General features: G+C 60.5%; 4 protein-coding genes and 1 long non-coding RNA gene across 7 annotated transcripts; 1 reads left to right on the forward strand and 4 right to left on the reverse strand.

The window, feature by feature from the left end:
* Positions 1 to 6363: 6363 nt before the first annotated feature.
* C1QTNF5 (C1q and TNF related 5) lies at positions 6364 to 8803 on the reverse strand. The gene is made up of 3 exons (XM_027699424.1): positions 8673 to 8803; positions 7674 to 7906; positions 6364 to 7131 (listed from the first exon to the last, which is right to left on the reverse strand). The coding sequence occupies exons 2-3, from the start codon at positions 7885 to 7887 to the stop codon at positions 6614 to 6616; spliced, it is 732 nt and encodes a 243-aa protein (XP_027555225.1). The 5' UTR covers positions 7888 to 7906; positions 8673 to 8803; the 3' UTR covers positions 6364 to 6613.
* Positions 8804 to 10171: 1368 nt separating this feature from the next.
* Positions 10172 to 14338, reverse strand: MFRP (membrane frizzled-related protein). Its single transcript, XM_027699496.1, has 13 exons — positions 14225 to 14338; positions 14034 to 14145; positions 13704 to 13832; positions 13206 to 13367; positions 12891 to 13125; positions 12679 to 12809; positions 12425 to 12550; positions 12210 to 12286; positions 11925 to 12073; positions 11615 to 11745; positions 11085 to 11219; positions 10857 to 10984; positions 10172 to 10767 (listed from the first exon to the last, which is right to left on the reverse strand). Exons 1-13 carry the CDS (start codon positions 14276 to 14278, stop codon positions 10543 to 10545), a joined length of 1794 nt encoding a protein of 597 aa, XP_027555297.1. The 5' UTR covers positions 14279 to 14338; the 3' UTR covers positions 10172 to 10542.
* Positions 14339 to 16392: 2054 nt separating this feature from the next.
* On the reverse strand, positions 16393 to 30453 carry USP2 (ubiquitin specific peptidase 2). Of its 2 annotated transcripts, XM_027699300.1 has the most exons (13): positions 30296 to 30453; positions 25807 to 26534; positions 18979 to 19029; positions 18588 to 18711; positions 18212 to 18323; positions 18019 to 18129; positions 17800 to 17864; positions 17604 to 17707; positions 17447 to 17527; positions 17234 to 17312; positions 17017 to 17124; positions 16697 to 16817; positions 16393 to 16596 (listed from the first exon to the last, which is right to left on the reverse strand). In XM_027699300.1, the coding sequence occupies exons 2-13, from the start codon at positions 26491 to 26493 to the stop codon at positions 16509 to 16511; spliced, it is 1731 nt and encodes a 576-aa protein (XP_027555101.1). In that variant the 5' UTR covers positions 26494 to 26534; positions 30296 to 30453; the 3' UTR covers positions 16393 to 16508. The 2 variants fall into 2 exon arrangements, with proteins under 2 accessions (XP_027555101.1, XP_027555102.1); XM_027699301.1 differs by lacking the exons at positions 25807 to 26534; positions 30296 to 30453 and adding an exon at positions 21560 to 21740 and having other exon boundaries at positions 16399 to 16596.
* A 263-nt stretch (positions 30454 to 30716) lies between these two features.
* Positions 30717 to 32134, forward strand: LOC113975366. Its single transcript, XR_003536814.1, has 2 exons — positions 30717 to 30769; positions 32080 to 32134. It is a non-coding gene; the product is annotated as an uncharacterized LOC113975366 (long non-coding RNA).
* On the reverse strand, positions 32024 to 37375 carry THY1 (Thy-1 cell surface antigen). 2 transcript variants are annotated; one of them, XR_003536813.1, is made up of 5 exons: positions 37267 to 37375; positions 34928 to 35012; positions 34464 to 34799; positions 33432 to 33947; positions 32024 to 33032 (listed from the first exon to the last, which is right to left on the reverse strand). XR_003536813.1 is itself a non-coding variant. In XM_027699302.1 (4 exons), exons 2-4 carry the CDS (start codon positions 34962 to 34964, stop codon positions 33835 to 33837), a joined length of 486 nt encoding a protein of 161 aa, XP_027555103.1. In that variant the 5' UTR covers positions 34965 to 35012; positions 37267 to 37375; the 3' UTR covers positions 32024 to 33834. The 2 variants fall into 2 exon arrangements, 1 of the variants encoding a protein (XP_027555103.1); XM_027699302.1 differs by having other exon boundaries at positions 32024 to 33947.
* Between the last annotated feature and the right edge of the window lie 15337 nt (positions 37376 to 52712).

Consider the following 52712-nt stretch of genomic DNA (forward strand, 5'->3'; position numbering starts at 1 on the left):
GCCTGCAGCAGCCAGAGATCCAAAGCAGAGCGATGCTCTGGTCCCTCGTAGCCAAAGCTGATGGAAAAGTGAAAGGCTCTGCCCTCCTGGGAATCACAGGGGCTGGTGCAAGGCACGGGAGGAGTTTTCCCAAGGTCTCGCTAGAAAACTACCTGGCTGGCTGCATTCAGGCCTCTGTTTTCTCCTCCCACCATGGAAGTGGGGGAGCTCCCTGGGGAGGGGGAAGAGAGTTGCCTGGGAGAGGAAGGAGCACACTCAAGTTTTTTTGGCTCCGCTCCCAGAGGGCTGAGCCTGACTCCCAGCTGGAGAACAGAGTTTCCTGGGGTACTTCAGCATCCCAGCCACTCAGTGGCTTTGGTTTTTAAGGGATATCCCTTGCCAGGACAGTGTGGAGCCCTGCAGAGCTCAGTGTTGCTGCTGCTTCCACGCATCACCTATGCAAGACTAGCAAGCACATGTCAGGTTTTCCTGCAAAGGGAGGCTGGAGGGAGTTACTCTTTCTGCTTGGGGAACCTGAGGAGTGGCCACCCAGCCACTGCTCCCAGCCCTGGCAGCAGCAGCAGCCCAGCTCTGAGCCAAGGGTGGAGAACCCTTTCCAGATAATACATATTTTCAGGCTCAGAGCACCCTGAAACAGGCAGGTTCACACCAGAGCTTTGCTTGCTCCTTCCCAGGCTGGGCTGGCTAGAGGGAGGAACTCTGTGGGAGGAGAGGGGGGACACCCCAAAGCTCCTGGGAGCTCACAGACATTCCAGCTCCAGGCACAAGCTCTGCACATCTGCTGGGATCTGCAGTTGTGTGCACGGAGCAGCACCAGGACCACGGATATCTTGGATTAGGGCAGGGTTGTTCTGTTGTTTTGTCTTACTGTCTGTCACAAATGTAGCTGGTTTTAAAGTGTCCACTGAAGTCTAACGAGAGCATCTGCTCCTGGCTGGGGAGGCCTGAGGTGGCTCATCCCAGCTTGGGCAACCAGCACCATTCCAAGAAACTGCTGGGCTGTCAGGGGGCCTTGCACTCAAAAGCTTTTCCTTTTCCAGCTGCTTGCCTGAGGTCAGCCACACGCCACAGCCAACTTTGGCTGCAGCCAGGCTGGAGAGAGCTGACTGCTGGACTGCAAGCCAAGAGCCTGAGGGCAGCTGGCATGCTTTTCCTTCTCTGTTTCCCTTCTTGATTAGCAATTTAAGCCAAAACAGAGGCAGCAGAGAGGCCTGGAGTGCTGGGAGATGCCTCTGTGCTGTAAAACTGAGCTGTGGCAAGGTACTGTCTTGTTGTTGAGTGGCTTTGCCCTGGAAGGCACTGCCAGGGCTGTTTTCCCTCACATTTTTTGGGAGCTGGAGGGACTCCCTGGCCCTGGGGCCGTCAGCTGCTTCCACTTCACTTCAAAGAGATGCAAAGCTCCCTGTTACTCAGCCTCTTGTCCCTGTGCCTCCCACACACCTCCCTTGGTAATGTTTGCTCTCTCCAGCCGCCAACACTTGCAGTTGAGTAGCCAAGCTCTCACCAAAGCAGTGAGTGTGACCCCCCAGGCTGTGCTCCCTGGGGTCTGGCTTTGTCCCAGGGGAGACAGGGAGCTGCACCTTTCCCTGGATGTGCCTCTGGAGTCACCCAGGAGTGGGAGTGTGGCCGTGCCTCTGGCCACAGGCAGCAGCTTTTGGTCAGGACCAGCTCGTGGATTGTTGGGTGCAATATTTCCTACATGAGTTACAGGGTGGGGGGGAGAGAAGGACACCTCCCCAAAAATGCAGTTTGTTCCCTCAAACCTTTTTTTGTTGTTGTAGCAGTCACGCTTGTTGTTTTAGGGCCTGTTTGTCTGCTGTTTATAAAGAGAAAGCTTTGCCTTAAGTTTAACTCTTTGCACTATGGACTAGTTACTGAGCAGATTAAAGTCTCCTTTACCAAAAGATGCCTTTTTCTTGGGAAGGGTTTTCTTGTGTGTGTGTCTCCATCACTCCCCACTAAGGGTCAGAGCTGGAGGGTCAACACCACCAGCAAACTCAGGGGTGTTTGCTCCCAGAAGGGCTGTGCTGTGGGATACCCCAGGGCCAGGCTGCTGCACAGGGAAAATCTGCCACCCAGGAGATGAATCTACACCCAAACCCACTGTGGGTGGGCTTTCCAGAGCCCCCAGCCCCTGCTCTGCCAGGAGGTGGTTGTGGATATGTCCGTGCAAGGGGACAGGGAGGAGGGGCTGGGATTCCCCAGCATGTTCCAGGCTGGCAGGAACATGCTCAGGGACATGTAATCGCTGTTCCTGCATGTCCTTGGTGCCTCAGTGTCCTGTGCTGGCAATCCCCAGACTATCCCAGGGATGGAGGCAGCACAGGGCTTGGCCTTGCCTCGCTCAGGGCTACTGGTGAGCAGATGTATTTGCTGCACAATGAGCTACTCCCTGGCCATGATCTGAGCTCCTGGCAGGTTGCTTTGTGCTTTTAAGCACTCTCTGCATCCTTGTAAATTGTTTGGAAAAGCATCTCAGGGCCCTGATGGGCAGAGGCTCCAGGAGTTCTGGCCCTGCCCTGCACTCACCTGCCTTGGCAGAGCTGTGCCAGCAAACTGCCTGATTTTAACCAGGATGAAAACCAGCCCCGGGGAGATGAGAGCTGTTGGAAGGCCAGAAGGAGATGGACATCTGGTGCAGGCACAGGGAGGAGCAGCCCACCCGAGCCCTGGGGGGGTCTGGCTGCAGGGGGGTGACAACCAGGTAAACTGAGGCACTTGTCTTGCTCCCAGGGTGTGACCCGAGGCTGGCTGGGCACCTGGGGAGGCTGCAGAGGAGGAAAGAGCCAGCAGGGGAATGCTTGCTGTCCCATGCACAGGCAGGATGCTCCCAGCCCTGTCCCCCCCTCCCCCAGAACTCCCAGCAGGGGACGGAGAGGGTTTTCAGCCACCTCAGGCCACTGCAGCTGAGCTGGGAGAGGACAGGATGTGCGGGACACAGCCCTCCCCGGGGAGCCATCCTGCACACGCTGGCCAAGCAGCAAGAAATCGGAGCAGGGAAATGCAACCACCCCGTGGCTAATGGGCAGGGGGGCTGCTGACAGCCTGCTTTTTGGGGCAGGACAACACACACAGACCAGCCTAGGGCACGAGATCTGGAGTTCTCGGGGGCACTGCCTGCTCCAGGACTTGCTCGGGAGCCTCATGTGCGAGATGAACGGGCTGCTCTCAGCTCATCAAAGCGCCGAGGCCCTTCCCCGGGGAGGGAGAGGAGCACGATGCTGCCGGGTCACCGCGGTTCGGGAGCGCCGGGGTGGTCGGGGCTGACAGCTTGCCGAAACCAGGGGGCCCCCGGGCCCTGGGAAAAATCCCTTTGTCAGCCCAGCTGCAGCTCCCCCGAACTAATGAGCCGCCGGTGCCAGGCTGGGGACAGCGGGGAGCGGGTGGGACAGCGGGGAGCCGGCGGGAGCAGATGCGCGGCAGCGGGAGCAGCCAATGATACCCGGCCGGCAGGGAGGGAGGGAGCAGGTGAGGATCAGCAGCACAGCCACGGGGGGCCTTTGGGCTGCTCCTGGCACCAGCTTGGCTCCCTCATTAGTGGCTGAGCACAGGGAGCTCCCCGAGCACAGCAGCGATCCCGGTGCCTCGGAGCCGCAGTGCCTCGGGGACATGGAAAGGATGAGGCTGGTGGGGACATCGGGGTCACACAGCCCAGGGCAGCTTGCACGGGGCTGTGGCCAGTGGGGTTCCTTATATCTCCATGGAGGGAGACTCTGCTGCCCTTCTGAACAACCCGTGCCAAGGTCTGATCACCCTCACAGTAGATGGAGAGCCCTTTGCTGGGCTCTCTCCAGTATGTCCGTGTCTTTTACTGGACCTGGTGCTGAGCGGAGGGGATGGGTCACCTCCAGATCACCTCCCTGGAGCTGCTGGCAATGCTCCTGCTAATGCAGACCAGAGGGCTGGTGGCCTTCCTTGCCATGAGAGCACTCTGCTGGCTTGTGGTAGACTTGTCGCCCACCAGAAAGGATCCTGGGGATCCTGAGTTCCTTTCCAGCCAGCTAGCCACCAGTAGGTGCTGGTTTGTAGGGTTATTGTGTTTGGAGGGTTATCCCTCCCCAAGTGCAGGACTTGGCATTTCCCTCTGCTGAAGTGGCCCCAGCCCCATCCCTGCTTGCTCAGACAGTTCCACTCTTCCTGAGTCAACACTGAGAACCTGCCACCTGCTTCCTGCTCACTGGGATGGACCACTGGAGTTTGGAGAAACTGATCCTTTGTCCTCTCGGACACCTCCTCTCACCAGGGCATGGGATCCTCCCAAGCAGATCCCTGAAGACGCCGATGCCTGCTCTCCTAAAATCCAGGCTTGTGGTCCTTTCCTTGCCCACTCCATCCCCACCAGAGCCAGGATTGTCCCCTGCCCATTCCCAGTTTAAAGCTGTCCTTACCAGGTCAGCAGTCCTGCTGGCAGAGGTCACCTGGAGATGGCTGGAGAGTGCTCCCTGCACCTTGTCAGCATTGAAGGAACTGAACCTGTGCCATAACCACCATGTTTTGGGGGGAGCAGGAGCCACCATGCTGCTGCCAGGAGTCACCAGGACACCCTTCACCATGGAGGGCATTTGCACATTCAAGCCTGGCAGGTGAACACTCTGACACTGGAGTGGAAGGTCTGGACTCCTGTAGGGTCTCAGAGATGATCCCGTTGATCTCTGAAGCCACACAGCCTGCTGGCCTCCTCCAGTGACCTTGCAGTGCCAAGGACACGTGTGCTGCTCTGAGAAGATGCGCTGGTATTTATTTTTGTTTCTAAAAGCCCACAAACAAACCACAAAACCGCAAAAAGAAACAACAAAACAACCCAACTGTCCACACAAACCACTGCCTCTGCCAGCTGCCCTACAGTACCTGTGGGCTGAACCTGGATCTTTTATAGGCTTCTCCCCTGCCCTGGCTGAGGGATGCTGGTCCCTCCCTAACCTGGGCTCAGCTGGAAGAGGGGCTCCAAGCTCTCCTTCCCCAGGGGCAGCTTGAAGAGCCCATCAAAAGCAGCTGGAGCTTACTAAAAACTTGCCAGTCTCCTGTGGCTCTCCTTCCCTTTCCCTTACCCTTTCCTTATCCTCTTCCTCATCCTCCCAAGGCACCCCTACATTCCCCAGCAAAGCCCCCACGATCCCAGACAAAGACCAAGAGCATCCCAAAGAAGGCAGAGCCCAGAAACTGCTGTGCCAAGCGCTGTGTCTGTGTCTGCCTCTGCTGACCGTGCTCCCCTACGTCCTACAGGGACCAGAGAATGCTCCCAGCTCCCACCCCCCCCCCCCCCCCCCGGCCTCGTCTCCAGAAAATTCACTTTCCTCCTCCCAGAATAGACAGCGCTGGCCATCGATCTGTGGCGTCGTTTGCCCCCAGGCAGCTCTGCTTACACAAAAGGCCATCACGAACCCAAACAGACGCTTCCGCTGCAACCCAACCCCGGGCTGGGGGTGAGGGGTGCCCGTGGATCCCTTGGGGGTTCCTTTTGGAAGTGGCATTGTCCCCGTGCGGGGGCACAGATGTGGCCCCACGGCTGCTGCCAGTCTGTCCCAGCTCGCTGCCCGCACAGCTGAGCAGGGACACAGATTTGCTCATTCTGATGGGCACAGCACTGGTGCTGGGGGGTGATCCAGCATGGATGGGGGGCAGCGGGGATGTGCGGCAGGGGAGGGGTGTGTAAGGGGGTCCCGGGCTTCTGAGCGCTGCAGGGATGTCCAGAAGAAGCGCCGGTCCCAGCTGGCACCCCACGGCCCGGCAGGGCACCGCCCCCAGCCCATCGAGGGGTTCGGCCGCTGGCCAAGAGCCCCCTCCCCCGGCTGGTCCCCGCAGGGACCTATTTCGGGCAGGAATGAGGAAGCTCTTCATTCCCCTGCTAAAAATAGGGACCTTTCCCAGCCGCGGGTCAGCGCGTTCACACTGGGGCGGGGGGCGGGCACGGGGGGGTCCGCAAACCCCGTCCGGGGAGCGAGGGGTACCCACCCCCCGCCGGAGCGGGGTCCCTGCTCGCCCCGGACAAACCCACTGCCCCCGGGGTGGCCCTGGCGGCACCGGGACCCTCCCTCCCGGCGAGGGGTCGGTCCTCGGGGGGGACACCGGGGATGCTCCGGCCCCGCTCCCCCCTCCCGAGCCTCGGGGAGGTGCCGGGGGCTGTCGCAGCGCCGCGGCCGCGGCTCAGGGACGCCGCTGCCACCATCTAGTGGCTCCCGCTGGCTCTGCGGGGACAACCCCGGCACCGTGTCCCCGTCCTTCTGTCTCACGTCCCAGGCAGGCCGGCGCAGCCCCCTCCCGCCGTCGTGGCATCCCCGAGGGCGCCCAGGCAGCCGGCACACGCGTGGCTGAACGGCCTTTTATTGAGGGTATGGCTGGGGCAGGACCCGCGGGACGGGCTCCTGGCCCCACAGACCCGGCCTGGGGAGCAGCAGGGACCGGGCACGGTGCGGTGGGTACCGCACAACCAGGGGATGGGGGCTCCCCCAGGGCCAAGTGCCCGAGATTATAGTGAGCTCGAGGGGTGCTCCTCGCCACACCCGGCATGGCAGAGGGGCTGTGTTCCTTGCCCCGAGCAGGGCAGGGGTCCCGGTGCCCTGGCTCCCACCGCGCTGGGGGCTGGGAAGGGGCACATCCCCAGCCGAGGGCGAGCTCAGGCGAAGACGGGGGAGTTCTGCCAGTAGGAGTAGACGAGGAAGCCGGTGAAGGTGCTGTCTGTCTTCACGCTGGCGTAGAAGCCGATGTAGTCCCCCACTCCCACCTGCACCCACACCTCATCCTCGGGCTCCAGGCGCACCAGGGTGCCCCCCGAGAGCGAGGTGGGCTTGGGCCAGTTCCCGTAGTACTGGAAGAAGGAGGCGACGGTCTGGCCGTTCTTGACGATGTCGAACTGCAGGCTGGTGCGGTACACGGTGGCGTGCACGGCGAAGTAGTAGAGCCCGGGCACCTCGCAGGTGAACTTGCCGGAGGCGGGGTCGTAGTGGCCCTGCTCGTTGATGAGCACCACGTCGAAGAGGATGGGCTGGTCGGGCAGGGGGGGGCTGCGGGACTCGGAGCGCTTGGCGCTGAAGGCGGAGCGAGGGGCCACCGCGCACTCGCCCTGCGCCCCCTTCTCGCCGTGCAGCCCGTCCACGCCGGGGCTGCCCACCTCCCCGCGGGGACCGGGCACTCCTGGGCGGGCAGGAGGGGGACAGGGTTACTTCTAGGACGTTGCCGCCGCCACCCGAGCTCCCCCGGCCACCCTGCCCTGCCCCAACCCGCCACGCCCGGGGCACTGCCCGGGGAAGCAACACAAGTGGGGAGGGCTGGGTGTGTGAGATAAGTTGGCACAGCATCAATGGTTTGCTGGAGATAGCCCACTGGCTGGGAGAAAACCCACCCTAGGAGCCAGGGAACGGATGGTGAAGTCCTGTTCCTGGTGGGCTCTCCTAAAGCGGGGCTGGAAGAAAAGGATGACATTGGGGATGGGGACAAATGCAGCTTTGCCAGTGACAGGGAGCTGCTGCCTTTTACAGGAGCACAGGGTCACCACAGGCAGGACCAGAGAGGGGGGGGGTGGCATGGAAGGGGCACTTTTGCAGGATTCCCCCTCAGTTTGGCAACATGGGGCTGTGCCAGCATCCAGGACTCACTCCCTGGCATGAGAGCATTCCCCACAGGCAGGGCAGGGCAGAGCAGATCCCCCTCCCCAGCAGGGATGTCTCCATTCTTACCAGGAGGGCCCATCTCGCCCTTCTCCCCGGGCATCCCCATGGCCCCGTCCCGGCCATCTCGTCCATCCCTGCCTGGCAGACCCTGGCCCCCGTGCAGGCCTGGAGTCCCTGGGATTCCTGGCTGCCCTGAGCACAGCCCAGGGATCTTGTTGTCTTCGATCTGCAGGGAGCTGGTGATGAGCCCGAGCAGGAGGAGGAGGAAGAGCTGCTTCATCTTGTCCACCGTGGAGGGGCTGGAAGGGGCAGAGAAGGGTCATGGCTCTGGGAACCACAGCAGAGAGGGCTGGGAGATGGGCTGGCAGCGCTCGGCAGGGAGTGGGTGTGGGGGGTCAGCAGGGGACATCCCCCTCTTCTTTTCCCTTTGCCTTTTGGGCAGCTCCTCGCAGCTGCACCTGCTGCAGCATCCTCACGGCCCGTGTGCCATCCCACCACCCTGCAGCCCCTGGGGTGGCTCCCGGGGGGCTGGGGACAGGGAACTGGGGAGGGGGCTGCAGCACGGGCAGCTCCGGGGGTGTGGCTGGGGGCTGTTCGGGGTGGGCGCTGCCCCATCAGCAGCGTGCCCGGCTCCGGGGGTGCGGGCAGAGGGGATTTAGGGGTGTCAGTGGGTGGGGTTGTTGCATCTGGGGGTGAGTGATGGGGCGGCAGCTCGGGGAGCGCGGGGCTGTGCCGTGGCCCGGCCCTTGGCAGCATCCCGGCGGCTCCGGCTCCGCTCCACGCCCGCCCGGCTCCCTGGGGGCTGCAGCAGCATCCCCGGACCACCCCGGCGCCGGGACCACCCCGCTGCCCCCAGCCCTTCCCACAACGAGAACAGAGCCCCGCGGCCAGCGCTGGCCCCCCCCCGCCCCGTGGCCTCGACCCAGAAAAGCTGCTCTCTCTTCCCCCCCTCCACGACTGCAACAAAGAGGAAAAGGAGGAGAAAAAGTGTCTCTTCTCCGCCCAGGCGCCGGAGCCAGGAATTCAGAGAGTCCCAGCTGCCCCCGGCTGGGTGTCCCCACTCACTGCGGTCCCAAAGCTCCTGCCCCGGTGCCTCGTTGCTCTCCTGGGTGGAAGGGCTGCGGCTCTTCCCGGCCACTTCGCTCTGACGAAGGCCCTGGGAGAGGCAGCCTCTCCACCCCCCCCTCCTCCTCACGTCTCTCCTCCCAAACTCCAAAGGAAATCAAGGGCCTTGGGAGCCAAAAGCTACAAGACAAGGGGAAAAAGAAAAATAATCCCATGGTGTCGGGAGTGTTGTAAGCAGGGGGAAGGGAGAGCGAGGCAAACAGCCTGGACAAGGGAGGGGAGGCACGGGCTGCAGATTGCCTCCACTGAACACATCTGGGATGGAGGGGAGGGAAAACAGGGAAAACAGGCAGCAGGGGGGAAAGGGAACAACAGAGAGGCTGAGGGAGGGAAATCCGGCAAAGACTGGGAGGAAGAGGGAGCCCTCGTGGTGTGAAGGTCTCCTGACTGGCAGCCTCGGGGCTGCCGCTGGCAGCAGAGCTGAGGCGAGGGGGGATGGCAGGGCACACACAGCCTGGCAGTGCCAGCCCCGGGAGCATCCATGGGGAGCTGCAGGAGCCATCCAAGGGGTGGCTGAGCGGGCAGGGCAGGTGGAAGCACAGGCAGAGCAGTGCTATGGCCGTGCCAGGAGGCAGGGCTGGCCCTCGGGGGACTGTGGAGCACGTGGGGAAGCTTTCGAGGGCGCTCCCAGCTTGCCTTTAACTTGTTCCAGAGCCGAGTGCATCCAAGGGACACGGTCAGACGCCGGGCAGCGGGGCAGTCCCATGGCTTGGGGAAGTCCCTGTGCCCCACAGCCAGTGGGACGTGCAGGGAATGAAGGAACCAGGCGGGCTCGAGCCCCCTGAGCCATGTGGGCACGGTGGTGCCGTGCTGGGTACAAGGGCAGAGCGGGGCTGACCCCAGTGGGTCCTGCTCCCAGTGACCCCAGCCGGGCTGGGGACTTCCCCACATGCTCAGGAGGGGTGAGGGGAGCAGGAAGCACTGCTGGCTCTCTCCTCCCTGTTCCAGTGCCCACAGCAGTGTGGTGGCATTGCTGGCTGAGCCTTCCTGACCCCAGTGCCCGGGGCCAGGCTGGGTGCTGGCAGGGAGCCGCCTGGCTCCTCTCTCCCAAGGTGTGAAGGGACTGTTGTTTTTGGCCAGCTGGGAGCTGGTTTGTGGCCGTGGGGTGTTGCCAGGCCTGTGGCCATCAGGGTGGCCTCCAGCCAGCGCAGCCAGCTCAGCCAGCAAGGCCACAGCTCTTGCTCAGGCAGGATCCCTTCCCTGCACCATGGGGCCACAGAAATGACCCCTTCCAATACCCATCCATCTTCCTGGGACCTTGCAAGCTCCCAGGCCAGTGAGGGCACAGCTGTCCTTTCTCCCTTGTGCCCCTCCATTCCTGCTGAAACCCCCCACCCCATCCCTGGCTTCCCTCCCTTGGCCCATGCCTCAGTTTCCCCAAGGATCTGGCAGGAGCCACACACAGACTCTCCCCAAATGAGCCACTTGTTTCATTGGGGTTGTCAGCTGCTGAAGCTGTTTATTCCACCGGCTTTGGGGCTGCTGGACACAGGCAGCCCTGGGCTCTTCTTCCTGCAGCCTGGCTCACCTCTGCCCGGCCTTGCTCCGTTTGGGGAGCTTTAGCCCTTTCCCTGGTGCCCCCAGCACAGCCCCTCCAGCCCAAGCCTTTCCCTGTGGGATGTATCACCTGCTCTCTAGGGATGCGGAGCTGTGGGCAGAGGGCCTGACCCAGGGCAGGTGAGGAGCCAGGCAAGGGGGGCTGCGGGTGGGGGCCACCCCAGCAGCCGGGTTTTCACACCAGGAGGAGGACAGGAGGGACATTTGGGGTGGGGAGGGCGTCTCCATCCCCTGCTCCTCTTCTCTCGCAGGGTCAGGGCTGGAAGCACTCCACGGGGTCGTTGGAGTCGGGCAGGATGTTGCAGTTGATGGGCCAGAGGATGCCCAGGAGGCCGAGGGACTGCTTGCAGCGCAGCTCTGCCGCCAGGCACACGGCCCGGCAGGGCTGCAGGACCCCCCCGTCCGGGGTGCACTTGGGCACGAAGAGGCTGCAGATGAGCAGGCGGAGGTGCTGGAAGCACGGCAGCTCCATCAGCGTCTGCGGGAGAGCAGCGGTGAGCCGGGAATGCCTGGAATGCCGTGGGGAACCCGGAATGCAGCCCCGGGGCAGCCCCGCGGGCGGCTCACCTGGTAGTCCTGCAGCACCTCGGCGGCTCCCTCCTGGTCCGGGATGGCCAGCCAGATGTTGGGGAAGGAGGTGGCGTTGTAGCCCAGCCCCAGGCACATCTCCACGTGCACGGGCTCGCAGACAGACCCTGCCACGGGGCGAGGGGCTTCAGCCCTTCCAGCAGCACGTCCCCTGCCCCAGGGGGGCTCAGGAGGGGGCTGAGTGCTGCACCCAGGGGTGGCACTCACCGAAGGCTGGGTAGGACACCCCGGTGCAGTTGAGCTCGTCGGTGCCGTCGGGACAGTCGTGCCAACCATCACACACCGACTCCAGCGCCCGGCACTCGCCGTTCCTGCAGGAGAACTCTGCGGGGCTGCACGTCTCTGCAAGGTGGCAGAGGTCAGTGTGGCAGGGCGTGGGCACGGCTGGCAGTCAGCCTGCTCGCCACCCCTGTCCCTGCTCTTCTTGGTGGCTGGACAGGTGGCTGTCGCCAGCCCAGCTTAGGGAGATCCCAAATCCCCTGGGTTGTTTAGGGGCAGCCCTCGGGTGATGGATTGTGCTTCTGTGCAGGTCAGCCCTTCCAGGTCACATTCCCACAGCCAGGATCAATGGGGTTATAGGGAAATTCAGGCCCCCTGTGGGCCTGTAGCCCAACCTGTTACTCCAGGCAGGGTCAGCAGTTTTTTCCAGGGTTTTATCCAGCCTGGCCTTGAAGACCCCCAAGGATGGTAACGGCACAGCCCCCCTGGGCATCCTGTGCCCTTGCTTGGCTACCTACTCTCTGTGGCATTGTGGGCTTGGTAGGTGGCAAAGAACCCGTTGTCTGCTACTCCCTCATCCGCCACGAACAGGACGGTCATGACATGTCGTGAGGAGGTCAGGGGGGGTGGCAACTGGTGGCCACAGAACCTGCCAAGGTGAGGGATGAGGTCAGGGTGGGCTGACCAGCACCTCCCCAAACCTCTGCCCTCCGGCAGCTCCTCCCCACCGGCCACCCCTGTGCCTCAGTTTCCCCAGCTGAGCCAGGGAAGCCCCGTGCTCCCAGGCTGGTGCAGCGGGGCTGGAGGTGCCAGGGGGGTGGGCTGTACCTGCCCATGAGGCTGGCAGCCCCCGTGCCCGCGCTGTCGTGCACCTCCACGAAGTCGAAGCTGCAGTCCTCGTGCGACTCCAGGCTGAAGTTGTGGAAGTGCAGGTCGATGACGTGGCCCACGGGCACTGAGATCTGCCAGAGGCACAGCTGCGGGGGCAGGGGGCAGCCGGCGACACCCATGAAGCTGGGCAGGGGCACCCCCGGCCCTCCCCGGGGGGAGGTTGCCTTTCCTCCCTGCCCAGCCTCACCCTCACCCTGCTCCCACCTCCGTCCCTTCTCTCACCTGCTGGTGTGGGTATGGCTGGGGATGGTTTGGGGTGGAGAGGTGCCCCTCCAAGGCGGTCAGTGGCCCCCCACACTCTGCAGGGACACACACATGCAGCTTTACCCCCGACCCTCTCCCTTCCCTCCATCTGCCCACTCCCCTGCCTCCCCACCCATCACTGTGCCACAGCGACTGAGGGCTGGGGGCTGCAGGCAGGGCTGTGTCCTACCCACCTTTGTGCTTCAGGCTGCAGTTGGCCTCATCACTCTTGTCCGTGCAGTCGTGGAACCCGTCGCAGACGAAGCCCAGGTGGAGGCAGAGCCCCTGGTCACACAGGTGCTCGTCCCAGGCGCAGCTCTCTGCACGCAGGCAGAGACAACCCAGGATGGGGGGGGATCCCACTGGGCACCATCCCTTCCTGGAGGGACCCCCGTGGCTCTCCCCACAGAGAGGAGCCCTGGCAGTGCCCAGGGCAGGGGGTACTCACTCTCACTGGGAGCCACGGTGCGGTAGCGGGCGCTGAAGCCCAGGGCGCCCACGCTGCTGTCGGAGACGAAGGTGACGCGCAGCCGGTTGGAGTTGGAGTTGAAGGTCGGGGGGGCCACGTTGCCACAGAACCTGGGGGCACAGCAAGGGGTGACGCCGCTCATTGCCCCCTCCCCACTGCCCTGCCACGCTCCCCAAGCATGAGGGTCCTACCTGGTGGGGCCGCCCCGAGCCGGGGCAGGATCCACGCCCTGCTCCTCGTAGAGCTCCACACGGTCAAAGAGGCAGGAGGCCGTGCCCTCCACGCTGAACGTCTCCATCTTCAGCTGGATGGCGAGGCCGGGGCCCACCTCGATGCGCCAGATGCAGAGGGCGTCGGGGGGGTAGGGCCCGGGGTAGTTGGGGGAGCTGAAGGAGCCCTCGGGGCCCCGCAGGGTCCCGCCACAGGCTGCACGGGGCAACAGTGTGAGCGTGAGCTGGTGCAGGGCACCCCCAGCCCCAAACACTGCCCCATGTAGGGGCACTTACCTGGTGCTGCCGTGCGGGCTGTGGGCACCCAGCTCTGTGTTGGGGTGGCAGCTGTTCTGGGGGCTGGGGGGTCCCTTCGGGTGGCTGCTGTGGTGGTGGTGGCCGTGCCACGGGCGGGCAGGGCTGTGGCTGGGGCGCCGGGTGGGTGTGGGGACGTCAGCTCTGTGCCCGGGGAAGAGCAGGGATTGCTCAGCCCCAGCAGGGAGAGGTGGCTGCAGTGCAGGGAAGGGGCTTAGGAAGCCCCCCCCAGTCCCAGTGTGCGGTTCCCGGGGGATCCCACACAGCTCTCCCAGGGGCTGGTGGTCCTGCCACATCCCAGGGAGGTGGAGATCCCCCTTGCTCCTGTGCCTGGGGGCACTCTCCCCCTGCCGCGGGAAGTGAGGTGTCCTCTCAGTGTCCTGAGGTGTCCTCTCAGTGTCCCTCTTCCCCTCTGAGCCAGTTCTTTGTCCCCCCCCCCAGTCACAGCCATCCCCCATCCCTCACTGCTCGGGCACTCACGGTGGATGACGATGCCCAGCAGGAGGGCGATGAGGAAGAGCAGGATGGTGCTCATCAGAGCCACGCAGAGCCAGGTGAACTTGCAGTCGGCGCGGTACCTCCAGCCTACCTGTCCCCAGAGCTGCTGGCCTGCGGGGAAGGCGAGGACAGCGGGCAGAGCCCGGGGGCTGCTAAGCCGTGCCCCCACCTCCCTGCGCGGCTGGCTGAGCCCTGCCTGGGCACGTCCCTTCCTCTTGTTCCTGGGTCCCCTAAGCAGCCCCAGAGCCCACCAGCCCGCTGCTGCCAGCCCCGTGGGCAGGGGGGTGTGTGTACAAACCCCCAGGCTGGTACCGAGGCCGTCCCGGGGTGATGCAGGGCCGGTCCCATCCTTGTCTGGCGGGTGCTCCGTGCTCGGGGCTGCCCGGGGCTCCTCGCCCTCGAAGACGGGGTTGCAGAACTCGGTCTGTGGGAGAGCAAGCACGGGTGGCACCGGGGGGTGGGTATGTAGGGACCTCCAGCAGCACCCACACCCCCAGCCCTACCTTGCTGTGGTCCAGAGCCTCGGGGCAGAGCGTGATTTCGGTGAAGTCTCTCATGGCAGCGGGCGATTCCTTGGCTGGCTAAGAGCACCCCCAGCACTCCGTGCCCCCCAACACAGCTCCCAGCCCCACACCCCGCTCCTCCCCAGCCACCCCCATGGGCCCCAGGGTGCTGTGGGCACCGGGCACAGGTGGTGGCAGTGCCAGCTGTGCCTACACGTGCCACCACAGCCCTGCAGCCCGCGGAGCCCCCAGGGCCATGCCCGCCGTGCCGGCAGTGCGGGGAGCCCTGGGAGGCAGCGGCCCCAGTCCCCTCTGCAGGCCCCTTCCCCCCTCACCCCGTTAATCCAGCTCAGCTGAGGATGCCGAGGTCAGGCTCTGGCACGGAGAACCAGCGTCTTAAAGGGGACTGTGTGCTCTCACCCGCCCTGCTGGAGCCCGTCCCGACAGGGACCCTGCTCCTGGGGGCACAGGGGCTCCCTGGGTTTGGCTGCTGACCCTGGGCTCCCCACTGTTGAGGGCAGCACTGAGGGGGCTGCTCTGGGGACCCCAGGCTGAGCGTGTCCCCCCTTGCCTCACTGGGTACCCGAGCCCAGCCACCTGCATTCCTGCTGCCCCTTAATGCCTCGGTGCCCGTCTGGGCCCTAAGCAGGGGAGAAAGGGGCCATTGTTCAGGGGCTTTGAGGAAAGAGTCTGGGCACTGCAGGGCTGGAAAGGCTCCTTCTGTCTCCGGACAGCGGAGGGACTGTCACCCGCACACACATCTCCCTTGCTCCAGGGACATGGGGGCTGCTGGGTGTCCAGAGCCATGCACAGCCAGGCTGCTCTGGCACTGGTGGCAGCTTCCCACCACCTGCCCTCCCAGAGAACACACCACATGCACGCAGAACTCTTTTCAAGCTCGAATTTATTCCCGCACGAGTCTCCCTTGTATGAGACACTTCCCACCCATCTTGCTTACACAGTAAACAAGCCACCTGCCGAGCAGCAGCGCTGCCCCAGTCCAGTACCTGCCCCGGGCAGCCCCCCCAGCCCGGCCTGCCCTCCCTGAGCCCCGCTGGGATGCCCCAGGCTGGGCAGGGTGCTCGTGCCAGCGCTCAGCCCGTGCCCGCAGGGCAGCGAGGACGAAGCCAGCCGGGTGCTGGGTTGGATGTAGCTGCCCTGCGGGTTGGGATGGTGCTGGGTCAGGCCCGTCCCTCCTCCCACTGCACCTCAGGCAAAGGCAGGACGGGGAGGAGGCGAATAAATTAGAGAAAAGGCTAAAAAGGCCACTGGCATTTGCTTTAGCTGGAGGACGGAGCAGCAGGGCGGGTCCCCGGGCACCCAGGGGGGGCTCCTGATCACAGGGAGGAAAAAGCCCCAATTGCAGATGGTCCCGGAAAGCCACTGTCCTCCCCTCCCTCTCCTCCACAGGAAGGATGTTCCTGTGCAACCCCAGTGGCCCCCCGCTCCCCTAAATGGTTTAAGGCACCGTCGTATGAGGAGGCAGGTAAAAACCTACCCGAGGCATCCCCCGACACCAGTCCCTGGAGAGGCAGGAAGCGGCGGGGTGGGTGCTCCAGGTGAAGCAAAGTCCACTATAAATACATATAAATTCCACAAAATGTTCTCCTCCCTCCTGTCCGTGAGTCTGGGCCTGAGCTCAGGCTGCTGTGAGGAGTGTTTGTGTGGGGCAGCTGCTGGGGAGCTGCTGCCTGAGATGGGATGGAGGCAACTGGAGTGCTGGAGTCCTTTGCCAGGAGGTTTGGAAGTGCCAGGAGGAGGTCGGGAGCAGTTCACCAATCCTCTGGGATAGCCAAGCAGATACAGGAGTGCCAAGAGGCCAGGAGGGATGAGTGAGGCTCTCCTGGGTCTCCAGCTCTGGGTGCTGCTGCCCCAGGGGAGCAGAGGTCCTGGCTGAGTCAATGGGACAGGCGGCCCCATTCCCGTAGAGTCCCTTGCTCTGGATTTTTATTACACACCAAAAAAAAAAGAAAAAAAAAAAGAAAAGGAAAAAAAAAAGGAAAAAAAAAAAAGGAAAAAAAAAAAGAAACTAAACCCCCAAGGTAAAAACCAAATGCCAGCAACCAGAAGGCGCCTGGGCTGCCTGAGCCTTGTCCTGCCATGAGCTGCCCCTCCTCAGTTCGCAGCTGGGCTGTCCTTGCCCGGGCTCTGCCCCTGGCTGCTCCTTCTGCAGCCACCTCAGGGGTCTCTCCTCTTCACCTCCCTCTTGCAGCTGGGGGGCCACACGGCCGGGGCCTGGCTCTGAGGGGTGGCCCAGGGGTCCCCAGGGAGGCAGCAGGGCTGGCTACATGCGGGAGGACGGGCTGGCCAGCTCGTAGAAGAGCAGGTAGGCGTCGCTGCTGCGGACGTGGCTGGACGACATCGGGGTGACGCTGCAGAGAGGGCAGGAGAGCTGTGAGAAACTGGGACCAGGCAGCAGGATTCCCCAGAGCCAGTCCCTGCTGGCCCTGCCCCATCCCACGGCAGCCTCACCGGGAGTCGTTGAAGCTGTGCCACTCGCTGGACACGGGGCTCTTGCAGTAGGCTGTGTAGTGTCCCCCCATGGTGGTGCCCGAGTGGTTGGAGACGGCGTAGAGGTTGTAAACGGCGTGGTCTGTGGGGGGAAAAAGTGCCACTCAGCCCAGCTGCCTCCCCAGCATGCCAGCACGGGGCCGGGTCCCCTGGATTCTGTGGCTCCCACCCCTCAAACCCCTGCCCCCCACCACGGCTGTGACACACAGGGGAGCACGAGGAACACGGGGGTCACCAGAAGCTCAGGGCTGTGCTGGAGCCCTGCAGGGACTGGGACTCACTGCAGCTCTGCGAGGCGAATTCCCGGAGGTCCAGGTCCTTCAGCTGGAAGTTGACGAAGGTGGTGAGTTTGCTGCTTCGTATCCTGGACTCGGAGAAGCGCTTCAGGTCTGGGGGGAGTCACGTCAAGGAGCCAAGGGACAAAGGGAGACCCGTGAGAAACCACCTGCCATCACCCCCAACACTCCCTACACCCCCATCCCTCTGCCCAAAGGATACGAAGCACCAGGATCTTGGGGAACTTCTGGATGCTGAATTTCTTCGTGCACCTCGTCCTGGCTTTGCAGCGACAACACGTCTGTGGGGGACAAACAGCACAAGCAGGAGGGTGAGGGCAGAGGCCAGTCCCCCCTGCGCCCACAGTGCTGGTAACACAGGCATGGGGGGAAAGGTGCCCACCCTGCTCCCAGGAAAGCCCCCCCTGCCCCGTACCGGCTTCTCGTCTCCATCCAGCACGTCCTCTTTGGTGAAGAGCCGGAGACAGTCCATGAGCGTCACCTCCCCGTAGCCTTTCTGTGAGAGCACAGGGAGGGTCAGGGACAGGGAGTGAGGGGCAGGGGGCCAAGGGTCATCCCTGGGGATGCCTCACCTTGGGGATGGGCAGGGACAGGTCCCAGAAGGGGTCGAAGGCAGTGGAGCAGTAGCCGCACTCGGTGCAGGTCAGCGAACTCTTCAGCTGCCCAACGAAGAGGTCTGGTGGGGTGAGACAGAGCAGGGTGAGACCCCCGGTTCCCAGCCCAATTCCCAGCCCTGCCCTGCCCTCCTGTCCCCCCAGCCCTGCTCACCGCTGATGCGGCTGTCCTCCCTCTCCTGGTACCTCCTCCACATCTGCCGGCTCTTCTCGTCGTCACTGCAAGGGGTGGGGAGACACACGGGGAGTGAGCGTGGCCTGGAGGATGCCAGCCCTGCCACCCAGCCCAGAGAGACCCGTGTGGTCACTGTCCCTAGGCTGGGCTTGCAGGCGGTAAGCTCGTCTTACCCAGTTCCTCCCAGGCAGCACTTACGGGAGGTGGTCCAGGCTGTCCGTGCTGGCCCGGGGCCGCACCAGCACACGGTTCACCTCGCTGTGCAACCCATCCAGGAGGAACCGCAGGAATTCCTGTGCATCCTGCTGGCTGCAAGGCACGGGGCACCGCCGGTGAGCGGCAGCAGGGGGGGCTCATCTCCCCCCACCACCGCTGCACCCCCCCCCCTTACTTGTAGCCGACGAAGCGGGGGGCGTATCTCTGGATCTGCGTCTTGAACTCGGACGGGCTCACGCTTTCGTTGGGGGACGAGGTCCAGAGCAGCTGGATCAGCTTTGCAAACTCTGCGGGCAGAGAAGCGGGTCAGCAAGCTGGGGCAGAGCTCAGCACCCCACCTGGGGGTCCCTGCCCCCGATCCTCCCCCCTGGCTGAGCACCCACAGCACAGCGCCTGCCCCAGCAAGGCTGGGGAGAAGCACCGACCTCGGGGTGGGTATCCCCAGGATTTGGGGCATCCCGGGGGGGCGAGGGTGTGCTGCAGGGCTGTGCTGCAGGGCTGTGCTGCAGGGGAGCCCCCGCAGTCCCCAGGGGCTGGCGATGGACACTCACCTGACATGAGCGCCGTGCGCATGCGGCTGTTGTTGTTGAGGTCCCGCAGGTACTGGTTCTGCAGGCAGTAATCCCGCAGCTCCTTGGTGTTGCTCAGGCACTGCAGGATGGAGTTCATGAAGCACTGGGGGAGGCAGAAGAGAAAACCATGGCAACGGGAAGCAGAGGGAGGCAGGCGATGGCAGGGGGACACCTGGGGCGGGTGGGCAGAGGATGGATGGGGACAGAGCAGTGCAGAGCAGCGGAAGCTCTTCCTCAGGCAGTGGGTTGCAGGGAGCTGCCAGGGTGACAGAGTGGGTGTTGGGTGGCGAGGAGGAGGGCCAGGGCTCCCCCCTGCCCCACAGATGTGCACAGGGTGAGCTGGGGCCATGCTGCCTGGGCACACACTCACCGTATTGCCGAGGTTCCGCAGCCCGGTCAGCCCCTGCACCGCCTTGGAGCTCTGCAGAGAGAGGGAAGAGGGCTGAGATGGTGCTGCACTGGCCATGCCACAGACATGGTGCCACAGACACCCCCATGGAGCAGACCCTCCAGTGCCAGCAGAGGCCCCATCCCGCTGTGACATCATGGGCAGGGCCAGCAGCGCAGCTGCTCTCTGGGCCAAGGACCTGGGGAGAAGCCATGGCTGGCCTGCCCCGTCCTGCCTGCCAGGCGGCTGCTGCTGGCCCAGGACGATGCACAGGGCTCAAAGTTCTCCCTGCCTGGCGACGCTGTTGCCCCATGCCCTGGGCTGTGGGCCAGTTCAGCCCCCCTGGCTGCCTCCACTGCCCCCCCTGGGCCCCAGGACACTTGGGGATGGCAGTGCCCCGTGCCTGCCCCATGCTGCTGGAGGAGCACAGTGCCCTGTCACTGCCCATCTTGTCCCCTCCAGGACACCCTGCATGAGCACAGCCCAGACTTTGGCACAGTTATTTTGCAGGATAAAGTCCACCTGGGAAAGTGCAAGCCCAACCCTGCAGCAGAACAGGGCTGTGTGCCCAGCGGTGCCCTCCCAGCCTCTCGCTGCCCTGGCTGTGCTGTACCTGTGCCATGGAGGCTCTCCCAGGTCCCCAGGTGCTCCCTGAGCTAGGCCAGCATAGGCAGCTGGGCTCTGGGGCTGGGGGGCATTGCCACTCTTTGCTGGACACACTGAGACCAAAGAAGGGTCTGGAGGGGCCACCAGCCCTCTCCCAGCATGTGGGACAGGGTGCTGGTGGGGAGGAGTGGTGGGAGCCCAGGGGTCCTGCTCAGGGTAGTGATGGGACAAACATCCCCAGAGCGGGTGTGGGGTCCCGCAGGGTCAGACCGCTGACGGTGCTCCCCCAGATGACCAGAATTTAAGGATCCTCAGGCAAACGCCCCAGCTGCCCACCCCAGGCTTAGAGGAGGGGGAGGAGGAGAGGAGGGGAGAGGAAGAGGAGGGGAGGGGGCCCAGCAGCTCCGAAATAGCAGCAGCTGGTGTGTGTGTGGGAGGTGCTGAGCACCCAGCCCTGACAGCAGCCCAAAATAACCCAGATCCAGTTACACGTGCTCCTTAGCGACGGCACAGGCATCACCCACCGCAGCGGGCACCGGCACCAGCGGCCACTGGGCCGCCCTGCGTGGGCACACGTGGCCCTGCCGGACTGACCGCGCACCCTGTGTGCCACGCCAGTGCCCCGTGGTGCCCAGGTGTGGCTGAGCACAGACCTCAGTGCCAGGGGGTGGCTGTCCAAAAGTGCCAGGCAATCCCCCCCGGCTTCTCCCCAGGGACCCCCAGGCTGAGGGCAGGCTTGGCAGGGCAGGGGGTCCTGCACTGTGCCAGCAGTGTCTGATGGGTCAGTGCCACACCATGGCTGCAGGAGCTGGCCTGGATTTGGCCCACAAGTGGACAGGGCCGAGCAGGCACAGGAGAGGTGGGGCCGTGTCCCAACAGTCTCCATCACTTGAAGGGTCTGACCCTGGGAGGGATTGCTGCTCGTGTCCCCACAGCTATCACAGGGAAGGTCACAGTGCTAGGGGTGAGCAGCAACCCCTGGGAGCTGCCCCAGTGCTCCCCAGCCATCCCCACCACCAGGACGCTGCTCGTCCAGTCGCCCTGGCCGGGCAGCTCCTGCCTGTGAGCCAGGAGGGACCGGGCTGTCCCACCAATGTGGGTGCAAACCTCCCCACAGACCTGGCATTCCCCCACAGCCAGGACCTGAGCCTGGTCCTGATTCCTCCCAGAGCCTGGAACGACCCCAGGGGAGGGCTGGGGCTGCGGGGTGGGGTGGGGGGTGTCAGGTACTCCCCTACCGTGGTGCAAGCCTGTGTGCACCGAGGTGTTGTTCCCCCCCCTGGATTTCCCTCCCCTGGGTGACTCAACTCCAGCTAATCCCCCTCTCCCGTACAGGGTTTTATCTAGGACACGACATGCTCAGAGGCGGTGAAGGAGAGCTGGCTCACGCGGCGCGGCAGGGGAGTCCCCGAGGCTGCACTGCAGGACGGGGACAAGGGACAGGGGATGGGGACAAGGGACACGACCCGGACCGTCCTGCCCCATCCAGGTCCGCACGCCCCGCGCCCGTCGGGGTAGCAGGAGAGCCGGAGCAGCCAGGCTTACATAAGTGCCCAACCCCTGCCCTCCCTGCCCCTTGCTCTGCCATCCCTGCAGGGAAGATCCGCCCCGCCACCGTAGCCCTGGGGACAGCGTTCAGTCCGGTGACACTGCCAAGGGGCCAGAGCGGCCAGCAGACCCCTTCCTTGTGGTGGGCAGGCTGGGACAGAGGGACCTGGCCAAGGTCACCACAAGGGCAGGGCTCGGGAGAGGAACCCAGGTGTCCTGACACGTGCGTTCACCTGCTCCCTGCCATCCTGCGGGACGCCGGGACACGCCGTCCCCGCCGCCAGCACCCACCCCCGGGCACCCCATCCCGGGGCACGGGGGCCGCCACAGGGTACCCCACACTCCCCAGCGAGGGCGGGGGGGCCCCCCTTCTCTGGCCCCACACCGGGGGGCTGCGGGCATCTCATACCTTGGTCTTATTGAGGACGAGCCCGACGAAGGTGGAGACCAGCAGCGACCCTGGCATGGAGGCGCGGGGCCGCAGGTCCTTGTGAAGGTCGGGGAGCGCGGGGGGCTCCTCGGGCAGTGTCACGGTGTAGGAGTCCCTCATGGTGGCCCCGGCGGGCACGGCAGGGCGGCGGGGACCCGCCGAGGGCAGCGGGGTGCCGGAGGGTGCGGGGTGGGCACCCCTGGCCCGGGGCCGGCTGGAGCCGGGGGCGCGGGTTCAGGCGCGGAGCCCCCCGTGCTTGGGCGTGCGGGGCCGGGGCCGGTGCCGGCTGCGGGGCTGACGGGCACCTGAGCGGCTCTGACATCAAATGGGTGGGGAGGCGGCAGCCGGGGCTCGGTGACGGGCTCGGTGACGGGCTCGGTGACGGGCCAGCCCCCGCGCACCGCGTGGTACAGCGCGCCGGGAGACACAGGGGGGGCCCGCGAGGGGCGGCTGTACCGCGGGGGGACGCGGCTCCGGGGGGCTCCGGGGGGATGCCAGAACCCCTCCGCACCTCTCTCAACTCTCCCGTACCCCGACACCGGCACCGTGCGGGGCAACGGGGCGTTTGGGCAAGGCGGCAGCCGGAGGAGCGCCTGCCCACCCCCCTCAGTGCTCCCCCGTGCTCCCGGCTCCGCGTTCCCGGGGCTGATGGCACCGGCTGTCCGGCCCCGGGCACGCCGTGTTCTGGGCAGGCACCGGGCGGAGAGCGGGGCTACCCAGCCGCGGGAGTCACTCGCCAACACTGTTTTGGTAACGCAGGGGCGGCCCCACAGCATGTGGGTACAAGGGGGGCCCGCACACAGAGAGGGGCTGTCAGAGAGGGCCGTGAGGCTCCCGGGCATGTGCCTTCCCTGCGGGGCCAGTGCCAGGTTACACATTTTGGGGGAACCCTCCTCCTCAGGGGATGCAGTGGCGCTGAGCTCAGAGGTGTTTTAGTGCCCTGCGCGGGGGGAAAAAGCTCCCCCCCAGTCCTACGTGGAGCAAAGACCCCACCTGGCGTCTCCCCTCGGTAAACTGAGGCACGGCACGGGCAGGGCTCCAGCTCTTCTCCTGCAGCAAGGGCAGATGCGGAGGCTGGCAGGGAGCCCGGGTGTCCTGCGTCCTAGTCCTGCGTCTCCCTCTGCTTCACCCCTCTGACCGCAGCAGGACGAGCGGCGGAGCCTTTGCGCCTGCTGAGCGTGCCCAGGTGTCCTACCGACCGCTCAGGGAAATTTCCATGGGCGACCGAGGCGGGGAGTGCGGCTGGGCTGCTCTGACACCGAGAGGGCACCCAGCAGTGCCTGCTCTCCTCCCCTGCCAGCCCCCAGCACATCCCCATCCAGAGGCAGGGGCTGCTGAATCCTGATGGCTGCAGATGCAGCCTCCCCTGTCCGCGGCACAGCCGGCGGAGGGGCTGACTGGGGAAGGAGGAGAGGGGGAGGGAGGAAGGGAGACTATTTTTGGCACCGGCAAAAAATATCTGAGGAGGCATCTTGCAGCGTTATTCATCTGCAGGGCCAGGGCTTTCGGCTCCACAACAGGACTCCTGTCGTAATCCCGGGGCCCGTGCGTGCTCCCACACGTGTGTTTATGTACACACCCCGTGCTGTGTACACCGTACACATGTGGGGACACGGCGTTCACATGTGGGGACACGGTGTGTGCACACGCCCACTGCCCTCTCCGCCCTGTGGGATTGCCCTGCAGGGCTCCCACGGGTCACAGCCTGGGACACCTGGGGGCTGTGGCACAGCTCCCCGAGACCCAGAGCTCCTGCCACCCTGCCCGGGTGGGTATCCCAGGGGCAGGATCAGCCCTGGAGCACAGCCTGCCCCATGGGGTGCTGGTTCAGCACTCCCCACGAGGATGCACCGTGCCGGCAGAGCCGGTTCTGTGGTGAGAGGGTGACGTTCAGCCACATCCCTTGTTGAACCTCGTGCCCCGGTGTCACTGGGCGCCCTGGGCCAAGGACCAAATTCCCCTCCAAGCCAGAGAGCGGCACACAGGCTCCAAGGGCGAGGCTGGGGCAGGAGAGAGAAGGGGAGACCTGGTGGGGTGGCATCACCCAGAGCCAGGTCCGTGCCCTCAGCTGTCCCCTCTGCAGCGGTGACCTTCTGCCGCGGGCAGAGGTTGCCACAAGGCCCTGTTGGCACCGCCACGGCAGGCAGGGCCGGGACTGGCTGCGGGCCAGGGACGTCAGCTGCTCAGGATGGGACTGCGGAGAGCTGCCGGCGGGTTTGCGGGTGGCTCTGGCCTCCTGACCCTGTGTACACCCGGGGTGGTTAATGGGGCGGCACCGCTCCAGCCCTGCCCCTCACCAGCCTGCCCTTCCCAGGAGCCAGCACAGCAGAGCACAACCACTCGCTGCAGCTGCACCTTTACCCCATGGGATGGTAAACTGAGGCACAAAGTGACAGTGTGGGCAGGGACAAACGCCGGCACCTTCACCTGCTGGCTGCAAACCCCTCCGCAGGGTGGCTTTTAGAGGCAGGAGGTGGCTGGGGAATAAGGGATGGGAGGAAGCACTGAGCCAGCCCTGCTGTGCCCTGGCTCTGTCAGGAGTGGGTGCTGCTGGCACTGCCCTCGGGGCTGGGTAATGGGGCAGAACCAATGGCAGCACCGGGGCTGCAACATGCGCCTGTTTCCGGCTCCTGGCACGGCCGCGGGCACCCAAGTCTGTTTTACGATCGGGACATTTGCTTGGGAAAGGGAGAGGGGAAAAAAGGCACGGCAGTGGAAAATAGCAGCTGTGCCCATCAAAGCACCGAGGAAACCTAAGCCAGTGTGGCTGACCCAGCCTGCCCTGTCCCAGCGCCACCTTTGCCACCTGCTAGCCAGCCCTGGCTGTGTTCATGTGCAGACCACAGGGCTGTGGTTTGTGGCTATGCCCCGTGGACATCCCATGGCAGCAGGCTGGCACCCACATCACAGCAATGTGTGGGCACTGGGGTGAGGACCCTTCCTTAGCAGTGGCAGTCAGGGCTTTCCAGAGTGCACATGCCTGGTAGCAACCACTGGATCCTCCCTTGGTCCCCCCCTTCCAGGGCCTGGTGTGGGAGGGGGAAGCAGGAATTCCCTTCCACAGCAGTGATGCTCCACTCTCCAGCTCCCCAACCTGCTCCCTTGCCCCAGGGATCAGGGAGGTGGGCACAGGGGGTCCCACACCAGGGCAGGGTGCTGCTGGCACTGCAGGTGCAGCTGGTTTTGTGGTGGAAGGGGCACAGGGGAAAGGGCACGGTAAGGGATGTGAGAGCACTGGCTGCAGAAGGAAAGAGGTCCCTGTCCTGCTCCCAGGGAAGCAGAAAAGAATCCCCCAGCACTTTTCCTTGTGTTTTGGTGGACGTCAGTGGGACAGAGATGCAGGGAAGCAAAGGGCAGGTCAGAACCTGGACTGAGGCAGACCAGCCTCCACCACAGGGGGAATGGAAACAAAGTGGGAGACACGGCAGGCACAGCCTGACCAGATCTTGGAAGGAAACCTGAGTGGAAAATTACCAGGCTGCTCCCCTGCGCACCCGAGCTGGGCTGTGTGTGACTCCTGCTCCCAGCCCGGGCCGGGGCCCTGGGGCTGCTGCAGCACCAAGGGGTACCTGGGGCACGGAGTGCCTGTCACCCTGGGTGACCCTGCCCAGAGCAGCGCTGCCACAGGGAAACTGCTGCTGCCACAGGGGCTGGGGCACAGGGCCCCGAGATGGCAGCAATGGATCATGCCAGGGGACTGGCATCACTGGGCACCAGTGAGCAACCCGACTGGGCACTGAGTCACTGTGGCAGAGCCAGCACTAGCCAAACCAGCCACCCCAGCAGGGTGAGTGCCCAGCCTGGTCGTGTCACCTTCCCGAGCCGGGATGAGGCAGCAGGAAGCCCCTCCTCGGGCTGGGACCATCACCCACTGGTCACACCCACTGGTCACACACACACGCAGAAAGGTGCAGCGGGCACAGTCCTGCCAGGACGTGGGCACCCTCAGCCACTGGGTGAGGTTTGTTCCCAGCAGCGTGTTCAGGGAGCACAGCCCCTCAGAGGACACCCTCCTGGCGGCACACAGGCTGCCTCAGCAGCTCCAGCCCGGCGCTGCTGCGCCAGCAAGGGCATCTCGGAGGGACAGACGCAGAAACTGAGGCCCGGGACAGCACACGGAGATTCCCAGGGAGAGCACCAGCGCTCAGGCTCCCTGGATAAGCACGACCATGTGTACCCACACCACAACACAGCCGAGCCCCCCACCCCCAGCCAGCACCACGTACCGTGGGGTCCTGGGCGGGCACATCACAGGGGTCGTCGCTCCTCTCGCAGGGCTGGCTGGCACAGCGGGTGCCCGAGGGAGGCAGGCTGGCCTGAGAGGGGCCGAGGTGGCCGGCAGAGAGGCTGCCGTGGTTGCTTTTCCTCCCGTAGCTCTCCAGGTACCCACGGACGTAGTCGGAGTGGGTGGCAGCCTGGTAGAGCCCCTGCAGGGCGCCGGGCTCCTGGCGGGCGCGGGCGGGCGCGTAGGCGCTGTCCGAGGTGTGCAGCCCCGAGAACTCCCGCGCCAGGTCTGAGTGGCTGATGGATTTGTGGCGGCTCAGGGGCGCTGCGGCGGGCAGGTAGCCCGTGGGGCTGGTGGGGGTCCCCGCGAAGGAGTAGCAGCCCCCCCCGCTCAGCCCCCCGCCGGGCGGCCGGGGCTGGGCGCGGATGTAGGAGGGGCTCAGGCGGATGCTGGGGTCGGGGTACAGGGGCAGCCTGTCATAGGCGCCGGTCGGGGACAGCCCCGCGCTGTGGTAGCGGGGGGAGCCCAGGTAGCTGGCTTTGAAGCCGATTTTGTCGCTGTCCGCGTAGGACAGGCTGGATCCATAGGAGCTGTAGGAGCTGTACCCGCTGGGAGCTTTGCTGTAGGTGGTCTCGGCGTAGCGGGAGGAGTCCACGTAGCGCTTCAGGGTGGAGGAGAGCTGGGACATGCTGCAGGCTGGGGCTCAGAGGGCTCTCCTGGAGGCATCGACTGCAAGGGAAGAGCCTAGGGGTCAGCTTTCACAGGTCAGCACAGTGGGGCACCCACCACCACCACCCACCCAGCAGCCCGCTGTCCTGGAACACCCTGGGAGAGGTGTGCAGGCGATAGGGAATCCAGGGGATGAGGGGCCGTGGTTCCTGCCACCTGTCAGCGTTCCTGAAGAGCCTGGGGCAGCAGGACTCAGCTGGCACTGCCACCCATGTGCCTTCAGGCATCTCACACCACAGAAGGGAGCCCCAGGGCACAGCCAGGGCACCCAGCTTTCCAGGACCCACAGACACCCAAGCCAAGGGACTGCAGCAGTCATGCCTGCCCCAGCCCTGGCATCCCTGACACGCTGTCCCATGGCTGGAGAGGTGTCCCCAGTGCCTCCTCCAGATGGGAGGCGGTTGCCTGGTCACAATCACGTTGCTTAGGCCCAGCTCTACCCGAGAGAGGCAGGTGGGATGGACTGATCCAGCCAGCCCAGCACCTTCCCCGGGCTATTCAGAGTGAGGGCTGGGGCTTGGCAGGGGGCTGGCATTTCAACAAACTGAAAGGGAAACTGAGGCAAGGCCAGGACCCGAGCAGCCTGCCCATCTCCCTGCCACCGCTGTGCCCCGTGAGCCTCCCATGAGTAATTCAAGACGAGTCTTCCTGTTGAGGTGATGTCTGTGCCCCCACCCTCCAGGCAAAGCCAGGCTTTAAGGGCGGGCAACACCCCAGCACTCGTTCCACACAGAGAGCAGAGGGCTTCTGCCCCGTGGCACCCGCACAGGACAGGAGAGGAGCACACAGGGGACAGGGACAAAGGCACCCAGAGGCAGCCCGGAGCAGGGACAGGGCAGTGTGGCAGCCAGCAGCCTCCAGCGTCTGCAAACACGGGCTGCGTGGAGCCAGAGGAAAGTTTTCCCTCAGCACCCACGCCGAGGCTGGTTCCCTACCTGTCCTGGGGCTGTGGGTGGCACCGGGGCAGGCAGGACCCCAGCCGAGCTCCTCTGTCCTGGCGGTGCTGGCGCTCAGCTCCCCCTGTGCCTGGTGTCCCTTCCCTGGCAGGACAGTGGCTCATGTGGCTCCGAGAGTCTCCAGTCACCCGGGAGATGACCCTGATTCACAGGCTTTTCCCAGCCCAGCCGGGGCGGGCTCTGGCCTGGCTCCAAGCTGGGAGGTGACAGAGCCTGTGCCTGGCCCGTCCCTCACATGGTCCCGGCAGCACACAGGGGGCATCCAGGGTTGGGGATGGGCACTGGATCCCAGCTTGTCACTCCCTGGCTGATCCTGGGGGAGCCCAGCCTCCTGCTCACAGCCCCAGGGTCCGACCCCAGTGTGGAAACACCCTGGAATTACTTTTAGGAGAGGGTGGTGAGAAGCACTCATGGGCTCCTGGCAGACAGCCCCGGGCTTTCCAGCATCCCAGGTGCTGTTGTTATTGCCCAGGGAACAACCACATCCCACAGTGGAGAGGGAAATATTTACAAGCAGGAGCAAGGTGGAGCACACAGACCTGTTTGGGAACAGAGGCTGGAGGGTGAATAACCTGCTCCCAGGCAGGGACTCCACGAAACACCCGGCTCTCCCCAGCCAGGCTGCCGCTGCTCTCACCAGGAGTGAGGGCCCAGGAGAGGCTCTGCCAGTCAGGATTTGACATGGGCAGTGAGGGAATCTTGCTTGGAGGGATGTGGGACCCCAGCCAAGGGACTGGCACTCCCTGCAAGTGCCAGAATGAGCGTGGCAGAGCCCCTCGGCTCCGTGTGCTCGTGCCTGGCTGCCTGCCCTGCTGGGGCATGGGGCAGCCTGGCACAGGACCCTGTCTGGGCTATCCCTGATCCTTGTCCCCCTCGCCAGCAGAGATGATCTGAGTGCTGGGACAGCCCCATGCCATCGCCCACTGCCAGCAGTGCCCGTGCTCTCTGACAGAACCTTGTGCCATCACCCACTGCCAGTGCTGCTCGTGATCTCCCACTGTGCCGTGCCAACACTGATGCTGGCAGCATCAGGAGAGCCTCCAGTTTGGAAGCAGGAGGGCAGCAGGTGCTCTCTGGCAGCAGGACAGGTTTCCACAGGGCAGCAGGTGCCTGGGAATGCGGGGGAGCTGATGGAGGGATGGGGGGGCCCAGGAGCAGGAGCCAGCTCCAGACACGGCAGCTACCCCATCTCTTGGGAAGAGAGGTCTTACCATGGAGGAATGTCACATCTGCTAGGACTGCCTGTGCTGCCGAGTCCCCACGTCACATCCAAGTGTATCCCAGGGCAGAGGGAGAGCGGAGTGTGCCAGGAGCCACAGGAGCTGACTGGGGTGTGAGAAAACCTCGGGTCCTCCCAGTGTTTCCTGGGCTCCTGGCCCCTCCCTGCCTGTCATAGTGCTGAGCTTTCCTGCTGCCTGGCAAAGCCCTGGGGCTGGCAGGGCTGAGTCAGCTCTCCTGCTCCCTCATCATCCTCCCGAGGTGTCAGGCGAAGCTGAGGCACAGGAATGTCCGGTCTGCGCTCACGAGGCCAGGCAGGAGCCAGCACCAGGACATGGCAGCAGGACACCCTGGGACTGCTTGGAATGCTGGGAAGTCCTGCCCTGGCCTCCAGCTCCACCAGCCTTCCCAATGGGAAGCTCAGCTCAGAGAGGGAAGGCAAACCCTTCACTCTGGAGGCAGAGGATCAGGGACCCTGCTCTGTCCCCAGCTGCTGCCCTGCCCATGCCTGGTGGCAGCTGCCCTCTCTCTCCTCCTGCCCGTGCCCGGTGGCAGCTGTCCCCTCTGTCCTGCCTGTGTCCAGTGGCCGCTGTCCCCCTCGGTGGCCACAGAGCCCCAGAGCGGGCTCAGCTCAGCTTACACAGCGCTGGCTTCATCCAAGGTGTCACAGCTCAGCTGCTTCTCACTTACACAGGCTTGGAGCTGTGTCCCCTGTCCCCTGAGACACAATGTCCCAGCCCTGGAGGTGACGTGGCAGCTCCCAGCAGAGGCAGAGGTGGGACCCTGTGTGAGGTACTTTGTGTGCTCCAGTGCACACGTTTGGGGTGGAGGGGCTCTGTGTCCAGCTGAGAGTGCCAGAGGGGTGGGACAGCCTCCTGCACATTCCCTGAAGGGCACAAGGCAAGGGATCCCTCTGGGATTCCATCTCCCTCTGGGAAAGTGGCCCCGAGAAGCCCTGGGGAGAATGTGCCACAAAATGTTTGCTCCCTACAAGGAGCTGGAGCCATCCTGTCAACAGATGGAGACCCCAGTGCTCTTTACCTGTGCCCCCCCACCACTCCCACCCCCCAGAACAATGGGCACTGCCCAAGGTGGCTCAGGCAGCTGAGGCCAGCCTGGCCAGGGCCCTTCCCCTACCAACCCTGGGCCTGAGAACCCTCCAAACTCACACCACATGTGCTGGCCGGGAGTCACCGCCCCGGACTCGCTGGGTGCTGCTGACACATCCCCACCCAGCTGCACGACCTGCTGCTCACCCCTCCCGGGCCACCCCCCGGGCAGCAAAACCCCAAACCCACGGGGAACCCACGGGGAACCCTGACGTAAGACCCAGGGCATGATGTGTTATTGCTTTGAGGTCTGTGGGTGCAAGGAAAAAAAGAAGGGACCCTCGGGCAAGTGGCTCTGCCCACGCCGGGGGGACGAGGAGGCTGCCGGGGAACTGCCAAGTTTTTGTGTATGAACTCTGAACCTGGAGGGAAACCTCTCCCCTGCGGTTTTATGCAGATGGAGGAAGAGGGGAGGCAGTTTTGTCTGTCTCTGGGTCCCCCTCCCCAGGGTTGTGTCCCCTCCACCTCCTCCACTCACCTGCGTGTGGGGTGGGCGGCCGATGGCTGGTCAGGGGGACGAACATCCAGGCATGAGGTGATGCCCACGGGGCTGATCCTGCCTCCTTTGGGATCTTCCCCTGGTCCCAGAGATGGGAGACGTGGAGATGGGCAGCAGCAGAGCCCTTTGGAGGGGACAGGGCACCCCCAGCTCAGCCCCTCTACCCTGGGAGCGAGCGCGGTGGCTGGAGGGGGCCGAGCCCGAGGGCTGTGGGGCCACACGTAAAAAAAAACGCCACCACAGAAATTCAGGGCTCAGGTTACCGGCCAGATAAATATAGTGTCTTTATCTGACCTCACAGGGCGCTGAAATGCTCCTCTCGCATTCCAGCCTGGGGAGGCTTAAAGGGGACGTGAACCCGAGGTGGGCTGGTGGCTCACGGCAAGGGGGTGCCGGGAGGGGAGAGGCTGCGGGGGCCGCGGGGGCTGTGGGAATGAAGGAGGATGACCCAGGGTAAGTGTGGGGAAGGGAGGGATTTGGAGAGGGAGATGGAGGTCCGAGAAGGAAAGGATAGATGAAGGGTTAAGAGAGGGAGCGGGGTGGGACACAGCTTGGTGTGGAGGCAGAAGAAAGGGGTGTCCATGGCTGCCAGTAAGGTCTGGAGCAGAGCACGAGGGTGAGGGGATGGGTTGGTCTGGGTTTTGCCCCTCTTGGCCCAAGCCAGAGGTGGAAGAGCCCGCTAAGGCTGCCGCAAAGGTGGGCACGGGGCAGGTGGAGTGGCACGGCCATTCCTCACGGATCCGGAGGGACACAGGGACACCCGCCCGGCACCGCTCCCCGACGCCCGACCCGCCCAGGGAACGGTGGCACCTGCCCGGCCGTGACTCAGCGAGCACCTGCCGCGGCTAATGAGGAGGGACCTAATTACGGTGGCATCTCCCGCCCGGCTCCAGCCCTCAAACAGGGAGGGACACGCGAGGGACGCGTCCGGGCGTCACTCTGGGAGGCTGCGCCGGGTCACCAATGGTGTTAGGGGGTGGTGGCTGCTCCCAAACCATGGGCGAGCGTGTCCCACGGTGCCAGGGTGGCATTGTGACCCTGGGCAAGGAGCAGTGGCTGCTCTGGCTGCTCCAGAGGACACGGGATCCCTCGGCAGCCCCACAGGCAGCGTGTGGGCACAGGGGCACAGGCAGGACACCGGCGTGACAGGCACAGGATTTTTGGGACCCGTGCACACCAAGCCCTGCTCCCATGCGTGCTCCCAGCCTGGCAATTCCCACCCCAGAGGATGGATAGGTCAGGAATAGACCTGGAGTCCCCTACTTTGCCTCCCTGCCGGCACAATGGGCAGAGGGGGAGGACCCCTGGGATGGAGCTGGGGAGATAGGGACAGGTATGGGAATGGGGGAAAGGGGTCTGCGCTCAGGGGTCTGTGCAGGAGAGGGTCACCCTCCCCAGGAGGGGCAAGTCTTGCTCCCCTGCCTGCTTCTCTCCCACAGGGATTGGAGTGCTGGAAGCCTGGGGGAGGCACACTGGGGTCTGTACCCCTCATCCAGGGTGCTGAGGGCACAGGCTGTCCCTGCCCTCTGTACAGGCTGGAGCCCAGCCCCACCACAGCCCCTCATCCCACCACCTCACACACAGGTGCCCGTGGCTCCAACACACAACCTAAGGAAGGGTTTTATTGTGCAGACAGAGAGGAACACTCCCGCATGATACTCGTTTTCTTTTCGTTGTTGCTTTTCGTAAGGGTTCTTTTTTTTTTTCCTTTTCTTCTCCTTTTTTTTTTTTTTGTTTTGTTTTTATCATCATCCCTTTAACAGAATTATTTCTCTGACGACAAAGCTGTGGAAACAACTACAAATGTTCACCAAAAAATGAAGAGACTCGAGACGCGTCCGCGCTCTGCCGCTGGGCCCTGTGCCCGCCCCGGCGCTCACCAGCACGCCCAGGGAGCTGGGCACAGCCAGCCCTCAGCTATACACGGCCTCAGCAGCACTAGACAGCAAGCAAGCAGGCAGGGACGGGCTGGGAAGGGGGCACGGGGGCACGAGGCAGCTGGAGAGGAGCAGGGAGTGGGGCAGCGGCTGCTGTGGATTGCTCTACGCCGCGGTGGCACAGCCCGGGCTGCACAAGCAGCTCAGCAGCGCTGGGGTTCACCCCCGGGGGTGTGGGTGCTCCTGCCTGAGCCTTCCCCTCCCTGTGCTCTCCCCCAGGAGGTTCCTTGGGGTCCCCGTGGGCGTCGGGGCAGACCTGGGCTGGTGGATGTGGGCTGTGCTGGGATTCCCTCTCCCCGCTCTCGCCAACCCCTGGGATCATCCCGGCCTCACTGAGGTGGTGGGCAAGAGCTGGGCTGCACCTAGGTCCTTTTTCTGCTCTTAAATGGAGACAGGGAAACGCTGGAAGGGAGGAGGGAGGAGGCACGTGGGACTGGAAGACTGCTGACCCTACCCGTGGGGAAGGATTGGGACCCCAAGTTGTTCCCTTGGGAAGACACTGAGTCCCTGCAGAGACCTTGGGGTCACACTCCCAAAGGGGAGCCCCCTCCCCAGCAGCCTGGGTGCAGCTCTGGGAGCCCTGGGGAGGGCAGTGGGGGCGAGGGCAGGGCTGTGTCTAGCTCAGAGAGGCTCTGCTTGCCTCCACTGCGAGCGGGTGCTGGCAGCAACTCTCTCGTCACAGCTAAGGGCTGGTCCCCGGGGAGAGCAAGTGGTGGCTCTGGCTCGGGCAGCCCAAAGGTACCAGATGGTGTCTGGAGGAGGCCTCGCTTCCAGCTCAGCTGTAAGAGACAGATTAGGAAAAACTTGTTGCCAGAGCACATTTGCAGTGAACCCGCTCCCAGGGCCCCAGAGGAACCCTGAGGAGGCAGGGGGGACTTTCACAGGTGTCTCCTAGACCTGCTCCCTTTTCTCCTCCCAGCCTGGCCAGGCCCTGCATCCCATGGCTGCCCCTCTCTCCTCCTCCCTGCTGGCTCCGAGACAGGATTCTCCTCGTGCCCACTCCCAGCCGTGGCATTTCGGGGTGACTCAGGGCGAGGAGCAGGATGAGGAATCAGTCACCTGGCTGGCGGGCAGGGCAGGTGGGGACACCGACAGCCCCCTCAGCTCCGGGGGCTGCGGGCACAGCACCAACCACGGGGACCCTCCGCATGCTCTCGCACCACCCCTCCCTCTCTTACCTGCCAATCCGGTGGAGAAGGGGCAAACCCCAAAAGTTAAAGGAGGGACGGGACAAGCGAGGCTGAGGCTCCAGCGCTCCCAGCACGAGCAAAACCAGCCAGCCTGGCGGAGCGGGGAGGGCACGATGGGAGAAGCAGCGCTGCCTTAGCAGAGCCCGCCATGCTTCGGAGCGGGGCACTGTGCGCGTGGGATGGCGGGGCAGTGGGGAGCGTTAGATATACGGCTATATAGAGATAACACAGAGAGCTTTCACGGCTTCCAGACGGGTCGGCTTCTCTTTTTTTTTCCCGAGGGCTGCGGCCTGGCGGGGGAGGCGGGTTGGCTGGGGGGGCTCGGTGTGTGTGTGTGTGGGTGTGTGCGCGTGCCTGGGCGGGTGTGTGTGCGCGCGTGGGGCTTCCCCTCTCACAGGGACACGAAGTCCACGGCTTGCAGGAGAGGCAGGGAGAGGAGGAGCAGCAGGAGCCACGAGGTGTTCTGGATCAAGAGGCTGAAGCCGGCGCATTTCTCCAGTTTGTCTGGGGAGGGAGAGAAGAGCCGCAGTGAAATCCTTCGGGAACAGGGTGTTATGATGGTGCTGGGGCACAGCTTCTCGCCTTTTCTCTGCCACAGAAATGCAGGCCCCTTGCCTGTTTCCCTCCCACCACGTAGCAGCAAGGATTTTGGGGACCCTGGGAGGCATAACCCTGCCTGTGCCTGGCTGAGGTGACAAGGGGGTGGGCACCAGGTGAAACGAAGGGCTCTGCAGCTGGAGGGCTGCTCCTGTGGGACATAGGTGTGGAAAATCCCCACTGTGATCTCTATGAAAGGACACCTGGGTGATGTGCCCGAAGTGGGACCCAAGAGAGGCAGGAAAAGCAGTCTGAGATGGGGCAGAGTGAGCCCGTCTGTGGGGGTGCAGTAGGAAGGGCTGGGAAACCTTTATGGGGGTCGGGGAGGGTTTGAGTGTTGTGTTTTTCTGCTGGCCCTGCCAAGCCAAGGAGGGGGTGGGAAGGAGAGGCTGAATGACGAGCAGGTTCCACTGCCCCCCTCACCTTTGATGACGGTGATGTTCCGTATCTGGTTGCCGGTGTAGTCGTTGGTGGCCCTCAGCTCGCACATGTAGACGCCCTCGTCGCTGGTGGTGAAGCTCTGCAGGTGGAGGCACACCAGGTTCTTGTGCATGGTGACGTTGGCCCGGCTCCGGTAGATGTTCTCCGAGACGCTGATGGTGCTGTGGATGACGTGCTTCCTGTTGTCCTTGGTGATGCTGAACTCGTAGGTCAGGGGGTTGCTGGTTTTGTTCTCGTAGCGACAGTCCACGCGCAGGTTCTGGCCCAGCAGGCAGGCACTCAGGTCCTTGATCATCTGACAGTGGGCAGCCTGGAGGACTGGGAGAGAGGCAGGAGGGAGCTGGACGGGGAACAGCGAGCTCTGGGGGTGCCCATGCAGCCTCCAGGCCCTGGCCTGGCTGCTCTGGGCTGGGGGAGCAGGGAGGGGTGTGCTCTGCCAGCTGTACCTGTCAGGATGACGGCGATGCCGACGGTGGGGTTCATCTTGTTGTCTCTGAGGTGCCCCCCGGGGGCTGTCTCTGAGAGGGGAGCCTGGGCAAGGGGAGAGAGAGGCAGTTAGCCAGGCCCTGGCCCTGGCACACAGATGTGGGCACTCTCTGGTGGCAGGAATGTGCAGGAATGTGCCCTTCTTGCACTAGTGATGCTCCACAGCCTGCTCCCTCCTCATCACGGCGTCTGGTTCACTGCACAGAGACTGGCTGGCACTGCAGTGAGCTGGGGAACCAGGCACTGTGTGTCTGCCCAGCATCACCTTTCCACATCCTCAGGCAATGCTGCCCCATCCACTCTCTCTTTTCCCTGCCTGGATCCCCCCAGCAGACATCAAATGCATGTGGCACAGACCTGCAGCGAGGCCTGCCTGTGCTGCCTTCCCCCCCTTCTGCCCCGTGCCCAGCCAAGGTTTGAGCAGGAGAACTGACGATGCCCCTGGAGCCCTCACACCTTGTCCAGAGGTCTGTGGCTCACGGGGAGGGGGTTTCCAGGTGAAGGACCCTCTCCAGGCACCGGCAGGCGCCCGCTCTGCCAGCCCCCCCCCCCGTGGCTCCAGCGGGTGAGCTCAGCAAGGATGAGTCACTGCGATGCAGTGGAGGGAAAGGGGCCAAGAGCAGCGAGAAGGAGGGACACAGCAGCTGGACAGGGAGCCAAGACCACTGAAGGATGGCACTGAGCCCCCAGGAGCTGCGCTGAGCCTGCCCAGCCACGGGCAGGGAGGGTTTTGTGTGGCAGCATCACCCCCCCGGGTCCCTGCCCGGTGCCCGTCTCTCTCCAGGATGTGTGTGCGTGTGGGTAAGGGGCTCGTGGATGTGCCATCAAAACGCCGGGGCTGCTGGTTCCAATCAGCCCGATCCAGCCACGAGGAAGCAATTAGAGGTTTGCAGCCCGGCCAAGCAGCCGCGTGGGGAATCCAGCCGCAGATCTGCGGAATGGAGGGAGGGGAGAGGGCGGGGGAGGCTGAAGGACATACCGAGCACCCTGCAGTCACTCCGCCGGGCTGGGCATGTGGGGCCAGCTCCAAGAGGGGGAGGTGAATCACCACCTCCCTCCCTGGTACCCCAGGCTGGCAGAGGGGGCAGCAGACCCTCAGTTTGCTCCCTCTGAGCATCCAGGGAAGAGCCAGGAATCACCTCCGCCGCGGCCAGCTGGATCTTTTTTATTTAGCAATTTTTGGGTCTTTCATATAACATTCAAGAAGGAAATACCAAACCCGTTTACTCATGCTGAAGCTCTCAAAAATCTCTTTATCCACAACCTCAAAACCTTGGCCAGGAAGCAAAATTCCCTTCTATTTGGTCTTGACAAACAGGACGTCGAAAATCAGGGCAAAGGCGTGATGGAAGGGACAACTTGAGTCTCCTCTGAGTACCTAGAAACTGCCCCCCTGTCCCTTGCTTTGTCATTTCCCATTCCTCTCTGAATGTCCTGGGACACTAGCTAGGTCACAGCCAGTCTTTCCTCCAGAAAATCAGTGCAAATAAGCTCCCAGAGAGGGGATCTTCCTCCCATCTATGCCCCAAAGCACTGACATCTTCCAGGCTCTGGGTTCAGGAGCCCTTGGACCCTTCCTGTCCTCCTGGCAGCAGAGCTATCCAGGTAACCCTCACTCCTGCATGATCCCAAGGGTTTGGTGTAGGGACAGGGCTCGGGAGCACGGCAGCATTGGAGGGTCTCCAGCTCTTGCAGGGGGCAAAGCTTCCCAGCACAACCTCCAACCGCTCAGGGGTCACACCACGGTGGCACCCACTCACCTCCCCCTGTGCCCACCAGAGTGGGAGGCCAAGGGTGAAAAACGAGCCGCGGGGATGGGAATGGGGATGGGATGGGGGTGGGATGGGGATGGGGGGCTGCAGAGCCAGACTGATGGGCTGAGAGAAACCACCACCCTCAGGAACCGCGCCGGGGGGGGGTTGCACGGGGACCCCGCGGGGCAGAGCGAGCCGGGTGACCCTGGAGAGGGGCAGGAGGGCTCGGGGGGACGAAAGGGGTCGAGTTTCACCCCCCCTTCCCCCCGCAGCAGCGCGGAGCGGGAGCGCGGCTGCGCTTGCGGGCGTGCGCGGGGGCGCGCCCACCGGGAATGCCGCATTCCCGAGCCAGGCTGTCGGGGCGGGAGGGGGCACCGGCATCGCTGCGAAAACCACCCCCGAGCATCCCCCGGGCGAGGGGCGAGGTTCCCCCCGCTACCCTCCCCTCGGTGCGTCCCGCTCCCGGGAGCTGATGCCAGAAGCGCATCCCAGCGGAGCATCCCCGCAGCGGATCCCGGCGCGGTGCGGGCCGGTGCGGTGCCTACCTGCGGGCGCTGTCCGGTGCTGCCCGCTGCCTGCGGGGCTGCCGGCGCTGTCCGGGGCTGCCCGGCGGGGCTGTGAGCGCGCCGCTCCCGCAGTCTGGGCAGGGCTGGGCGGACGGACCCAGCGAATGGGGACCGGGAGGCGTCACTGAGGCTCGGCCCCCGGCCCTGCGGCGGGGGGCGGTGCGGGGGGGGCCCTGCCTCTGCGGGACTCAGACACCCCCCCCGCCCCGCCCCAGGGGCGCGCAGTGATGCGGAGGGTCCCGTTCGCTCCCCCCCCCCTTCCTCTTCCCCAGAAAGGGCGACACATCCCCATCGCCATGGGAACATCGTTTTGGAGAAGGGCTGCCAACCCTCCTCCTTCCCGGCAGCGTGGGAGGTGTTTTGCTGGGAAAGGTTGGGAAGGGGGAAGAAGAGCTTGGCGTGGGCTTTGCTGAGGAGGGGGGCAATGCCATCCCCCCTCACCAAGTGAGTCGAGCTCGGGTCCCCAGCAAGACCAGTCTGCACCGAGTCACTGAAGACCTGCGTGACACAGGTCTCCTCCAAAATGGTGGTGGGAACAGCAGGACACACAGCTGAATCACAGAGTCAGTCAGGCTGGGAAAGGCCTTTAAGAGCATCAAATCCAACTGTTAACCCAGCACTGCCAAGGCCACCACTAAGCCATGTCCCCAAGTGTCACATCTACAAGCTCTGGGTGTGGTGCCACTGGCCACAAACAATCACTTTTAGGTCCAGGGCTGGTGGCAGTGAAGGCACAGGAAGGGTTTGCTCCCCACAGGCTCCTGTCAGCACATGGTTGGGAAGGGGATGAGGAGAGTTGCTTCCACACAGGCAAAATGCCTTTGGATCCAGAAAGCAGCCTTGGAAGAGACCTCTTCCCTGCTCGCAGGGAAGGATGGAGATGACAAGAGAGGCAGCTGCTTTGCGTGGGAGTTTGGGTCCCGAGGCATCCCAGGAAGACACAGAGGGACTCAGGATGGGCTGCCCTGTCCTCACCTCCTCCCACACCCCCAGCTGGGCTCTGCATGGAGGGCTGACGCTGTGAAAGTGGATATGAAAAGTCATATTCTGCTCCAGCAGAACCTGATCCCAGGTGACACTCGAGTGCTGAGGTTTTGCAAGCTGGCTGCACAGGGGTGGGTTTGCTAATTCTACAAAAGCTTGGCTCTGGCTGCACCTGGGTTGGCCCAGATGGGGATGGACCCCCAAGCTGGCCAGGGGTGTGCAGCAGGGTTCCAGTGTGCTGCCATGGGGAGGGAAAGGGCCTGACCCTGTCTGTTGTGGCAGCTGGGTGTCAAAGGCACTGTGTGTCACCGTGGCAGCACAGGGACACGCCACACTGGTGTCCCAGGATGGCCCAGACTGGTGGGGCTACCTATGGATGTGATTAAAGGCCTGGCAAACTGACACAGAAAGATAACAAGACTGGAAGCAGACAGATGCAAGGCAAGGAGACAGACACAAGAGGCACGTTGCAATGTTGTCAGAGTGGAAAAACTGCAAGCACAAGGTCTGCCTCCAAACACAGCTGTGATGTGGGGCAGCACATGTAACCACACACACACACACACACTGGCCCTCTTTACATCCAGCCTCACATCTCCCCCACACCCCCACCCTCACCCCCAGCTATTCCACAGGCAACCAGGGAATTCAAGCTGCAAGGACTGGCTTTCTGGGTTTTTTTTTGCCCAAGTCCCACTGCAAGAGATTTCAGCAGCCTCTCAGCCCCTGGCTGTGGTGCTGTGCAGGCAGGCGTGAGTGTGCAGTTTCTGGGCAGTGCTGGCAGCCAGTGTCCTGCTCAGGCATTTGCAGGAGGCTCCTTGCCGAGGTTCTCCCTCTGGACAGTCCTTTTGCTGCAGATTGCAGCCTGGCTGCTCTCTGTAAACCAGGGAGAAGCAGTGCCTCAGTCACACCTAATGCAGAGGCCTCCGGATGGCGGCCAAAGAAAAGGGTGGGGAGTAAAAATCCCAATAATGACAGGCAAATGGAGAGGGGGGCAGGCAGCTTTTGCAGTGTCAGGTGGCAGTCAGGGAGACACACAGCCAAGAATGAAGAGGGGCAAGAAGGCAGCCAAACAGGCACAGTGCAGCACAGCAGTGCAGACACCGGCAGGAGGGGATGCGGCAGGACAGACAGACAGCAGGCACAGACAGCTCCCCTAGGAGCTCAGATCAGCCAAACTCTCCCCTCTGGAGAGAAAGCCGGGGTGTGTGGGGAGTCCTTGGGGGAGATTCACTGCTGCTGGTGGCTCAGGGACTGTCCCCAGTAGCTGCAGGAGGCAGGGTGGGAGCAGAGGCACTGAGGGGGACCGTGACTTGAGTGTCTGGTGATGCTGCAGCAATTAAAACCTGGCCTTGCCCAAGGACATCCTGCTGCAGGGGACACCCTTCTTCTAGGAGAAAGGTGGATGCACATCCTTTCCCAGAGGAACATCTCTCCCCCGCCCCTCAGCCCACCTCAAACATGGGAATTAGAGGGTCTCTCCCTCCTGCACAGCAGCACACTCTGGGTCCTGCTCACAGCCTGGCAGCAGGATGCCCACGCAGCAACCACTGCTCATTCCTGGGGAGGGGAGATGTCAGGACCCACACAACAGGACCTGGGGGCAGCACTGCTGGGGAGAGACCCCTGATACCCCCCCAGGGCCATTAGGGCTGGGAGTTACGGGGTGAGGGAGTAAAGGAGGGGGAATCAGTGCTATTGATCTGGCAGATCTGGCAGAGATGGCAGCCCCAGGCGTGGCTGGTGCTCACCCCACAGCTCAGCACCCCCTGCACCCCCTGCTCTGCCCAGGCCCCAGCTGACAGGAGGGATGCAAAGGATTCACTGCACCGAGCCAAACCCAGGCCCTTCCCACCCCATCTTTGAGGGACAAGCAAGGGAGGCTGCAGAGGAGCTTTGCCCTTGATTGGAGGGACAGGATGGCCCCTGGGAGCCCGGTGAGGCCCCATGGATGCTAAATGTGGCATGGCCCAGATAAGAAGCCCCTGGGCTTTGTGGCACTGCTACACAGAGCAGGGGTGGAGGAGACTGTGCTCCCCTGATTCCTGCACGCAGCACGGAGCCATGGAAAACAGGGGCAGGCTGGGCTCCTGCTGCAGCACTGGCCTGGGGTCTGCTGGGCTTCCAGCAGCCTGGCAAAGGAGGCAGCAGGCTGGCACAGAGCCCCAGCTCTGACACAGCACACAGGGCTCCTCCTTGGTAGCCTCCACCTGCCTCAGGGCTGTGTCCTGTGCACAGAGAAGCCCCAGAGGCTGAGCACCTCAGCCTAACAGTGATCAGGGGCTAAGAAGTGCCTGTGAGGAAGCAGTTCCAGCCCTGCCAGCAGGAACATCCCTCCCTCCCATCGGCTCCTCCCTGTTTGCCTGCACACTCTGTCCTGTGGCTGCTCCACAGCAAAGTCCTGGCTCTGTGCTCACACCCAGGCAGAGCAGGGGATGTTGTGACCTCCTTCCTGTCGTGGGTCTTCACCTTCCAGGGAGGCTTTTCTGGGAGGCTGCCAGCAGTCAGTGTTCACTACAGGTTATCCTGTATCCACACAATAAATCCCTGCTTCACCAGGCACAGCTGCTTTTCCACCCTGCTGGCATCCACCAGACAAGATCCCAGCAGTGCAGCTCTCCTGCCCGAGCAGAGCAGACTGGTGTCCACCTGGAGGAGTGAGTGATCTCTAGCACAAGGCCACTAAAATCTTCCTGCGAGACACCTGGGAGTCCTTGTGAGATCCAGCCGGGACACTGGGAGCCAACTCAGGCTGGAAGTGGGGGCTGACTGAAGTGCAGAGCCCTTAGTCTGCTCCATCTGCTCCCCAGACTGAGTGGGAAGGGTGTTTGGCTGCCTGCTGCAGCCTCCTCCTCGCATCCTGCCTGGCAGGGGCTGGGTTTTTTTGGGAGAGCTGCTTTCTCCACCGTGCCCCACAAACCTGATCTCTGCCGAGCACAGAGCGAGACTCATCCCCGGGGGAAGGAGAAGCACCTCTGCCAGCTGAGCCAGGCGGGTTTGGCAGGTTAACACCTCCCAACTCAGAGTTTGCAGATCCGTCTCCTACCGGTGGCCAGAGGGCCTGTGTTCCAGCTCTTTGCAAGGTGCCACATCCCACGGGCTCTCCAGATGGGAGTTAACACGGGCAGAGAGCTGGAACTGGGAAAAGATGCCATTTCAAACAGTGAAACTCCCTTTCTCCACCTGTGGCACACCAGCACCTCTTTTAAAACAGGGAGTACCTGCGGGGGCTGATACCAGGTTGGGCAGCACTAGAAGCCCCTGACGGGCAGGTGATTCCCAGAGCAACTTTAAACCCCTTTGTTTTAGGGAAATTCACCCATGTGGGGAAGGAGAAGCTGCTGGGGGCCTCCCTGGAAGGTGCTGGGCAGACAAAGGGCTGTGGAGCACTGCCATGCTTCTGCTCCCCATCCCCAGCCAAGCTCTCTCCTCTCTGTCTCAGGAGAGATGACTAATGCGAGTTACAGAAAACCAAAATAGCTTCCCTGAATTTTCTCTTCCTATCTGCTGGGCCTTAAGGAATGGAAAGTGTTTATTAGCATTCCTTATTCATGAAGAAACCAGTAGGCCAGGGTGGTTAACTCTCAGCACACAGGTTCCTACGGGTAATTCCAGAGAAGAGCCACTGGGAGCAGCTGCCTGCAGGGTCCCCCTGTGCTCCAAGGCAGCTGGGAAGCCTCTCACGCTGGAGAGAAGCAGGTTAAACACAGCCCACACCACTTTCATGGGGGGCAGTGGATCCTCTGTGATTCTATGACAGAAAAAGGCAGTTCTTGCCCCTTTCTAGCAGCAGACAGAGCTCGCTGGGGCTGCCAGGAGGCACCCTGGGCACACACAGAGCATCCCTTGAGCAGCCAGGCAGCTGCTCCCCGTTCTGGGGGTTGTGTCATCGGCTCCAGAGCTCCCTCCTCTCCCCCATTGTTGGAGGGACAATGGGAGCACGTGGTGGGGTGAGGGAGGAAGGGCTTCCCCTGCCCCTCCTGCCCCAGGGACACCCTGCCTGCCCACACCCTGTGCCAGCTCTGCCAGAGAACCTCGGAGAACCCACAACTTGTGACAGAGCTGGAAGCCCGAGTCCCCCACCCCTTCTACTGTCTCCTTCAGGGACAGCAAGTGGGTCACTTCATAGCCCTGTGCAGCAATTTTGCCACAGGAAAAAACATCCTGAGAAATTTCTTCCTTTTCCTTTTATTATTTTTCAGTCCAGGTCAACCCTCTGATTTGGAATACCAGTCTAGGAGACATAAAGGCAGCACTGACAGAAAGAAGCACTAAGCTTCAGTAAGGAGAAGCATAAAGCATGCTAGAAAAAAGATAGAAATTAAAGGGGGGTGAAAAAAATTCAGGATTGTAGCAGTGAGAAGTTACCCAGGCACCCAAAGAACTGTGCTGCTGTGAGGGCTCTGCAATACACTTACCAGCACCATTGCTATGGAGGCCCTCCAGCAAACACAGTGCAATAATTTAATTTATGCTGTAGCACAGTGTGTTTCCAACACTGGTACATCAAATGCTGCTTCATCCCATCACCAGCATTTACTTACAAAGATAAACCATAGCTGCAGTTTGGCTTGGGATCACCTCCCTGTCACAACTGTGGCATCTGTTACATATTATTTGTTATCTGGTATCAGTCACTTATTATTTATTACTTATTTTTATCATCTGCAGTATCTAAACCCAACAACTGGAGGCCCTGCCACTTCCAGCATGTTTTAAAAGTTTGGGCAAGAAGCACAACATACCTCAATCCCAGCTGAAGACCTTTCTGGTGCTGGGGAATCCATGGAAGAAGAGCTGGGAGGTACTGACTGTGCCATGTGCCCACACCCGAAATAAATAAGTAAAGGCAACACTTACTTAATAATCTCTTAAAGCCCCTATAGCAAAAAGTAAATGCCTCGTTGGCTGCCTTCAGTGGAATAAATCACTCCCTGTGGACAGGAGAAGGTGAGCATGTTCCACAGCAGAAGCTACACAGCATGATGTGTAATATCCATGCCTAAAGGGGTTTGGAATTCTGCCAGGATGCACTCAATCACAACCAACTTACTGCCCTTTTCACTGCAGATAATTCACATGGGTTTATCAGAGGGAGTGTTGCTGTCCTGGAGCTCTGCCCCACAAGAAGCAGCTGCTCCAAAACACGGCAACAACGCGGGATTTGGGAGCACCGAGGGCAGACAGACAAGCACCTCGGCAGCAGCAGAACCTGCAGGTACAGGGGGAAAGGTTTAAAAAGTCCTGTGGAATCATGAGACCGTGAGAAAAGAAAAATTGTGTATGGAAAATAGTAAAACACAGAGACTGAAAAAGCATTTTATTGGTGAAAAGGATGTGGGGGACCAGCAAGAACAGAAGTCGCAGCTGCTGTTCCTGGAGAGAAAGGACAGGGATTTTGTGGATGCTGGGGTCCAGATGCTTTCTCCCCTGTAAAGATGGTGCAAAACCCAAAAAAACCACGTTGAGAGACAAAAATACCACAAGAATTCTAAACAAGACACTGGCAAAAAAGCCTTAAAGAGCAGGTCAGAAACAGAGAAAAATCATTGATCAGCCCACGATTAACTAAAATTCTAGGGCAGAAAAAAAAATGAGAAGATCTAAAGAGCAAACTTCCCTGCACTAGAAAGTCTGATAACTATCCCAACCTCCACCAAACCCTCCAAACTTTGCCTGGTCTCACCACAACACATTTAATTTAATTTAATTAAGCATTTAATTTAAAAGTGGAGGCTTTGAAGGCCAGGCTGGCAACAGTAGGCAAAGGCCAGGGCGGGATTAGGATAAGGGGGGATGGTTTTAAATTGAAGAAGGATCAATTTGGATTAAATATAAAAAAAGGGTGGTGAAACAGTGCCACAGGTTGTGGATGTCACATTCCTGGAAGCATTCAAGGCCGAGTTGGAGAGGGCTCTGAGCAACCTCAAGTTGAAGTTGTTCCTGCTTGAAGTTGAAGGTGTTCCTGCTTGTTGTGTGGTGTTGGAGTAAGTAAGTAAGCTTTAAAAGGTCCCTTCCAACTCAAGTTATTCCACAATTATATTATATTTCAGGAGGTAAGGTGGTGAGCTGCCTGATGATCTCAGCTCCAGTGGACTTTAGTTTCCTGTGCTCAAGAGCCTGGAGAAGAACCCCTGAGCAAGGCAAAGCAGGACCCCCATATCTGATTCTTTAATTATCTTTTCTAGAGAGCCTTGCCACTCTCAGGAGTTAAAGGTGTGATGTTTAATGGAACTGGAAGCTCCCATCCAGGCTATCAGGTTGGACACACTGTGCCAGCACGAAATGCTGAATCAGTGCAAGTTCACTCTGCTGATTCGGGTGTGTTCCAGTTTGGTTTGGGGGTTTGAAGGAGGAAGCTTTGTCCCAGCAGGTTTGTGCCAGAGAGAGAATCACCTGTGCTCCTGCAGCTGACTCAGCAAGCACAAACAGCTCTCAGTGTGCCAGCAAAAGGGACTAAAATGTACTTAGGCAGAACCTTCATTGCCAGTGAGCCTCCTCTACCTGCTGTGGGAAGGAATTTGTAGGGATCCCAGCTGGATTCCTGGTGTGCCAGGGGCTCCTTGGCAGCACCTGAGGGGCACTTAACAGCACACAGGTGCAGCAAATGCAGCCTGAACAATTTATTCCCTAAGATTCCTTTTATTTCTTGCTGTTTCTTGACTTGAAATAAGTGCTTTATAGTAGTAATTTATTTCTGGGGCTACACATTAGTAAACACACAGAAAAAAAAGGAACAAACAAAACAAAACCCTGAAGAGCAAATTATTTGTAACCAAAGGAAAAATGGAATATTCTGTTGGTGTAAATCAGAGTCGGATAGAAAGACGGGCAAAATGAGAAAGGCAGGGAAAGAATTAGATGAAAAACATGGACTGTCAGAGGAAAACATTGCTATTATAATCATACATCCACACAGGCACAGGGGAAGGCTCTACTTACATGTAAACACCCACTTAACAAAACAAGGATTTATTAAGCACCACGAACAACAAAACCTGCTGTTTAACTCCAAGAATAGTAAACAAGCACTAGGAACCAACCCACAGCCTATTTTCCTGCAATTCCTGTCTGTGCTGGCAGGCCAGGGCTGCATTTCTGGAAATATATTACAAATAAATCACAAAAAGCTCCAGTCAAACGAAGCAAAGCGTCGTAAATACGAATTAATCGAGTGTGAAGGACCAACAAAGGCTGCTGTGTGTCCTTCTCACGCAGAGCAATGAGTTGATAGCACCGGCTTCTGCCTCTGCTCCTCCTGAAAATACAGGAGAGACACGAGGGAATCCCACAGTGGTTTGAGTTGGGGGAGGCATTAACGTTCCAGTGAGGGCCACCTTCCAGTAGAACACGTTTCTCAGAGCCCCGTCCAGGGAATTTCCACTGAAAGCAGCTGAAAAAAAACCAGGAGGAGGGGAAGAGAAGAGCTTGGAGTGCGGTGCAGGTGAGCGCGGGTGTTCGGAGGGTGTTGGTGGGAAGTGTGGCTGATGCTGGGGCCGGGGGGTGCTCAGCCTGCACGGGGGGGCACCTTTGTCCCCTGTGTCGTTTCGGGGGTGCCCGCGGCTCTGCCGGGGGTGCGGGGTCAGGGAGCGCTGTGGGTGCCGGGTGTTATCCCGCCGGGCAGCACGAGAGGGCAGCATTGCCCCGCGCTGGGCAGGTGGGCACAGGTAAGGGGGAGGCTCAGGCTGTTCCTACAGGTGAACAGAAGCCATCCTGCAACCCAGGAGTCCTGGGATATGCCTATGGACGGTAGGCCGTTGGTAAGGCGGCGTTTGCTTAATTTTTAATTTTTATTTATTTTTAATTATATTTATTTATTTTTATTTATTTTTATTTATTATTAATGTAATTTATTTTAATTTATTTTAAAATTTTATTTATTTTTTTTTCTAATATTTTTATTTTTTATATATTTTATTTTATTTTTAAATTTTATTTATTTATTTTTATAATATGTTTATTTTCTTATTTATTTTTATTTATATTTTATATATTTTTATTTATTTTAATTTAATTTTATTATTAATTTAATTTAATATTTATTTAATTTAATGTATTATTAATTTATTTCTTAAATTTAATTTGAATTTTATTTCTTTATTACATTTTTTATTTACTTTTATTTCTAATATTTTTATTTTCTTATTTATTTTTATTTTATGTAAATTTTATTTATTTGAATTTAATTTATTTTCATTTTTAATTTATTTCTAATTTTATTTATCTATTAAAATTTTTAAATTTACTTTTTAATTCTAATATTTTTATTTTCTTATTTATTTTTGACTTATATTTTATGTAATTTCAATTTATTTTAAATTTTATTTCTTTTAATTCTTATTTCAATTAATTTTTTATTTTTTTATTTTCATTTTAAATTTTGATTTATTTTTATTTCTATTTAAGATTTTAAACTCCTTTTAATATTTTGTTTTTCTTTATATTTATTTTAACTATTTTTAAATTTTTATTTATTATTTTGGTTTGTTTTTATTTTATTTATTTTTATATATTTTTAAAATAATTTTTAATATTCCATGGATTTCAGGGTTTAGCACTGGGCTGTGCTGCCTGCCTGGCTGCAGCCCGAGCTACCTTGACCTAAAAAACCATTTCCAACCTCTGCTAAACACAGCTGTGTGTTGATCATTCAATATTTTCCTGTTCTCCACCTCACCAAACTCCATCTCTTTAGCACCATCACCACTTAGAAAACCTCAGCCAGCAAAAAAAAAATAAAAATAGACTGTTTCCTTGTTTGCAAAATAAAAAGAAAATAACATTTCCCTGCTTGAGGGGCTCGGGGACCTTGTTTGCCCCGCTCCAGCCTGGAGCAAGTTTTTATGGGCAGGTTTCTAAAGCCCTCACAGCCAGCTCTGTAACGCTGACAGAGGTGCTGCTTTAACACCTCTGCTCTGACAGCAGCAGCACCGCGGCTCTCAGGGACAACAGAGGGACGATTTTGACCATTGGCAGCTCGTGTGTGCTTGAAAAACCTTTATCTTGCTGAGGAAGTGGAGCCCTTTCAGTGCCTCTTGATGGGGAGGGCACAGGAATTCAAGGGTTTGTTCTGGAGGAGTTCTTGGTTCCAGCCCCTCTGTGTTCCCTGTGCCTTCCCTGGAATATTTTCTCCTGCAGCCTTTGCTTCCTCCTTATCATAAATCCCGATGGATTTAACTTCCAGCTACTGATCCTTTTGACAGTAATGGACCATTAACGAACTAGACATAAAATTGAAAGTGTAAATCCCTCTCCCTTGGGGAATCAGAGAGCAGGTTTAGGATGCAGGCCATGAAATGCAGGAGTTCATTGAAATCACAAAGAGGGCCTGATTAACTCTGCCTGCCTGGCACATCTGACCTGTGCCAGCTGAGGAGCACCAGAGCAGGAGCTGGGGCTGGTGCTGCAGAACCTTGGCATGTGCCAGGGGAAAGCCTTTAGTCTCAGTGTTTGGGCTCGTTTATCCCACTGCCAGGGTCTTCCCTGTAAGACAGAGAGGGAGCTAAGGGTTGCTAAGGAATTATCTCCAGGTGCTGCTGTGATTGCAAGTTTGGTGTGTTTTCCCTTTTTGAGACAAGGTGAGAAAGGAAGATCAGAGGTGAAGGGGAAAGCAGAAGGCGCCTCTGGCCCGGGGGAATGGCCCAGGCTGCTCCCACCAGGGAGAAGGATGAGGTGATGGAACAGCTCTGCAGGTTGGTGTCTGCCAAGTCCAGTTCCCAGCCCTTTCCCTGGGGTCTCCTGGGCTCCACTCTGTGTCTGTGGGAGTGGGTTTGCTGCTGTCTCTCCTCACTAGACCTTGAGATCAGTGCCCACTGATTAAAAAAGTTAATTACCTTCCTTTTGCAGGAATGGCTCTGCTTTCAAGGTCTCCCAGGCCCTTAATTGAGCATCTTCCTCTGAAAGAAGTTTTGATTGAATTGCAGTGAGTTGCTATTAGAGCCAGGATGGCCAGGTCAGAGGGGGATGTCTTCAGGGACACAGCTGAGCTCTGCCTGTGGTGAAAGGAGTGGTCCCAAACTCCTCAGGAATAAGTGGCTCCATCAGAGAGAAGGGGAGGAATCAGGTTCCAACGCAGGGCTCGGTGGGCTCCGTGTCCCTGCACCTCCTGGGAAGGGAAGTGCCCAGTGGGCCCTGCACACCTGAGCCAGCCCCACCACCTGTGGATGCTCCAGCATTTCCCTCCCTTCCCTGCAGCCCGTGGCACATTCCCGTGCCGTTCATCACACCAGCAGCACAAGAGCAACTGGAAAAAGTGTCTGGAATTTATCACCGATGGCAGGAGCTTTTGTCTGTAATAAAAAACATTTTCCCCCTCCTCTCTTCCGACGCTTTCCCCCTTCCCTTCTCTCATTATTATTATTATTAAGAAGCTTAATGCCATATGTCTTGCTGCTTCATAAATAACCCCTGTAATCAAACAGCACTGGGTAAATGGGCAGTCCAGCTTGTGCAATTTGTTTGACAAAATGAATCCAGAAGAATATGAGTCTGTGGAGGAAAGACAAATAGAACAGCTTGGATGAATGTGTTAACCAAGAGAAAAACAGCTTGGCAGAGCCGTTGGTGCTATTTTTATCCACACAAATGGAGTTTGGGGCTAATTTATTAAAAATATAGTGCGGAACGTGCCAGAATGGTCAGTGTCTCCTGGGATGGAGAGCAAGGAATGTTCTCTGTCTCCTGGGGGCTCAGGGGGGCTGTTCACACACAGAGGGAGTGAGGTGCAGCCAGCCTGGAGTGTGCTCAAGCTGCAGGTAGGGCTGGTTCAGCCACAGACTCCCTGGACCTGCTGACCAAAACACCCAGCTGGAACTGGGAGCATCCTGGACAACCTCTTGCTGCTTTCCTTGGCAGGCATTTAGTTTATTCCCTATGGATGAGACCTAGGGCGTGCCATGGGTTACCTGCCTGCTGGGCTGAGCCCGGGAGGGCCCTTCAGAAGGAGATGTCTTTGCTCAGAGGTGTCTCAGCAGCCTGGGCACACGGGAGGATGGGCTGGGAAGGGAAAGTACTCTGGGCTGGTGGTCCTGGCATCCATCCATCCTCAGACCAAGGGACATCCCACAGAGCTACCTGAGGCTCGGGAGAGCCAGCTCCCAGTGGGTGTGACCCTGCCAAGATCACAGGAGATGTGGGACAGGCAGGGTTCAGAGATGTGTGCCTTCTGGACCAGCTGGTGCTGCTGCCTGCACCCTGCTCAGGATGTGCCCGAGTGAGCTTCCCTGGGCGAGGAAAGCTGAGGGATGCCTTCATCACCTCCTGCAAGGCTGTGTCTCCTCACCACTGCTCTCTGCAGCCTGTTCCACGGGAAATCCACCCCAGAAGACAGCGAGAGCCAGCCTGAGCCCGGGAAATGCTGCAACCTAGAGGAGAGATCTCTTCATCCCGCAGCGGGGCCCTTCCTCTTCCTCACCATCGGGCGGCAGTGCAGGCTCTGGTTCCTGGCAGGGCTGGGATGTGCCTCCAGACGAAGGGGAGCGTTTTTCATTGATGAGAAGCAGCTCGGGCAGCCCTCCCTGCCTCCCACCTTTCGCGGACCTGCCCTGTGGCCGCGGCAGCCGAAGAGCTGAATTTTTAATCAAAGCGATGCTCGTGTTTTTAGGTAAGGAGAGGGATTGCGTAGAGGGGGATGTTCCCCTGCCTCCTCACCTCCCTCCTGCCCTCAGAGCACCTCAGAGCTGTCTTTGCTCCGACTTTGCCAGCACAGCACTGTCCTGCAGGCTCGAAGGGGAGCCCGTGGGATGAGCTCCGCACTGGGATGCAGGGTGGAAAGGCTCCCACAGCCCTTTGCTGGGCCTGAGCTGTGTGCTGGAGGGAGAGGCAGCAGAGCTGCAGTGCAGGTGCCTCACGTGTGGAACTGCACATCCCCAGCCAGGGATGCTGGCTCATTAGTCGAGGAAACACCTCTCTCCTGTCTGCTTCCCTCCCCCTCCTTCCAAGCGGGAATGCAGCCCCCATCTCCTTTTTCCCCATTCCTGGTGTGTGTGAGTATTCTTTTTAAAGTGGCAAGCTGAATATTTTAAACAAACACCGCTTAAAATCTATAATTTATGGGCGAAGCTTCAGAAGAGGAGATCAGTCATCTCTTGGAGCTGAGGGTGTCTCTCCAGCTGCAGCAGCCCTCACTGCTCTGGTTCCAGTCCACTGGTGCAGCATAAGGGATCAGCCTCGGGCAGGGCAGCTCCAGGCAGCACCCAGAAAATCCCCAGCTCTGAATGAAGGGAAACTGGATTGTCTCCCCTCGCAGGCAGGAACAACTCCAAGCCCTCCACCAGTGAGAGAACCCTCCTGCTAGTTCTCCTGGGAGCAGCTGGCTGGGCCCCAGGGTTTGGCCCAGAGCTGGGCTGTTCCAGCCAGCACAGCTCTCGGAATACACAGGACTGGGAATCTGCAGCCTTCCTTCAGCCCTCTTGGGGCAACGTGTTGGCTCCAGTGAGGGGTGATGCAGCTCTGTGGCACCTCTACCAGACAGTTTTGGTGCCAGGACCGGGACCCCAGTGCAGGTCCCATCTTGTCCCTCTCCTGAAACCTGAGGGAGCCGTGGCACAGGTGAGGAGCCCGAGCTGGCACAGGCTGAACTCCCAAAGCTGCCAGGTCAGACATGATAAGAAGCTGAACCAGGATCTGAATTTGAGCTTACAGGCACTGCTGGGCAGGGGAAGAGCTCAGATCACTGGGAGAAGCCCCTGCTTCCTTCTCCTCTCTGTGCCCCTGCACGTTCCCCAAGCTGAGCTGCACGTGGGAGCATTCCAGGCTTGTTCGTTAATGGGAGTGGAGAGACTTTTGCTTCGATTAATTAATTTGCTGCTCTTCCCCATTTTCGGGACCATCTTTTATTCATGGCCAAGTAGCTCAGACACCGCTGCTTGCTGCCTGCTCAGGATGCCAGCATTAATATTTCATCCCTGAGCCTGCTCGTGCTGAAGAGAGCTCATGGCCCACGTACCTGCCTCCTCCTGCTCATCTCCTGCCCTGGCCCTGCTCACATTCCTCCCTCCTTGCCCTGGGATGGATCTCCCTGTCTCTTCACCAGCTGCACGGCCTCTCCTGGGATCATATTCCCTGGAAATTGAGTGTGGCACACTTGGAGCTGGGGCTTGCAGCTCTCTGTCCCTGTCTCCTGTGGCACCGGGTGATCAGCCCTGTGTGGGGAGTGCTGTGATCACTGTGGCCACAACAGGGGGTTCTGGGAGCAACCTGTTGGGATATAAAGCAGCTTGGGAAAGGGGAGTGACTCGTATTCTCCTGTCCTTCTGTCCCCTCCCAGGAAAACAGGGAAAACAGGATCTAGATTTCAGTTACCAGAGGAGTGGTTTGGTGCTGTGGCTGCAAGCTGGGAGGAAAGAAGGTGGCTGAAGAAGAAAACCCTGGCTGTACCTGCCAGGGGAGCAGCAGCAAGGATGAAACAACGTTCTCCTCCACCTTCTTCACCTCTCTCCTGGCTCCTGTGCATGCACTTTCCAGCATTCCTTAGTTCTGCAGAGCTCCAAGGCCAGGAGCAGCCTTGGCCTGCAGCTCTGTGTCTGAGCTGAGGGCAGGGCACAGTGCAGCTGGTTGGAGTGGCACTTCATTTACTGAATGGCAGCTCCATAATCCTCTTCAAATAAAAGGACTGTGGAGTTTCTGTTGCTGGGATCTGATGGAAGCCTTTGCTTTCAGGCAGGTGGCACAAAGGGAACACCTCCTTGCTGCATGCAGGAGTTCCTGGAATTTGCTTGGGCTTTGTTCTTTGATTATTTGTTCTCTGCTTTGTCACTGGGGCTGGTGGATGTGATATATTGTCCCTGACTGAAGAGCTTGTTCTGGCAGGGAAGTGTTTTCCAGGTCTCATGGGATGGGAGGAGAGCCCTCACAGGGCACAATCTGTGCCCTTTCCTCTTCATCCCAGAGATGCCAGAGCCAGTTCTCTCAGCAGAGCCAATTCCTGGTGCATCTTCCATGTCTTCAAGAATAAGACAGCACAGCAGCTCATGAACTGCCTGGCCCCAGAGGCTGCAGGACTAAAGTGCTTTTAGGAGCCACCAAACCAAAGCATCACCTCAAAAGATGTCCCCGGGTCAGGGTGGGAAAATGTGTGTCTGCTCCTAACAGATGTTTGAGGAAAGACCAGATGTGGCTGCTGGAGAGTCCCAGTCCCCGTGCAGAGAGGGGATTTGGGAGCAGAGGGTGGGATGTGTGGGAGAGCACGTGCACACACATGTGTGCACCCAGACATGTGTGCTGGGGACGTGCTCAATTAAGGCTCTGTGACTGCAGGTTGCAGGATGTGGAGGCTGCGAGTGGCAGAGTCTCCACAGCCTCATTAAACCCTCGTGTCCAAATTAAAATGTCAGATTTGCATATCAGTTCTCTGTGTTCTCAGGCCCGTTATTGAGCAGCAGCCGGGAGGGAGCTGCTGTGGGTGTCCAGCAGGGAACAGGAGCTGTGGGTGTCCAGCAGGG

The sequence above is a fragment of the Neopelma chrysocephalum genome, unplaced genomic scaffold (genome assembly GCF_003984885.1).
Source record: "Neopelma chrysocephalum unplaced genomic scaffold, ASM398488v2 Primary Assembly neopelma1_138, whole genome shotgun sequence".
Classification (NCBI taxonomy): Eukaryota; Metazoa; Chordata; class Aves; order Passeriformes; family Pipridae; genus Neopelma; species Neopelma chrysocephalum.

Coding starts and splice junctions, on each gene's coding strand:
- C1QTNF5 (XM_027699424.1), bottom strand. CDS start 7,887: ATGAAGCAGCTCTTCCTCCTCCTCCTGCTCGGGCTCATCACCAGCTCC. Junction 7,132..7,673: donor GGGCGAGATGGGCCCTCCTG/GTAAGAATGGAG, acceptor CTGCCCGCCCAG/GAGTGCCCGGTCCCCGCGGG.
- MFRP (XM_027699496.1), bottom strand. CDS start 14,278: ATGAGAGACTTCACCGAAATCACGCTCTGCCCCGAGGCTCTGGACCAC. Junction 13,126..13,205: donor AGCCCGCACGGCAGCACCAG/GTAAGTGCCCCT, acceptor TGCCCCGTGCAG/CCTGTGGCGGGACCCTGCGG. Junction 12,551..12,678: donor CACCGTGGCTCCCAGTGAGA/GTGAGTACCCCC, acceptor GCCTGCGTGCAG/AGAGCTGCGCCTGGGACGAG.
- USP2 (XM_027699300.1), bottom strand. CDS start 26,493: ATGTCCCAGCTCTCCTCCACCCTGAAGCGCTACGTGGACTCCTCCCGC. Junction 17,313..17,446: donor TGGATGGAGACGAGAAGCCG/GTACGGGGCAGG, acceptor TGTCCCCCACAG/ACGTGTTGTCGCTGCAAAGC. Junction 16,597..16,696: donor CACAGCTTCAACGACTCCCG/GTGAGGCTGCCG, acceptor CCCTCTCTGCAG/CGTCACCCCGATGTCGTCCA.
- THY1 (XM_027699302.1), bottom strand. CDS start 34,964: ATGAACCCCACCGTCGGCATCGCCGTCATCCTGACAG. Junction 34,800..34,927: donor CATCGCCGTCATCCTGACAG/GTACAGCTGGCA, acceptor CCTCTCTCCCAG/TCCTCCAGGCTGCCCACTGT. Junction 33,948..34,463: donor GAACATCACCGTCATCAAAG/GTGAGGGGGGCA, acceptor CTCCCTCCCCAG/ACAAACTGGAGAAATGCGCC.